At 40.9% G+C, this 72,089-nt stretch overlaps 3 protein-coding genes across 3 annotated transcripts in view; all 3 read right to left on the bottom strand.

Moving 5' to 3' along the window:
* NFU1 (NFU1 iron-sulfur cluster scaffold) overlaps positions 1–7,473 on the bottom strand; it is a 10,526-nt gene extending 3,053 nt beyond the window's left edge. The window contains exons 1-5 of the mRNA XM_089485757.1: positions 7,346–7,473; positions 6,467–6,533; positions 6,268–6,382; positions 5,259–5,322; positions 2,087–2,261 (exon numbers count right to left, since the gene is read on the bottom strand). Of these exons, the coding sequence (XP_089341883.1) occupies positions 2,087–2,261; positions 5,259–5,322; positions 6,268–6,382; positions 6,467–6,533; positions 7,346–7,473 (549 nt within the window). The remainder of the gene's footprint in view (positions 1–2,086; positions 2,262–5,258; positions 5,323–6,267; positions 6,383–6,466; positions 6,534–7,345) is intronic.
* A 17,191-nt stretch (positions 7,474–24,664) lies between these two features.
* LOC149300164 (AP2-associated protein kinase 1-like) lies at positions 24,665–65,569 on the bottom strand. The gene is made up of 16 exons (XM_089485579.1): positions 65,419–65,569; positions 56,321–56,439; positions 54,027–54,135; positions 53,549–53,691; positions 49,230–49,351; positions 47,451–47,532; positions 46,785–46,917; positions 46,189–46,292; positions 45,981–46,060; positions 44,790–44,944; positions 44,373–44,626; positions 44,055–44,228; positions 43,627–43,856; positions 42,204–42,361; positions 41,779–41,895; positions 24,665–25,704 (listed from the first exon to the last, which is right to left on the bottom strand). The coding sequence occupies exons 1-16, from the start codon at positions 65,567–65,569 to the stop codon at positions 24,665–24,667; spliced, it is 3,171 nt and encodes a 1,056-aa protein (XP_089341705.1).
* On the bottom strand, positions 32,904–40,485 carry LOC149300165 (AP2-associated protein kinase 1-like). Its single transcript, XM_089485467.1, has 5 exons — positions 40,470–40,485; positions 40,002–40,103; positions 37,597–37,698; positions 33,695–33,799; positions 32,904–32,998 (listed from the first exon to the last, which is right to left on the bottom strand). The coding sequence occupies exons 1-5, from the start codon at positions 40,483–40,485 to the stop codon at positions 32,904–32,906; spliced, it is 420 nt and encodes a 139-aa protein (XP_089341593.1).
* Positions 65,570–72,089: the final 6,520 nt, after the last annotated feature.

Here is a 72,089-nt window from a genome sequence, read left to right as displayed (position 1 = left end):
CTTTGGGCTGCAGAAACCAAAGTCTTATAATCTTAGCAGAGAAGACTGCGGTCTTAAAACATGTAAATCAAGTAATTGATAGCAGCACATCATTAATCAATGTGCTATGATTATACCCCATTCTATGCGCTTTCAGGATCCAGTTTCTTCACCCCCCCCCTTTTTTTTTTTAACAGATGTATAACAGTCCAGGGCAGTTTTACATTCCCTTCAGCAGCCACTCATGGGGAGGGAGGGGGGGGGGGGCACATTATTCTCCTGAACCCCCACCTTTCTGCACAGCTCCACTTCCTCTCATTTCCCCAGATACCTCAAGTATGTCCTCTGTATGAAATATTTTAGTAAGATATATTACACCTCAACCCCCCCCCACTAAGTTCCATTAACTCTTCGAATTGTTAGGGTACTGCCAGTCTGTATCATCACTCATTTGGCACTGAAAGGGTTAAATAAATCAATTATGTCTTCATCAGAGAGCAGACAGGGGAAGATGGGGCTGGTGCGCGACGGGTTAATCCGTTACCCTCACGCGTGATCAAGCTCAATTTCAAGCGCTAAGAGGAACGAGTAATCTCCTGCTAGGTCCGCTTCCGTGTACGGACTGAAAGGTAAATGTTGACCTGTGTGAGCTGCTGAGATCTGCCCAACAGAGAACATATTTATTCAGCACTAATCTACGTGCAGCTCTCCAGCACTGCATGAAACGAACAGAGAGAGGCCTGTTATTCCAGCCCCACACCGACATCACGCCAGCAGAGGAGAGGAACATGATGATGTCAGAAAAGCGAACGGAGCAATATGATAAAAAAAATAAAACTTCAAAAACGCGGTTTTCATTCTTCAAAACGGCTCTATTTTTTACACAATGTTTGTGTAAACAATCTTTGTGTTTCCTTAGCCCAGTCTACTAGACAGACACCCTGACTCGTAACTATGTAGAAGTGTTCATTAGCGTTGCCGTAAAGCATCAGCTCAGTGTGGTGTTTAAACAGGGAGTCAAATGAAATACCACATGACTGACAACAATGGCCGCCTCCAGCTCTGCAGATAAATGAAGATTATGGGAAGAATACGAGCGAGAACCAGGTTTTTGTCAATGCTAACCTACGTTACTGCATACAGCCGTACATTTTCTGATCAACGAGGATTTTTTATTTTTTTTAATAGGACATTGGGGAAAGCCTGGTATTTTCTTTTTTAAACACCACATTCATTGGTAAATAATGCACCATGGTCCAACTCCTAATAAATTTGACATCTGTATTTTTTTCAGCGAATTCAGTTAAATGCACAGGAATCATGCTTGGGCAGCCATAATTCATTATTTTCTGAAGACACATAACTATAACATTGTAGTCTTCAGCTACACAGTAGTAACAAGGACATTAGATATAAATTTCTACTCCATGTGGCCACAGCACACACCCGCAGTTATCCCTAGAGATTCCACAGTCCTTACGCTCCTGGACTTGATAACGCTGAGATTGCCTACTAGCAAGATGTGGCTACTAGCCAACGTTTTGTATACAATGATTCTGGTGGAAAGTTTGAGAAGTGGGGTTATCTACACAACAACCAATGGAATGGCTCCATCAGCAAAGCTGTGGTGACAAGTCTGCTTACCGGAGCGCACCAGAATCTGCAGTGTATTCTCACCTAGGCCGACCAGGACTAGGTCAGCAGCCGTTCTGCAGCATAACCAGGGAACATTACCTGATTGGGTTCATCAAAATGTGCCAGCCAGCAACATAAGTGGTAGAGGGCGGCTGGGGTGTACAGCCCAGCCAAACTACATCTCTGATATAGGTGGCCGCCTGTGCCCGGACCAACATTATCTTATCAACCTCCTGTCCTAAAGTTGTCACTCCTCTCCTCACCCGCTCATAAAAAGGTTGCCTGCAACAACGGGTAGGAATAATCAGAGATTCTAAACAAACAAACCAAAAAGGACAGTTTTCCTTGTAGTATTAACATTATGTGTTTATTTTAAGCATGATTATACGGGTTTATTTAAAGAACAGGATTGTGACAGAACATGTATATAACATTTATTTATACGTGGGAGACCGCTGCACACAGCTTTTACCTGCTCAACGCCTTCTACCTCTGGGACGTAGAACTGAAGCATGTTTTGTATGCCGCTCTTCAGCGTTATAATAGAACTGGGACAACTCGTGCAGGAACCTTGCAGCTTCAGCTGTACAATGCCGTCCTGAAAGCCTTTGTAGAGAACATCACCGCCATCTTCTTGGACTGTGGGCCTGTGGAGTAGGGGGGGGGGCAGAATTACTCATGGCTGAAGGAGAGAGACATTATGACGCAACGAACCAGGTCCCATTCCTCCATAAGAGGGCCGGCAAATCATACGTACACTACAGTTCAAGAGTTTGGGTTCACTTAAACTTGTCCATTAGAATAACCGAAATGGATCAGAAAGTGACCCCAAACATTTGAACAGTACTGTACCTAATATAACCAGGCACAGGGTGAACCTGGAAAGTGCGATGGCAGATTAGAGCCAATGGCTCGTAGTCTTTTTCTACCCAAATTGATTAAGACCTTAAGCCTTACCTAGTCCTTGCCTTATGTTTATGGCAGATTTACGTCTAACATGCATGCCCCAAAAAATGATTTACATTCAAAGATTACAGTAACGGTAGACAGACAGATCACATAGTAGTAAAGTAGTTTTTTCCCTATATGTTGCATATTCAGGTAGTAGCATTGTTTGTTTTTGTTACTCACAGCAGGAAAACTTCCAGAAAGTTTTGCACGAATTCTAGCAGGACTTCTGATACTAGAGGGCAGTACTAGCCTGAGAAGCTCTGTACGTGAAGCCATAGTAATGTCTCAAACTATGTTTGAAGCCCCTTACGGATATTATATGAATTTATACTGTATATTGTGCACCAAATAATGTATGTATATCATGGGTAGTTCAGTACTCTATGTGGAAAGCATAGAAATAATAGTTACTATTTATGCAAGTTTTTGCTACAAATTCTACATAAATATCCCATACATCCACAGGCCAGTGATAAAGGATATAAAAGTATGGTGGAAGTTCTCCTTTGAAACTAGATAATCAGGTTTTATCTCATATTGAAGAATATTGATAAAAAAAACCAACACAATTCTACTGTAAAGATCTTATCACCATATTAACATTCAACTGTTTCCATTGTGATAAGACCGCTGTTTAAAGTCTGTATGACAAACAATCTTTACTAATAGTTTGGGCTATTGTATTTGAGTTTGTTGCGATTAAGTTATTGATATCTGTCATTAGTACATTAAAATAAAGAAATTAGATTAGATTACTGTTTTTTCCATGCACCTGGCTGTCCTAAAAGAATGATGCACTTTAAGCAAAATACAAAGCCTATACCAAAAAAAAACAAATTTCTAGCAAATGTACACCTCGAGGCATTTAGCTAAACAAGGAAAAGTATAAGAAATAATAATTCCGTTATAATTCAATTCTAACACCCTTTTTATATTTAAAAGCAGCAGTGATTACCGTTAAGGCTTTTAGTATAAAGGGAAGCCACAATTTTAATATTTAATGCCTTATTGCAATGGATTTGGTTTCTCCACACACCAAGGGAAATTCATGGATGATTGAAATATATCACCTGTCCCTGGTCTTTCTATTATAGTGTGGGAATGGAAGAAACCGACCTGGAGACCCTGGGAAGCAGGGCTCCACCTGGAGAGCCTGGGTCAAACTCAGAGTTCTCAGGTATGGCAATCACGCTAGGGACATCTGACCAAGAAGAAGATTATATCATCTTCAATAGATCCATTGAAGCTATTAGTAGAGTTCCAGTCTGAAAAGTGATGTCACGTGAGCCACATGTCTGGGTTAGTTCTAGCTTTGTCAGTATGTGGTCTCTTTGGGCGATATTGGTTTTAATGAAGATATTCCTTTTAAATGTGCTATATATCCTAAAACCTTATAATACATTTATGATTTGTATTCAAGATAAAATTAAGTGAGTAGAAGTCCTAATTGTGACATAGTAGCTGGACTAGCGCTCATCTCATCTACATGAACACTGACCTTTTCCAGGGGTTTCTTTCATCCCTGCCCTGGGGCTGATACAGCTGAATAGGTGCAGTCAGAAAACGGTATAACATATTTCAAGGCTAAGATAATAATATGTCTCCAATGACTAAAAATAATAATTATTGGTTACACAACTGGTAACTAGTTAATAACAGGAAAATAATTATTGTAAACCGTATAAAGGAATTTGAAGGAGGAGGAAGTTTATTTTAAAGGATGAGAAATGTTAGGCCATAATTAAATTAGACATAACGAACAAATTTTTACGTTGCTGAGTGTAGCAGGTAAATGGAACAGCCTCCCAGCAGAGGTTGTAGAGGCCAATACAGTGAGGAAATGTAAACATGCATTAAGGTCTGATTATGGTTTGAGTCTTTACAGCAAGCAAAAAAGGGCATACTAGATTGTTGTCTGCGGTCCACATTTCTTTGTTGGTTAACCGGAGCAAATTTTCTAACGGACACTTGCAATGTGATTGACAATATAGCTTCAAAACCAACGACAGGTAATTTTCTCAAATCCCACATTTTACACTGAATTATCTGGGCCAAACAGTACATTTTAAAAGCCTTGATTTTATTTTAGGAGCAAAGAATAAAAGAACTCATCTGCGTATCCATTAGGAGTAGTATAAGCACTGGCTGCTTGAGCTTCGGTACTTACAGTATATATGGAGTAAGTAACCCTTTGGAAGGGGTATGTTAAAGACATTGAGATTATGTAGCGTTATTTCAGTAGTCCACACAGAGGCTGACTGGCCCTAACCCAATTTGAGCCCTATGGATGGAGGGCAACGTCATATGTAGAAACCTGAAAGGATGATCATTTACCTGCAGCCAGCATTATCCTAAACAGAGATACCAAGTCCGCTCATTACTTGCTCTCATACACCAAGTCATCACAACTATGTTTTGGCCTCCAGTTACCGTTGCTGAAAGATCCAAACTAAAAGACTTAATGGGGCAGAGGACCAAGTAAGGTTCAGTGCCACCAGGTTCGGAAACAGAGCAGATCGGATAGGTCCCTCAAACACTGTCAACAGTGCGCTGGGGTGGATCCACCAGTATGGCTCATTGAGCAAGATCATTGCCAGCATAGGCATGATATTATATACATACAGATGCTTCCTGTACATGCAAATGTGTTTTAATAAAGAAATTCTTCTTTCACCATCACTTAAATGAATTACCTGATTCGAGTATCCAGAAGTTCTTTAATCATAGCCACTACCTCATCATCATCTTCTGAAACACCTTAACAGAAGACAAAAAATAATGTACTACAAGACATTTCTGAACATTATAAATAGCTTTCTTTTAAAGTTAAATGTCTTCCCTTTTCTATAAGGGGTATAAAATCTAGTATATGGGGTCCTGTAACAGAATTAACTGTACCTGCCCTTTGGTTTATAAAATTAGGGTTAAAACGGGTGAAAGAAAAATTAAGGCCCTTTTAAAAAAGAAAATTGAAGGCCCTTTAAACAGAGTGTTCTGCATTCTCATCACAACAGCCAGTTGCTAGCCTGCAGCACGTTAGAAGAGACTGCGACATCTCTAAAAAGCTGCCCCCCTAGAGCGTCAATAGCTGTTATACGACAACTTTACACGAAAGCAGAGAATGTCATTAAAAGTGACGTACGGGAGGTCAAGTGCCTGACGAGTTATGTCACGAGTAAAATTATCCAGAAGAGACAGCGAAAACAATATGTCCTATATGAATAAGCCTGGGTGGGTTCTTGCCTCCTCCTGCATTAGTGACCCTTTGTAAGTTTCCTCCAATCCTGCCTGAGTCACCAAACGCATCTGCCCGCCAAGAGTAATCATGATTACGAAATACTAGCGGGCCCTTTGGGTTTCAAAGTCAGAAGTTCTCTCGCTGGGTGTATTCAAGAAACCGAGATGCTGTCACCCAGCTGCACTAACAATGTTCCATGAGGTCATCTCCCTAAGCTGCATTCATTCAGGAAAAAAGAAAACACCAACGTAGATGAAGTGAATTAAAAACACATTGTGGTTTAGGTCGGGTTTATAGGAAATCTGAAGCAGATGATTTGTGTTGAAAGGGGTGATATTCCCCTCAAAGTGTGCTAAATGCGTAACGCTAAGCAGGATGAAATGGGCTGCCGTGGAGCTAATCACCTAATCATAGGCATAATCACATTAGCGTGTTAGTTGGCATAAGCCTACGATGGAAGTTACCAGAGTCAGGACGGGGAGCATCCTCAGATACCACGGGAAGGCCAGAGGAGAAGAAGTCCATGATGGTCGCATATATGTCGGGTTTTATCAAGTTCCAGTCAAAGCCTTCACTATCCTATAGTGGTAAAACATATACATTCTAAATAAATTATGATCATTTTAGTCCTTTTACCCTCCTGCAATAAACTATCCCGCTTACCTTGGTGATCGTGATAAAATCAGGACCTAAGAAGACGCTTTTCACTCCCTCCACTCGGAACAGATGTCTGAGAATAAGACATACGGCTCATGTACTTCTCTGAACATTGCACAAAACACTGCTCGAAAACTAATTTGTCTGTAGTTAAGCTTTTTATGGTACATAGTAATATAACACAGACATGAACGTACATATTATATGTTACACAAGAAGTGTCTGGGAGCTTACACTCTTACCCCTTCGTACAAAGTTCATGATGAAAAATGGTGGGCCGATGAGGGCCATGCATGTGGGCTTATATTGCAAAGGAACTATTTGGACTAGTTGTTGCCTGTAGGGCAATTGGCCATATTAGATTTTATTCTGTGGCCGCAGTCTTACCTCGGTGGCTGCAAAATACATCATATTCACTCCCAAAACAACATCTACCTGGCTGCAAAAATCTTCATCTCAGATAATACTTTTTATGTTTCAACAGTTACTATTCTGAGCTTGGCTATACAAGAGTTTAAGCAACAATGGGACATTTCACATATATTTCCGATACAGAATAATAGCTAGAATATTGTAACAGGGTTATCCAGGATATATAAACCTTTAGAAGCTACGAATGTTACACAGTGTTTACATACTACTAAATGCAAGGTCCATTACTGCAAAGAACTTTAGCTCAGTGACCTTCTAATTGCGTAACCTCTCAGGTCTTCATGTGCAGGTGCATTATAGTCGCATAACACCATCCCATCAATAATAAAGTGAAATCCAAATTAAGAGAATGAAATAAAGAATAAAACAAATACATCATTTTAATAAATAGGCAACAGCAAATGCTTCCCAAAAGCAACCCAGTTGACCATTGGGTCTGTAAGCGTAGGTTACCTGGCCAAAGGTGAGCAGTATGCTGCAGCAGGGCTTGGGAAGTCCATGGTTCTTGCATCCAGGACTGCTCTCCCAGGGATAAATTTGATGCTGTTGGGATTTGGGGTGTCCTGTGTTTGGATGAACATGCATCTCACTATAGGAGGTGACAAGAATATTAGACGCAATTCTCATTGAGCTCACAATCATCATCGGTATAAACCAGGGACAGCAGGTAGCGCCACTGTTGTAATGGGACTACAGCTACTATAATTCTCCACCATAGACCCGGCAGAGAATCAAAGGAGTTCAAAATAACATTACAACATCATAATATATAAAAAGGGAAGACCAGAGAAGAAATGTATTGGTATAGTAATGTTTAACCAGTGTTTCATCTAGGTTACGTATTGTAACTAACTGGACAAGGACTTTCTTCTAAATATAAGATGCACAGTATAAACAGACGTCTCTTTAAGGGTCTACTTATATGGTTCGGTCTGTTAATGGATGATAAAGTAATACAGTTGCGAGGTGAGGACCAAGTCAGGGATACAGAGAAGTTCAACAGCTACTTGAGAGGCTTGCCATGTTACATTTCATGGCCCAGTCTACCAGAAGTTACTAATAATTTGCAGGGGAACCCTCTGGGTTTGACCTGGGGTCTCCTGGTAAAGCCCTGCTTCCCCAGGTCAGTTTCTTCCTTCTCCAGGGAGGGGAGCCAGACGTGAGCACGCCCACTCCCTGCCCACTATAACCTGTTCCAACCCAATTTCCGCCCTGTCTGATATAACCCCGCCCCCTAAATGAAGTCACATGCCCAGAAGCTGGGGGAACACCAGGAAGCCCACCCTCAGAATTCCCAGGTATGGTTGACCATTACCAGCAGGATGCACTCTCTTTACAAGCCGTTCCAATTACTGGTAATTCCCCAGACTTACTCCACATCGATTAACGGTGCAGACACACAGACAGAACATTAATTCAGAGCTCTGGCATTAACAAGCTCTCCTTTTATTATTTTCTTTTGAAGGTGATTAATGCTAAAAACATCTGAGAAGCCTATTCCGTTTCTATGGCAACAAGCTATCAGCGTCTGCTTTTGCGCCACATGACGACATTTAAGTGTTCCTGGCAAAAACATGAGTAAGAAACTTTTACAGGACTAAAATATTTCTGGGAAGCGGTTGGGCATTCAACAGCATTAAGAATAATATTTCTTTCATGTTGTGCTACGAGAGCAAAAGCAGCAGCGGGAATAGAACACTAATATCTGACGGCAGATAAGAACCTTTCGGCCCCTCTAGACTGCCTTTTTTGATGTAAAAAAGACCAAACCTTAAATCGGCCTTGGTCTTGTCTAAACCAAGACCGTTCTATGCTTATATTACTACAAGCTTTTTGACATTTTTTGGCTGCTTTAACCACCAACGCCTGACCCATTCGGTAGCAAAAATGGTTAAACTGTATGACATCTACTTTGCTATTTATAGCAGAGCTTTTTTTCCGGAACCAAAGTTAACAAACCGGCTTTCCCAGGTATCCTTCATGAAATGAATGGTGCGTTACGGGGCATAATGGAAGCAAAAGCAATTTTTTTAAAACTCTTCAATGAGTAAAATAAAGACTTCAGGGAGCGGCTCCTAAATACACTCCCAAAGGCATAATTGGGCGATTAAACATTTTCTTTTAACTGTTTATATAGTTACATCTCCAACATGTGTCATTATACAGCTGTTAGTCCTATATAAAAACAAATCAAAAACACAATCTGTATGAGCGATAAAGAAAATTCTAACCGAATCGGGGGAACAAATTAAGAATACAGAGAAAAAAGTGTTAAAGTTTCAGGCTTCTTCTCCCCGATTGGAATGAAGAGAAGTCCTGTTTGTCTCAGTGGCCCCTCATTCTTCATACGTTACCGAATACTTTTCAATGTAGAAGAGGTTCTGCCCTGCCTACTCGCCTGGATCTTACATCGTTCCTAGTGCTGTTTGATGTCCAAACCCTTCCCAGAAATAGCTATTTAGAAACATTTGCCAGCAGGTACGAACCATTCAGCCCATGTAGTCTGCATATTATCTCTGCTGGACAGACTCAACCCTTTTTTGGTCCTTGGCCTCGTTTTATAGTTAGGATAGCCATATGGCATACATGCTTAAATTATTTCACTATATTAACCTCTACCACTTCTACTGAGAAGAAGCGCTAGGGGTAAAGTAAAACTTCCGTAGATTACACCTAAGCCTCTGACCCTCTCATTTTAGACTATGACCTCGTGTCCTAACATGGTCTTCCTTTGAAATACCTTGTTGATATTTTTGTTTGCTGGGAATTGACATGTGACAACAAGGCTGGCAGATATAGGATGTTGCCACAGAAACTTACAAGCTTCTTAAAAGTTTTTGTGTTTGTGAGTGAATTTGATGACGTCCTAAGGCCAGGCTTTAAAGTAGTTCTACAACTCCAAAGAAAGGACATGTTGTAGTGACACTCCTTAACCTTGATGGCGTCATTAAGCCAGCCTAGTTAGTTCCACAGCACCAACTCATTGACATATTGTAGTGACACTCCTTAATCTTGATGATGTCATAGTCTTACAGTAGTAGTTCTGTACCCAGGGCACGGCAGGAGATGTTCACACATCTACAGGCCCTGTGAGTAATAATGTACTGCGCTTTAAAATTCTGACCAACTGCAGAGAAGATAAGCCAGTAACGTTTAAGTATATATACACTTTGTAAATGATAAAAGAATCTGAGATATGTACATTTTGTATAGCATGTCATGGGCTTCAGGGCTGTTGACAAGGTATGTGCCTCATGTCTTGTAAGCAGTTACTGCCTTGTTTTGTACAAGTCTGACATTACACACCAAATACAATAATAATTCAATATGCACTAAATTCTAAACAAATTAATTTACATTTTCTATCTATATGTCAAGTTATTTCAAAACATGCTGTTCCACCTACTTTACATGTAACTCAATGGAACATTAGAAGCATCAATCTTGGTACGACTGGATGCCCAAAGTCGTCCCTAAAATATTTAATTAAATAAAAATTTTGCTTCATTCATAACGGAAGACATAATTGTCAAGTGACACAAAAGTAGGCAATGATAGGTTGTTGCTATGGAAACAAAAAAAAAAAAAAAAAAAGCTTCCTTAATGTCTGTGTGGTTTTATGTAATTAAATCTTCAGAGCGAAGAATAACAGATCTACTAAGGTTTCTTTGCTTCACATTCCAGTGAGTGCAGTTAATGTTTTGGCCAAATGTAATGGCACCATCGAGAAGGATCCATCACAATCGCGATTGGTAGTATTCTTTATTCTAGATTCAGTAAAGCCAGGTTGAAAAGGAGATGATAAACATGGCTTCCCAAACTCTCCATACTATATACAAATATGGTGGGCTTACAATGCATTCACTTAGGAGTGTCTGAAACATACATATTTCAAAATATGCCACATAAAAATCCATACAAGTTATGATGTTTTTCTTGCAAGCCATAAAAAGCAAATATTTTTGGTGCACAAAAAGTCATCTATGAACTAAGACTTTTAAAGGGCCTCAAAATAACACAATCAGGGACTAAAAGAAGACCTCTACACTGCAGGGGCCTCCAGTGCATCCCTGGGAGGTGCCAGATTTTGTCGGGGAACAACCAGCACCCCATCCCTGGTCCTGAGTTGCCTGGCACTAAGCTACCACTATGCAGGATGTCTACCCGCAATTATAAAGCCTCCTCTGACCAGGGTCTAGAAGCCATCATGGCCGTATCCATTAAGTGAGGAGTAAATATGTTGTGTCTGCTGACGGTTTTGCTCGTTGCTGAAGCTTTGGGAGGGGCGCACTAGAGATACAGCTGGAAAAACATGGAGTCATGGAAAGGATGTTCATATCTTTATTAAAACTGAATCACAGCCTGCCAGACAGTTATACAACATGAGTCTGCAACATCGCCGAATGACCCCAGACCTAAAGTGCGTATGTCCTCCAATCTTCAACACCGACATCGTAGGCAGACGTCGGAATCCAAGTAGGATAAGTTTATAAAAAGTTCAGCAAAATATTTTAAGCAAAGTACGTTTGCCAGAACTATCATACTGATTACTCCCTCTTTTAAAGGGGAAGCTGCATTATTAATTGCATAGCTTATCACATACGCTTATGTACATTAATTAGTTCAACCACTGCTTAAGGGACCCGCTGTCCAGGGGTTTTTACTGTAAATGCACTGTGTGTGTATTGAGGTAGTGCTGCCCTCTGTTGGCATCCATGGTAACTTTCTTGTTAATGAAAACCCACTACTATTTTTATTTAGTGACACATCTACTGCCGAAAACAAAACAGCCAACTAGGATCCAACTGTTGAGCCCAAACCTTTGACGTAAATTTTTTGACAACCGCCTGCTTTACATTTCTGAAACCTGCCACCTATCTCATGGTCTTCCTGTGACTCAGACTGTGCTATGAATGTAGTGAGCCGTCTTGCCATGGCTCTTGTATGACCTCGTTGCAAGAGAGAGACAAACAAGAGCGACAGAGCTTTGGAAGAACCAACGACTACTCATAAGAGACCATCACTGATATCAGCTGAAAGGAAGGATATTATCACGGGGAAGGATGTCACACGAAACAAATAATGTATGTATTTAAGCTACATGCAGCTTGCGCTTTTTTAATCAGCATTATTGTTTTGGAGATATTTGGTGTGAAAGTAAAGTGTTATTTTAATTCCTGTAAAGCTAAGTTTAATAACAAAGAAAGCAGCGTCTAGAATGTCATTTTTAGAGCAACCACAAGAAGCCATGATGACTCCTGGCCACAAGCCAACAGGTCTGCCTAGTAAATTACCATATTTGCTCTATTATAAGACGACCCCCCCAAAATCTGATTCATTTAGGAAAAAAAAAAAAAGCCTGAATATCAGACGACCCTATAGGAAAAAAGTTTTACTTGTAAATATGAATTCATGTGAACTATTTTTTTAATTTAATAAAAGCTATGATTGAGAAAAATATTTTTTGTTTTTATTTACCAGTCTGCCCCCAGGCTTGCCACTCTGCCTCCAAAAATGCTTTTTAACCCCCTATATGCCACTCTGGCATATAGGGGGTTAAATGGCATATCATGGGACAGAGTGGCATATAAGGGTGTATAAGGCATTTCTGGAGGCAAAGTGGCATATAGCCGGGTAAGGTATGCGCAATGCGCGTAGACAACCTCCGCTGCTGAGGTAAACAGACAGGAGGAACCAGGTCCCCTGCAGCGCTGCAGGGGATCTGGATCTTAGTCTCATAGTCAGACCTCATTTGAACGTCTGGTATTGACTCGGCTAGTTGACTACGTTCCTGGATTCCGATTTGGCTTGTCATGCTTTTCTGGTTTGACCAGGCTTGTTCCCTGACCTGCTTCACGGTACCCTGTTCTCCTGGCATGCTCTGCTCTCTGGTCCAACCCCACTATCCTTTATACCAACAGTCTCAAAATCGTATTTTCTGGAGGAAATACCTTTCATTGGACTATGTAAGGAGATCCAGGAAAATGGAAGATACAGCTCAGCTAATTTTAATGTTCATAAGATCAGCTGTAGGTGATCCAAAAGGAAGTGTACATATCATGCTATTACCAGCCATTCATCAAGTTAGGAGGCAAGAACGGTCAACAACCAAATTATGCCATGACTATTACCAGAACTTTTATCCTTACAATCTATTGGGTCTGAGGAATACACTGCATCCTTCAGGGGCAGAATGATCTGTTAGTTACCAAATTATTCACTTTAAGTACCTGCCAAGCATCAGAATCTTTCTCAACAAAAGGAAGGACTAACTCTCTAGGAACTTTGTCTTTCAGAAAAGATCAGTCTTCATAAAAATAAAAAAAAAGTCGGCATAGGCACCATCCTTAGGTTCCTTGTCCTTGATATTGAGACACAAAGATCACACAGCAAGTTTCAATGTTCTACTATCCTTAACAGCAAACTCATTTGTCCACTCACACTCTTCTAGATAAAGAAGCAGAGTCCTCTGAAGATGTGATATATAGGTAAGTTCCTTCTGAAGGTAGATCCTCTCCCAAGACAAGTGCAAAAGGCAGATCGCAAACTAAGAGCAGTCACAAAAGTAATTGATAGTGGACTGAAGTCTCATCTTCATTGATACGGTGAGGTTACAGCCAAAATGCTCCAGAAGGCTCATGATGGCACAAAACCTGCTTTTCTAGAAGGGCGACAAGTATTTCCTGATCATTATAAATATAAACGTCTTATGCTCACATTCCATAGCACAGGTTCTGAATCAATAGTATATATAGATATGCTGCTAAGCTCATTAAATAGTTAGGACTTGAGCTTATAACAAGCACTGACAGAACTTTCACCGCTCATCAAGGACTTTATACATACTGCAGACACACAACCTCAACGTACACGGTACACAGACCAGCACATAAGCATACCAGTCACCCCTTAAACATACCCTGTAAAATTTCCTCTATGCCATATACCGAGTTCACATACCCAAGGTTTTCCCAAGACGATTTTGGGCTCCACTCCCTTTAGCCACTATTGGGCAAAGCATTAGATAATATATGATGGATAAATAATATAATCAGAATCATATATCAATTCCAGATTCATATTTAAGAAAGGACAGAATACCCGCGGGAAAAAAAGGTTTTTGGCTGCTGACCCTACTTTATACTCAACAGATTTGTATATACAATGTGGTTCTGTAAAAAAAAAAACCAAATATATATTTTTATCATTATTACATAAATAATTACTTCCCTGTAAAAGTTACATGCCTTTAATAAACCGTGAGCAAAAGTACCTGGATTAATAAATAAATTAGGCAGCAGCTGAGATTTCTTCACAACAAACGGATAATGTGCTCTGGTCGAATAAAGCTCTGTTCTCTGCAGTTGTCGATAAAATCTGGAGTTCATAAAAACAATAATAAAAATAAGAATTCACAACTGAGCATTGGGAAAAGAAATACATTTTTCTCTCCATATATTTCTAAAATGCATCTGCATATTTTGCTATGTTTGTCATTCCATGAAAGTCCAATGTGAGGATTAAAACATCCATGGTTCTAACCCTATGCGCCTTTTCATTACTGCTCCCTCACCGTTGAGAAGAGCTCTGCAGTATAAGGTCATACACTGATGTCATAGCTCTGTTTCAGACAGATTTTATACTGCCATGCAGCTAACCATATAAATGAAATTAACTATAAATCTACTTAAGGAAAATGTATATAATGTTTAAAGGTGTTGAACTCTGGTCCTACGGCAGTGCAAATTACTATGGGTTCAGATATCAAACTGGTGTCACAAGATCCTAGAAAAAAAAGGGGTACATTTCTTGGTCCAACATAGACACATTTTTGTGCTATTTTGGGACTTAAGAGGTCATGAAGTTCTATGTGGCAGATCTTTTTCTACTTTGGCTCAATAAAGAATATTATATTTGACTAAGGAGTCATCTTCTTTTGGACCAATACCGCTATATCCAAATTCTTAGAGACTCTAGCAAAGCACTGATTGTCTGCAGTGGTGCCTAAGCTCTGACACATCTAGGTTGCTCCTTTTGCCTCTGATTAAGTAGCAGGAATCTATGAAACGCATAGGGCAACCCGTCTAGACTGATAATCATGTGGTTTGTTGTATTTTAACCTACTGGCTTACGTTGTGCTATATACGCCGATGTGGAATGATCTCCTATGTTAGCTCATCTGTAAATCCATGGGGATATCCATGATACCGTAACCTCTCCCAGCCAAAACCGCCAAGAGAAATGTATTACACAGCGAATGAGCGGATATTAAGCACCACAGATGAAAATGAAGGAATGGGACCTCAGTTGGTACAAAAGACTGAATCATTTGAAATATGTGAGTTTATCGAGGCTGAGCTTCTACTTCAGCTGTCTAAGGTAAAGACAAATGAGTCGATGGGGCCTGATGGGATACACCCCAAGTTATTACAAGAGCTCGGGGGTGTACTAGCAAAACCGTTAACTGATACATTTAACGAATCATTGGTAACAGAAGTTGTCCCTGGGGATTGGAAAGTAGCGAATGTTGTGCCCATTCACAAAAAAGGCAGCAGGGAAGAGTCGGGCAACTACAGGCCAGTTAGTCTTACATCTGTAGTGGGGAAATTAATGGAAACAATGTTAAAGGAAAGGATTGTTGAACATCTGAAGTCACATGGGTTTCAAGATCAAAAACAACATGGGTTTTCCTCAGGAAGATCATGCCAAACAAATCTTATTGATTTCTTTGATTGGGTGACTAAAGTAATTGATCGCGGTGGTGCAGCAGACATTGCGTATCTGGATTTCAGTAAAGCCTTTGACTCTGTCCCACACAGAAGACTTATAAATAAACTGCAATCTCTGGCTTTAGATCCCAATGTTGTTGAATGGATCAGGCAGCGGCTGAGTGACAGACAACAGAGGGTTGTAGTCAATTGGCCTATATTCAGAACAAGGTCTTGTTACCAGTGGGATACCTCAGGGATCTGTACTCGGACCCATTCTCTTTAATATTTTTATTAGTGATATTGCAGATGGTCTTGATGGAAAGGTATGTTTATTTGCTGATGGCACAAAAATTTGCAACAGGGTTGATGTTCCTGGAGGAAGAAGCCAAATGGCAAACGATCTAGGAAAACTGGAAAAATGGTCAGAGCTGTGGCAATTGGCATTTAATGTAGATAAATGCAAAGTAATGCACCTGGGGCATAAAAACCCAAGGGCAGAGTATAGAATATTTGATACTGTCCTAACCTCAACGTGTGAGGAAAGGGATTTAGGGGTAATTATTTCTGAGGATTTAAAGGTAGGCAGACAATGCAGTAGAGCAGCAGGTAATGCTAGCAGAATGCTTGGTTGTATAGCGAGAGGTATTAGTAGTAGAAAGAGCGCACGCCGTTGTACAGATCACTGGTGAGACGTCACTTGGAGTATTGTGTACAGTACTGGAGACCAGATCTACAGAAGGATATAGAAATGTCGGAGAAAGTGCAGAGAAGGGCTACTAAAATGGTTTATGGATTACAAGATAAACCTTACCAGGACAGGTTAAAGGATCTTAACCTATATAGCCTGGAAAAAAGACATGACGGGGGGGGGGGGGGATATGATAGAAACATTTAAATACTTAAAGGGAATCAACAAGGTAAAGGAAGAGAGTTTATTTAAAAGGAGAAATACTACCACAACAAGAGGACACAACCATAAACTAGAGGGGCAAAGGTTTAATGGTAACATCAGAAAATATTACTTTACGGAAAGGGTAGTGGGCGCATGGAATAGCCTTCCAGCAGAAGTGGTAGATGTTAATACAGTAAAGTCATTCAAGCAAGCATGGATAGGATAAGGGCAAGTACTAAAGGAAAGCACTCAGAGGTTGGGCAGACTGGATGGGCCTACTGGTTCTTCTGCCGTCACTTTCTATGTTTCTATTAGATGTAGGTGGAGTAAAAAAAGGATTCTACAATACATTTTATAATTAATCTTAGGAGTATGAGACTGGCCAATCTACATATAGCAAGAAACAAGACCTTATTGAGGACTCTTAACCGCAAGTTTGTTTGAAAATTTTCCTTCTAATTACTTATTGCGTATTTTTAACAGCGGATTATGCTTGTTATTTGGATCACATTTTCTAAGTGCACATATTTTGTACAACCTCATCTGCTTCTCTTTTTTGTCAGTTTGTTCTAGACCAGTGACGGCAAACCTATCGCACACATGCCACAACCAGCATGCCAAGGTCTCTGCGCTAGCATGGGGGCAGATTACCACTGGTAAATCATTTTTAAATGGGCCCAAAATAAAGAGAGCACCAGGTCTGTTCATATATATATATGACTTCTGTTTCTCTGCTCCCTCACTAATGTCCCAGAAATTAATGCTGAGCGCTGGGATTTGTCATCTTTGAAACTGCCTGCATGGCAATGAAGGGCAGAAACAAAGGTCTGTATGAACAGACCTTGTTCTCCCACCAAAGGGATTAAGAAAGGTAAGAGATGGTGAGAAAGGGGAGATGGATAGTGAGAAACAGGAGATAGTAAGAAAACAGAGAGATAAGGAGAAGGCTATAGGGGGAGAGAGAGAGAGAGAGAGAGAGAAAGGAGAGACATAGAGAGAAGGGGGGAGATAATGAGAAAGGGGAGAGAGTGGCGGCAGCAACACATGGGTTCCATCTGAGAAGCCACCAAACACCTTGCACCCATCTAAATATATACAGATAGGTGCAAGGTGTGGCTTGTGTGTGTGATGTTTTTTTCTGGAAGGTTTCATACAGAAAATTGGGCACGCAGGGCCAAAAACATTGGCCATCGCTCTTCTAGACCATCAGACAGAAGGGACAGAATAGTTGTGCCCCAATTTCCTGGAACCAATTGAACTGCAATAAATATGTATATACACATACATACAATAAATCGCTTACATTTTACTTTATTTAGCATTTCATCCTGCAAGCATTTACATGCAAGCCATGGCAAATATGTCAAATATATATCTGGCTAACACGATCTTACACAATGTTATCACCTAGAGGAAAGTAGTTAAGAAATACATCAGACACATTTCTAATGCATCATCCTACAAATGTAACAAAGCACTTCATGGTGTACGGCCTTAATAGTTTGAGCATCAGTTTGAAAAGGAACTTGTTATAATACTTGTCTGGGAAGCAGCTCTACGCTGGCATTTGTTGTACCATTAAAAAAAGATGGTATAAAAAGATGTTGAAACACTTATGGTCATTATAAGCGTTAGAAAACATTGCTTGTGAAAATGCACATCCCTACCACAGCTCCTGACAGGACGCTTTTACTGCCCTTTTAAAACACATACAAATATATTTAATCAGAACGGATTTACCAAAACAGCGACTGCGGCTGTCAAACGCCCTTCAACAGTTTCCTAGCTTAAAAAAATTTCCACATTTTTTCGCTTCCATCTCTTTCTATGCGTTTTATCACCACTTTCACATTGCGTTACCCACCTTCCAGCTACGCAGCCCAGCCACCTTTTCACGGGAGCCGCCATGTTTGTTGTGTTATTGAAAGGCCCCCAAAACGTCACCGCAAAAGCTGCCCTGGTATTGCCTGTTTGGCGCGGTCAGCCGCAGAGGGGGCGGGGCCCGATGAAAGGCTGGGGGCTAGGGAAGCGCGCGTAGGGCAGCGCACTGCGCAGGCGGACTCTGGGGATGTTTAGACGGTTTTGAGACGTCTTAGTAAATGATTATCATGCCTCCCACGCTTCCCCTTTTCCTCCCCTGATGTCCCTGTGTTCTAGAAGCCGTATATTTGTTGGTTATCACAGTGTTCTACAGCCATAGCAAGTGTTGTTAATGTTTAGCAGGAAATGTGATTATAAATTAAATTGTGTAAATAAAATACTTTATTATGGCGTAGTTACCAAAATCACTATCAATTAATCATAAAGGTGGCTAAAAAGTTTTGACCAAATCGGCCCCTCCAACCACTTCTCTAAATGCCATAAAGCTGAAGTGTCTCTGGCCGTTCCGGAACGTCGGGGGAACCGGACCTTTACATTTTCACGGTGTTTCTTTTGCGAATGCACGGCAGGAGTCTGCAGAATTTACCCGTATGCATTAAGCCTCATCCCTTTATCCCCAGATATACTCTCCTCCCAGTCTGCTCCAGCGCTGGGCCAGTGAACACGCATATGTGGCAAGCGCTCCCACAATTTCAATGGAAACGCTTTCCTGGTGCTGATTGGCTGCTTGAAGCAGCCAATCAGTGATTAAAAATGTCAGACCACAGCGGAGGACAGCAGCAACTTCGCGGTCAGGTAACAAGTCTTTGTTCTTTTTCATTTTAACGTGCTTTCTTCTATAGGGTGTCGGGGGGCATTAAAAATGTCCCTTTAATAGATTGAGGGGTGATGCACAGGTAAAGATGTTTATGGGCGATCCCACCATTGCAGATGACCAGGAGACAGACCACAAAGTCACAGAGCACCGTGTAAGAGACAAGAGCGCAGGGCACGAGAATTCCAAAGATCCCCATTCTCAACGGCGGGCAGTTTTTAAATGAAACAATTACCTTTTATTATTCTTTCATTGATTTGAAAGCAGCTCAGTGTATATTGATATCAACTTAACAACAAACAGATGTGTCTTTTACTGTTTTTTGTCATAGTAACACCACGGAGGAGGTACGGACACATGGATTGTTTAAGGACATGTATGATCCAGGAGTTTGGCCGAGACCTCTGCGGTCTATATGCAGAGAGGCTGATAGTAAGCTCAATGTGGTCATTAGGTTAATGATGTAGCAGGGCACAGCCTCCCAGGAGCTCGTCTGAACACATACCAGCCATGTTGCATTTAGGTTCTTTTGATCATCACCAGGCATTTGTTTTGTTTTGAGTCACTAATAGAATTACATTTCCATATCAGCTTTCCTACAGAATAATTCTCCAGGGTTCAGGCTCCTATATGCATGCGTTTACAATCAAGGCTTTATCAAATGGTGCATGTATTGCAGTCTTGCATTTGCCTTGACTTAGTATGGTTATGAGTTTTAATAATAAATCATTGTATTGGTATTTCCGGCTGGTCTCTGTAATAATGCAGTTACCTAAACAAATGCCATTCACTGTTGCTTCATCCATTGGGGTGCAAAACAAACATTTATTTTACGCCTGAGTAAAATATTAATATGTTTCATGGTTAAAAATCAAACAAATTTCCCATTCAGATATTATCAACCAATAGTGGTTCTGGTCATCTGCAAACAGTCTACTCAGTACCATCAAATGAAAAGAAATGCCAACTTCTTCCTAACCTTAGTGCCGGAAGCTGTAATTTTAATGTCATTCCCTAATTTTTTAGGATGACCTGTGCAGATCATACGGGAGCCACATACTCTATATGGACAAAAGTATTGGGACACAACTCTTATTGAATTCAAGTGTTTTAATCAGACCAGCCGTATAAAATCGATCGCCGAGCCATTCAGTCTGCATTTTCAAACAAAAAATGCAATGGAAAAAAATAGGTTGTTCTGAAGAGCTCAGTGATTTCAAGTGCGGTACTGAGATAGGATGCCACCTTTGCAATAAATCAGTCCATGAAATTACATCCCTGCTGGATATTCCACGGTCAACTATAAGTGGTATCATTGGAAAGTGGAAGCAGCTAGGAACAAAACGGGAGACCACGTAAAGCCAGAGACCCTGAAAGAGTGTAATGGTCGGACGTCCCAATACTTTGTCCATATAATGTACCTGCCACTTATTATCCACATGTGTAGGTAGGTTGGTCACCTATACTGCCCATGTGCAATAACCAAAATCAGATCTGTTTTCCGATTGCCTCCTGTAATCATGTCATTCTGCCCTAATCATTTCTGTAATATGCTGTGTCTGCAATTCATTATGTAATGTGTGATGTCAACGTGCATCTGTCTGTCAACAGCACGCTAATGACTCCAATATGGCTGATTAACAGCAAGATAATGATTTCAATATGGCGTATGGTATTCTAGCCCATGCTTAAAGATAACGTGCTCAGATTCGAGATGTTTTTTTTTGTGCCAAATGAAAATGCCCCCCACAAATATCTTCCCCTACTGGGGTTAAACTTCTACATTATGGGGTTGCCCACGTACCAAAACACAAGAAAAAAAATTGAATACATTTTCTAAAATGCATTACAAAATAGATTAAGACCAAAAAGTAAGCCTGTGAAGGTAATTGCCCATTATCAGGCCTTAAAAAGTGGTCTATCCAATTTATAGCAAGTTGTTGGGTTAATATTCCAATTCCATGATGTCATTCTGCTTTAACAAAGAACCAACCCCAGTTACCTTGTCCAGCAAGAAGGGATGAAAACATGAACACGGCAGGCTGTGGAGAGTCCGCAGAATCCCTCTATGAGAACCACCAAATTTTAAATGGACCTCTCGGCTATTATATGTGTTTTCTATGATTTTACGATGGCATTTATTCACTAAAAATATTGCCGAGAGGAAAGTTTATTATGAAATTTGAAGAGGGTTGAGCTAAACTTAATATAATTTGGTGTGTACGATAACTACCACTGTATAGTTAAATCAGCGAGACTTCTCATTATACGGGGCCACTGAAGCGCTTCTTGCAGAAGGTTGATGACTTTGGACCTTTATAATGTATAGTGAAGTGATGAAGATGAAACATAACTCTCCTACAAACTCTTCCTTTAGTGAATAAACCCCCAAACCGATAAGCAGAGTTGAACTTGAGTTGACATTCCGCCCCAGCACATTTGGGATTGTAGACCGCTAGTTATTCACGTGAACCCAATAAATGCTCATTACATAGCTAAGCTGAGAGGACATTAAAATAAACAGACTTCCATTCAGATGGACTGAAAATTTATTTGGTTTTATCCACCAATTCATCTTTTTACGCTTTCAGGGATCCCGGAAGCAGAACACAGCTTGAGACGGCACTTCCAGGCGTGCACACGCGGTGACGCTCCCCGAATGATACAGAGCTCATTCCAACAGTTCGATTTCCAATAAATAACAGAATTTACATCGCAATAAGACCACATCCCCAGTGACTGAACTGAATGTCAGTGTAGTCCATTTTAAACACAGTGTGGTACGGAAGATTTTTTCTTCTCCCCTTTTCACTACAGAATTGAATGTGCAAAGCCTTTTTTAAATGAGAAATGATAGTCTTCAACCTGATCAGCGAAAACAGGTTTCTTACTCTAAGTTACATTAAGACAGAATCTCACATAAAATGCGTAGTTTTTTTTTCCACACACTCTTTTCATTATACATGCACAGAATTGTATATATATGGCAGAGGTAAAAATACAGGATTCACAACTAATTACAGGAAAGTAAAATGAGTTGCTAAAAAAGGCACCTTTCAAATGAAAGAAAAAAAAAAGTTGATTACAGTAAATTGTAGAGGTAGAAGAAATGAGAGAAGAGCCATAAAGGGGAACGCAAGGAGAGGAGAAAAGGAGCTTGCTAAAAGCAATGCACAAATATGTGTACAAGGTGTACAACGTTCATTTTAGATGAGTAAAGATATTTGCATAAAATCACAAGTAATTGATGATTATTTACTTGATGTCTATGCACTTCATTTTAATAAAAAATGAACAGAAATTCAGCCCGGTTGGGAAGTAATACACATGTATCCTCTTAGCATTTGCAAATCGGTATCTACAACACTGGTTGATAAATAAACCCCAGGTTGTGCATGTTGGCGATTCACATAAGCTGGCAAATGAAACCTTTTCGTGATCGTGTTGCTTTAATCGACGCAGATTTTCAGACCTATCCAGACACATCCATTAGAATGGATTTTTTTCTGGGCATCCTTAGTTATTTCTGAAAATACTGTCATGTATTGAATACGTCTATTAGATTTGTGCATTCACTTTTGTACGAATTTAACATTTTCATTCGTCAATTCATACAAATGTCTTAAAACGACATCAACAAAACAAACGAGAACGAAGTAGAGAGCTGTGGATTTTGTTGTTTTTGTTCACGCTCTCTGTCCATGTCTCTCTACCCTCTCAGCGTCTCCGCTTGTCCTGGCTCTCTGTCGTGTTATCCTGGCCTGGCGCACATCCTCTCCCCCCGATTGGAGAAATGTGGGAGAGGAGAGGCTGTCCCCGATTTGACCACCGAGTTTCCGCCATGCTGCGGAAGTATTACACCAGGCCATAATAACGCTGACAGATCTGCGGAGAGAGAGAATTGAAGCGCTTCTCTCTCTGTGGATCCGTCCGGCCTGGTGTAATACTTCCGCAACAGGGCGCATGGTGTGTGGAGAGGCTAAACCCTGTCGAAGAAGTACATGGAAGAGGCCAGATAATGCAGAGGAGAGCCAGAAGAAGAAGAAGAAGAAGCAGCAGAGAATAAGAAAAGGAGACGGAGAAGCAGAGACACAGAAATGGTTGTCGGAGAAGATAGGGAGATGTTGAGAGAGAGCAAATGTCCAAAAATGATTGGAGCAAAACTGAAACAAAAAGTTTGTCTGAATCATATTCTTTTGCACAAATCTAATGTCTATATATTTGGAAACCTTATCTAATACGTCAACCACAAAAAAACAACCAAAGTGGCCAGTGAGGATATAAAATTAGCATTTCAACAAATACCCTTCTCCGGCTTATGCTCAAAAGGATATATACCTTTCAGAGACACAGCGAATGGTAGCTTGCTTCCAAGCCCAAAATGTCATTTAGATTATATATTAAACATACTAACATCTTAATATCAATTGCTACTCACATTCCAGAACATTATTGCACTTCTCAGCTTTTACAATGTAATACTCTGTGACTTTGTTAGTTAGAATTCATTATTTAAAGTATACGTGAGGGGACAATGGTCTTCTTGCCAAGTGCTTTTTAATCATTTTGGAAGAACATTGTGAATAAAAAGAAAAAAATTAGAAAAATAAACAAGACTTAAAAGAATGAAACATACTAAAAGCTAGTGTAACAGGTCTAGGGGTTTTCAACATCCCAAGTTGCAGATGGAAATTCCAAAATACTTTGTCTTTGAAGCAGTTAAGGGGAAATAACTATTTTACGGAGCCACTTGTTACAAGCTGAAAAGATCCTAATACATTAAAGGTCACAAAAAGACCTTCGGAAACTGGAAGGGCTTTGTCTTTACTCGCTTTAGTACATCTAGGCCCTTTTACGGATTTGCTCACCAAAGACTCTCAACCCTAAACTAAAAAAAAAAGAAATCCATAAAACCAAACTTTTTAACCTGAAACAATATACATTATTTGTTTGCTTAATGTGTTTCTGCTTCCACACCAGGAGTGTGCCCATGAAAAGGTGTAGCGGGAAAGGCAAAGGCCAACAACTGTATAATGCTATAGGGCTGTTTGTTATAGCAGTGAATCGGAAGGGATCACTTCTGTTAGATAGCACAATATGATGTCACAAATTAAACAATAATGAGGTTAAAGACATAAAACGTCATTCCTAGTGTTTATTATTAAACAGGAAGCTGTCACTCCAGTGCCTGCATAGGATAGCTTTTATTCGACAGACTGTTTCTGTAAGTAATCCTTTATGGGACAGATTCTATCGGCTGCAGTCTTAAGTACAGCTCCATCTCTTAAGCTGGAGACAAACACATGGAACGCCCATAAAACAAGAGTTTTAATTTTGTATATATATAATATTTCTACGGCAATGAACAGGGAAGGTACTGAAACCTTCCATGTAAATTACCCTGGGTGGGAACGAAAGCTGGGGCATCTTCTGCAGGTGCTTATTAAATGCAGCCCAAAGCAGATCATTTCCCCCTATTTATTTTGTCTGCTAGATTTTGCAGGGAAAGGGGCCGCGCCAAATGGGTCTGAATTTCTGTAAGTCACAGGGGAGATAGGAACAGACCCAGCTACAGAGGCTTTTGCCACATGAGACACCACTTTGTAAGCAGCAATGGGCTGGGCATCCACATTTTGCGTATCTTGAGGGCTGTAGTGTCGGGAATACTTAGAGAGTGATTGGGGTCGAAAAGGCTTTGTGACTACAGTCCCAAACACAGTCTCCTGGGCAGCCTCATGTCCTTGGATCCTGTGATTCTCTAAGTTGAGCGGATCCTTTGAAGGATTAGGAAAGAAAGAGGACTCAGCTGTTCGGCTGGAATGTACATAGAGGTTTCCAGTGGTATATGAGGTCTTCATGGAAGGAGTTCCCACTCCCAGGTCTACATTTCGGAATGCAGGTGTACCTATTGTTGCTGCTTCAAGGCCTACAAGAGATGGAATGACATGGGGCGAAGCATTTGGTGTGGTTTCTTCCACACTTATTTTCCTAGAAAATGGGGCTCGGAGGAAAACATCAGGTTCCTCCTTGTGGTCCAGTACAGGAGTTGTTTTAGCCACAAAAGGAGCGTTGGTGAAAACATCAGAATCATTCAGTGATTCCTTGGAACATCTAAAGGGAGCAGTGGCAAATACATCTAGGCCCTGGGAAAACCCTTCTGCAGATGGCTGATCCACCCCCCCTTTTGGTACAGGGACTTGAGAACTTGAGGTTAGAATGACATTGGGATGGGGACTTGCAAACACAGCATCCTTGACTTTCTTTGATGCATCTTCTTCATCTGACTCCATCAACAGAGGCCTAGACCCACTGCAATCCAACAGGTCTGGCTCATGGTCAGTCCCCTCTCCTTCACTGCTATGGAAGGAACTGCAGCTAGACGGACGCTTTGAAGGAACATCAGTCTTTAACTCTAGAATCTGTGTGCCGTCAGACAGTGTGTATCCTCCAGAGCTGGCTACTTTAAGATGCACATCACTCCCAAGTGGAAACGTCTGAGAGTCTCTTTGAAGGCCTAAAAAATGTATAAGATAAAATGAGAATGTATATTCCCTCTGAAATCTAACAAAAACACAGATAAAGCAGGATTAAACGACATTCAACATGTCACAAAATATTAACAGTAATTGAAAGAATTAGGGCAAGAGTCCTTTGGGGGAAGCAATTTTCATTTACTTGGGTTCCTTTTCACTGTATATTCAAGAGTACTTTAATGACAGGTAATCTAAATGCTATGAGGTTTTTCCTAGCAAATAAATACATATTAAAAGTATTTTTATATGCATTCTTCCTTGATGAGGCTGCAAAGGGCACTGGGGTGCATACATATATATAGTCCAAAAGTTTGGGGTCACTTAGCTGTTTGGAAAACAAAGACATGTCTAGCTGTAGCAAATACAAAAGGGGTATCAATTAGCCCTTTAAACTTAAACTTGGATTAGCGAGCATTAAAATCAGCCACTTCCAGCTACAATAGTAATTTACGACATGAACAACGTCTGTACTGTACTGACCCATTTCATGGACAAAATTTGCTTTTCTTTCAAAAACAAGGACATTTCTGATACGTGTGTATGTATATTACACATGTATAACATGCTTCAATAGCATGGTAATCATACCCCCAGGTAGGGTCCAAAGTTAAAAAGTCTGTCATTTCTAAGACCCGCCATTCCTTTAATTAGTTTAATTGTCTCTGACCCTTTTTCTAGTTCCATGAAGTTTTTTTTTCCTCTTAGTGATCTGGTTCTCAGAATTGTACTGCATATTCAATGTGATGTCTATGTTGTCATCCCATGCACTCATTACCTTTTCATAATGGATAACAACTTGCTTGCTTTTGCAGCAGTTCTTAAGATTGCGCTGAAAAAATTCATTCAACTCATTAGCATTTTTTCCCCCTAAATTGCATAATGTTACATGTTTTGATGCTGGAGCACCTCTGAATGTTTACTACCTGCCACCTATTTTGGTTAAATCCCTATGCATGAAGGAAACATCCACTTCTGATACATTTATTATGTTTATTAAGCATTGTATACAGGGGTTAACACGTACATAGCAAAGATACACTTACACATACAGATACAAGAGGGGCTAAATAATCATTATTTAATCACTTTACAAAAACATTTGTTATCTGCAAACACTGAAATGTTGCATTCAGCGCTTGGTGTAGAGGTCTATAGCCCAGCACTATGTAATCTAGCTATTGAAAACAAAGAGTTAATGTGCTCTACTCCTAGCCAAGTGGCTACCTTATACTAGTTACACTACACAAGACACCATAAAATGAAGTATTAAAAAAAACACCCACAGAGAGTAGTTTGGCTCCACCTGAAACAGATATTTACGTCACACTTTATAGAAGAGACACACAAGTAACGTGGCTTACCTTGGGGGAAATATTAGCAGGCTAGAGGGATTAGGAAAGCGACATCAGAAAAGATGAGAAAAGGGTAGACAAGGCTAAGGTAGAATAAGAATTCCAATTTCTATTAACTCCCGACCCCAATGTTTTTTTTTTTTTTGTTTTTTTTTTAAGCAAGAACAGCTAGCAATGCAGAATACACAGGATAATATGACTTAGATGCTAGTTACCCAAAATACAATTAAAGGTTAGAGACAGCCATCAAGTGCTCAAAAAAAACCAAAAAACTGAGCCAGGTTATTTGCTATTTGAAATGTGAATTTTGTTACCTTTGCAATTAAGACAAGCCGATCGTGTGAAGGAGAAGAAAACAAAATGAACGTGTGGGCCTCACAGGGATCTTTAGAATCACAGAGAAGGATCAGCCCCTCGCCCACTTCATTGACAAAAAATGCACGGCCTGTTCTGTTAAAATGTTATGCGCTCAATTGTTCCCAATATTTTTTAATAAAAGGCTTTAGCCGCCGTCAATAACATCATCTTCCTCTTGGTGCAAGTTAGACGTGTGCAGGTGGACGAGCTTTATTTTTAGTAAATTTTGCCTCATTTGTGTATTAATAAGAATCTCTGAAAACAAGAAGGGGCCAACAAAACAAAAACTAACTAGAAACCTCTGAATATATGTTATCCATTCATTCATTATTTCCCCCCCCCCCATATCTAACCCTCTCCTTAACTTGGCCTAGATTTTCTGGGATGCCATCCAACAGTCCAACGAGTTATACTTCTCACTGCCAGATGCCCTAACTCTGTGCCAAAAAAACCAGTCTGAGTTGATTTGGCTCACCATGCAAAAGGCTAGTGCATATTCTGAAGAACAACATCTGGAAGTGGCCAAATAGCTTGTCCAACTCTCAAAAAGTCACGTGTCCAACTGTCCATTAGCCAAGAATGAGGCTGGTTTACCAGAGTTATGCACAGTGGTGCTTGGAGAATCTCAATAAAAATGATTTTGGTTACTGTGTACAATGTTATTCTACATTCCAGGTAAGGACTGAAAAAGAATGGCGTTATGGTTCGCCATAAAGATCAGCTTCATGGATAATACCAGGGAATCCCACCATTTTGCTGGCGATGGCATATTTAAAAGGGCAACCCCACCATACTTTATTCTTTGTGTGTAAGACTCTAAATTATTTGTGTTATCTCTTTCTGTGAGGTAAAATGTACACATCCCTGTCAATCCCTAATCCTAGCCCTAATTAAGGACAAATAATAACTTAAATTGATCTTTAGGGAGGACAATGAAGCCTTTTGTAGGTATTTTCCGTTATTTTGCTTGTTATACCAAGTAAATATTATTAACAAGTCACCAAGGAAGGTGTTACCTAGGTGTTACCTACCCTACGTGGAGCTGTTCTTGAATAAACTACTTGGGACACTCACAGTGCTTGTTATAAAATTCAAGCTTGCTTTGAATTCTTGAAAATCCCCAATTTTTGGTCCTCTTTGACCAGACCATATAAAGGGTTTTGTTTGGCTAGAATCTTGTAGCAAAACTCATACATTGCACAAATATTGTGTAATGAATTGACATTTAAGTGTAAACCTGCATCATTATACTCTCTGAAGTCTCATTGGGCTGTGCCATCCTGATAAAATAACCAAAAATGGGAAGTATTATGACCTTTCTATGCTACATAAAGTTTCACTGATGATGTCTCATCTTCTTTAGCATGTCTACTATATCTCATTTAGGAAAAATACTAAAAAGGACACCGTTTTGAACATTTTAGGGTCACTTAAGACCAAGGACCAGGAAAACTACATTTTTTGCCAAGTCTCCGGGAAAATTTCTCTTTAAATGCCTCCCCTATCTTCTCAGCTGACCACATCCATGTCTCCTTTCCTGCAAGCTGTGCTTCTTCTCATTTCTTGTTCTTCTGTTGCTTCTCCCGTGTTTTTTTTTCCAGCCAGGTTTCCAAGAGCACTTCTGCAAAAGGGAGGAGCCTCCAGACACACCTTCTTCCTGATTGGAGGAACAGGAAGAGGGTGTCCCTCTGGCTCCGCCCTTTAGTGGCAGTACACAGAAATGCAAGAATAATGCAGGCAGATTTGCAGAGACAGAGGTCCGGAAACGCTTTCCTTATTCCGCAATTGGATGTTTACATTTTAAATTGTGGGAATGGCGGAAAAGGGGCAAATATGGGATCCGCCCTGGGTGCCAAATACTCTAGGGCAGCCGGTAACGGCATCTACAACCATTGAGGGATCAGGGGGTGGTCAACAAAGCAATTCACTTCTCCTTTGAGATAGATGGAGTAGGGATAAAGAGGTAAGTCCCGAAACCTGGACTTCTTTATCGCCCTAATTTTCAGGAGGAGGCGGGGTGACACAACATTGCATTGTGTGATCCCACGGGAGTAGCGTGGTAGTAAGCTGGGCGAGCTGCATTAAAGACTGTTGAAGGTTGAAGCTTCACAAGGTAAGTTGCGTGTGTGTTTATGTGTGTCAGTGTGTGAACATGTGTCTGGGTATGTTTGTGTGTCTGGGCATGTTAGTGTGTGTGAATATGTTTCTTTTGGTATGTTAAGGTGAGTGCATGGTTATGTTAGTGTGTGTGTGTAGGGGATATTTCAGAGTGTGGACATGTCTTTGGGTATGTTAGTGTGTGCGCGCACGCGTGCATGTGGGTATTTTAGTGTATGTACGGTTTGAAAATAGTGTGCGCGTGTGTGACTGCCTTTGCGAGCGTGTGTGACTGCCTTTGCGAGCGTGTGTGACTGCCTTTGCGAGCGTGTGTGACTGCCTTTGCGAGCGTGTGTGACTGCCTTTGCGAGCGTGTGTGACTGCCTTTGCGAGCGTGTGTGACTGCCTTTGCGAGCGTGTGTGACTGCCTTTGCGAGCGTGTGTGACTGCCTTTGCGAGCGTGTGTGACTGCCTTTGCGAGCGTGTGTGACTGCCTTTGCATTATTGCCAAATGAACCCTGTATTAAAATGCATTATAAATCTAAAAAGCCATGTTTTCTCTCCTTGGAAAATAAGCGCGGCCCCACACACACATACATTGATGAAGTGGGCCGCAGCAATACATAGACGCCCCTGCACTAAGACAAATATCCAAGTAAGGTTTGAGGTCATCCAGCGTTTGGATAAATGGGTTGAATGTTCTCACCCTCCAACAATGTTTATAGGCAGTAGAATCCAATTTTATAAACCTATTAATTAATTCTAAAACAGACCAGCCATTAGTGGAGTGTAAAAGAATCTTGATGCCACTCCTCCCCCAATGCTAACCACAATAGCACAATCACAAAATCTCAAGAACAAAAAAAGTCAAGTCCCGACTTCGAAAGCCATTCTTTAAAATACTTTAATTCACAGAAATAGATCAGTTTCTACTATACAGCTGGGAGATTTTTGGGATTAAGATGTCATAGGTTTATTTCTCTTTTTAATCTCTATTTTTCAGAAACCTTGAAAGAAGAAGAATTGCAATAATTCTGTCCTGGAAGAGGCGCATGGACTAAAATAACAGAAATATATTTATATATTTATATATACACAAGTCAATGTTCTACCAATCACTTCACTAAATAGTTTTTCTACAGTTATGATGTTCTCAAGAGAACAATTTTTGATACAATAGAGACGAAAGCAAGGTAAGTGTGTTGGACACAGGTAGAAACCAGTTGTATAGAGGAGATTTCTCACACCTAGAAGACTGAGAAGATCTTATTTACAGACAGCAAAATCCATCACATTGAAGAGGGGTATTCATTAGACATACAAAGAAACACACCCCAACGATCTGTACACCCTGTGGGTTATGTGCACAATAAACATACACAATTTCGACTTTCTTACCAACATCTGCACAAAACAAGGAATATGCCGTTCTTTCGGAACACACACACTGATACAGATTTAAATACTTACTGAAAAAAGTATTAAACAGAAAAAGATAAGAGATTGGGGCACTTAACCCCCTGCAGGATTGAATGGTCAACTACGGGAAATGCTGAGCGACAAGAAGTGTGACATACAGTACGCTGCTGCGATGTTATTAGATGCACTTTGTGATGAAAACATTTAAAACAAAACTAAATACTGATCGTGAAATATTACATTATTTTACATAGTACAAAGATGAGAGAGAGAGAGAGAGAGAGATGAGAAAGTTGAGATAGAGAGATGAAAGCGAAAGAAAGCAAGCGAGAGATGAGCGAGAGATGAGCGAGAGATGAGCGAGAGATGAGCGAGAGATGAGCGAGAGGGAGAATGATTTGTCTTATGAGTTGTTTAAAATAAAAAATAGTTTATTATTGTGGTCCAATCTTCTCATATTACATTATGTTTCAATCTACTGTTTCAAGATGCACGATTTATATGCTGTAGTCTAGAGCCTCTTCGTTGGTTTCAGTATTAAATGTGATGAGAAAAAAAATACAAACAAACAAACAAACAAACGGAGGACGACAGAGCACATGCAGGTATGCTAATTTTTGGCAATGTTCATTCTCCTTCAAATATCTTCTCTACTCAGTACACTTTCAACAAATAAAAAAAGACAAAATGTGAGGTACAAAACCAGGTAGCATTGTTTCCAAAACCCAGGAAGGAAGAACTGTGATAACACCACATAATTTCACAGACGTGCTACATTTCTATACAACATATCTATGTCTTGGGTACTGGGCTGCCCTTCCATTTGCATGCACACACCACACAATCCTGACTCATCGAGCTATACATCTACTTATATTTCTAATCTCGTCTCTTAGGTCGTGTCATACATTCATAAGAATCAGCCAACCAACCTTCACATGAACCTTAATCTTCCGTGGCCAACACTACCATGAACCACAAAATACAAAAAAATTCAGCCCCTTTTGGTAACAACCAGTATAGTTTTGATAAAATCGTTTTGGAAATGCGGAGGAAATACCAAAAGACAAAAACAAGAAGAGGGTCACCTGCCTAGTAACATCGCAGACACACTTAGGCTTTTTGGGTGCTACATGACAAATATAAAAAGCTCTTCAAGGTATAAAAATCTACATTTGATAAAGGGATTTTAGACTGCTCTCTACCTAATAAATGTCTTGGGGTTTTTTTTTGTTTTTGTTTTTTTTTTTTACAATATTTGCTTCTTTTTTGGGCCACCGGGTCATTCCGAACCATGACACCAATATGATAACCGGGCACATGATTATGGTATTGCAGAAATCTGCATTAATTTACTCATCAATACCAGTTTTCATCTTTTATTTCAAAAATTTGTGTCGATCTTGTGGGATGAGAAGGTACCCTATGCTGTACCTTCTTCACCGAGAAGCAACGTATTTTCCAAGGAAATAGATTTGATCATACATATATCAAACGGCACATGAAGCCTTTGCTGGGAAAAGTTAACTACTTCTAAACCTTGTTTTGTAAATGCATTATCTAGTTTATATTGTTCTGTAAGAATAGCCTATCGATGATCAGTGAATTCTGTGAATTACATGCCGACCATAGGATGTTAACAGAGATGAAGTAGATTGCAATTACCTCTCCCCCACCCTCAACCGTGTGCTAATAATGCATAGTCCAACAACCAGAACGTCTCTATCCCTTAAGACGGAAGCAGGTTGTACAAGATGAGAAAGGCGGTCAAAGATATCTATTCAGAGTCAGCCAGAGGCTCCTTAATAGATCCACGCTATAGCAGTGCGCACAGAAGGATCAAAAATAAAAAATAAATAGATGTACATATATATATTGGTCTATAAACATATATATATATATATGCAGGGATACTCTTCTGTAGAGGGGGAGGACTTTCCTAGCATAGGTGCAGTTTACAAGTCTATGAGCTGATCCACCAGAAGAAGAGACCTGGTCATGTTTGGTAGGCTGGACTCAGAATTTCCACTGTTGTTATTAGAGTGAGAACCTGGAAAGTGGGGGAGAGACAGCAGTTCAGTATGCTGGTGAGAACGGAGACAAGGCGATAAAGCAGAGAGTGCAACAAATACAGAAGAAGGGGTGCAGTGGAACAGAAGAAGGGGAGCAATCAAAGTGGTAGTACAACAGCAGAATTAATAATATCCATAGGTTAATACAGCCAAACACAGAAAGCTACCACTAAAGCCCTTAAAACACAAGGTATCATTATTTACATAATTTCTGTACATTTAATGTACTTTTTTTTTTTTTTTTTTTTTTAAACACCATAGACCTTCTAGATGTCCAACTGGCAGAATCGGCTTATAAGTGAGCAGTGACTCCCTGCCACAAGCTCTCTCTTACTCCTGCAATACACTAGATCATTTTAGATGTTTGAAATGTATTCAGAAGCAAATTTTGCTCATCAAATTGTAGAATCATTTAAAGAAAAACTATAACATAATTAAAGATATGGATACAGCCAGTTCTGCTAAGGCTGGGAAACCATAACAGAGCATTTCTTTTTTTTTTTACTTTTTTTGTAAGTGAATTTAAAATTATAAAAGGGTTTATTTTGCTTAATTCTCTTGTATAGCATTGTTTTTGGGGCTTGTTAAATATGGGTACCATACTAGAAAAAAACCCAGGAATAGAATAACCTCTACGGTCACCAATCCCATCTCACTTCCCTCTTCTAGCTTACCTTGGGAGTTTTTGGATACCCGAACTGGAATAGGATCAAATTCATCATCAGCCCTTTTTTCAGTATCTTCTGGAATATCAAAGCCCGTTAAGAGGTTAGTATCGTCTGCAGCGTGCGGAGCAAAAGAGAAAGAGAGAGAAGCGGCAAGCTCAGAAAGCAGAAGAGAGAGAGGCTTGATAGAATGTCCACATACAAGCCAAGCAAAGCAGAGGAGGAATGAACGTTATTCCAAGGGCAACCCAACGACCATTTTTCTTGTACAAACAGTTTAAACCAGAGAATACCGATATGAAGAAGCAGAGAGATTCTCCCTCTTGGGTGCTTCATGTGAAACCTTTATGGTTTAATGATTATTACAAGAAATGTATTCTGCCGGGTTGCCCTGAGAATCTGCTGTATTTCTCACAAAGTGTTTGGTTTGAGTGATGAGGAGAACCCCGTAGAGCAGGGGTAGGCACTTTGAGACTCTCCAGGACACAATGAATTACAAAAACCTAAAGCCAGTGGCAGGAGAGTTTTACTTGTAGTCTGTAAGTGACTGGAGGGACTCATACCGTCTACCCATTAGGGAGAATAGAATAGGGAAACCAGTGTGTGATGGATAGACATGGGAAGGATATGTTCAAAAACCTGAAATCAAAAGCTGCCACTCCCTAAAGTATGTGCCTCAAAATCATTCTGATTTTAGCAAGTGTTTCTTCCCCAGACGTATACACCTCCCAACCTTTACATGGGGAAGCTCTGGGGTACTCATCTACATTAACGTTTTACTGTGTCCAGGTGAGGAAAGATACTGGAGGGACAAACTGAGGGGGGGGGGGTTTTCCAAACCAAGACTATCTGACTGCTCTTGGGACACTTTTTAGGAACTGTATGCTATGGCTACACAAAAGAGCTACATCTACAATTCATGAATTGTTTCCCCCTTTACCATCCAGGCTCATCATTACAAAAAGTGTCCAGCTCATAAACCTTCAAGGCATAATCTCCCAAAAAATAAATTACCATTTACAGACTAAAAAAAGTATATCAAATTCTGGGCTTCATACCCATGAGTAAAATATTTAATTCAAATAATTTGTTAGATAAGATTGGTTCCCTAATCTCAAGCAATTAGACAATAAAAATACAAATTACACACACACACACACTTATACAAACAAAATAATACAGTCAGTGTTTGGATGGTCTCCTATCCTTAGGAGCTGAATACAAGCCACATGTTCCTTTTCTAGAACTTGTTTGGTTAACTGAAGCTGGTAACCTTTGTAGATCAACCTATGAATTCATCATCCATATCCAATACTACATGTTATAAAAGCAAAGTATGTTGTGTAATGTAACTTTTCATTAGTACTCGTAGGAATAACATGAACTACAACTCTGTGCCCGAGTATAGATCGACTAGTTGGCACAAATCCAAAGCAGATTTTGTAGGCAACGTATCCACAGAGGATGAATTACACAATATACACACACAATATACACCCACACACAAATACATACATATGCAACACTGTGTGCGAAAGTCTTAAGCCACCCTGCCCATTGGGCAAGCCAGGCATTGCCTACTGGGCCTGTGCCCAATTGTGCCTCACATGTACCTTTATTGTGTGTGCGACAGATTCTGTTGGCCTTTTTGTTTCCCTATCTAGGTAACACCTCACAGATGCATTTGATGCTCTGAGGTGGTCATCAAACAGATCCCCTATACCAAAAAATACTACACTAGACCATGAAAAAAGCCACCACTGCATTTCATATAAAGGCAGCAATCAGACATAAATCTTGCCAACTGTTCTTCTAATATGATAAGATTTTTGTGAACCAAGGCATTCATTTTGGACTCATCACTTCATAAGACTTTCTGCTACTCGTTATCTCTCCACGTTTTATGTTCTGGAATCTCACCTGTTACTGGCAGGACTATCACAGCAACAAGAACATTACAAGCTGGTGCCACGCGACAGGGAAGCACTTTATTGGATTTCCCTCAAGCTAGTAAGCTTCCCTATTTTAATTAAAGGTTTTCCTTTTATTGGATGAGATTTACAGCTTTACAATACAGAGAGACCAACCAAATTAGCGGTTTCACCAGAAGTGTATTTCCTAAAAAAAAAAAAAAAAAAAAGGGGAGGACCCACTGATCAGTTTATTCCTAAAGATCAGCTTTGCAAGCAACATTTTAAGGGGGTGTGACTGGGGGTGTGGCCAGAGGGCGTGTTATTTAGCAACCTATGACATGGTATTTAGGGGACCAATTTCTTTTATAAACACAATCTGCTGTTTCTATACATTTTAGGGCTGTAGTGTACGCTGTGATACATTCACACCCAGCAAGCATTCTTGAGTGACTGCGCCTCCTACAGGGCGACTCTTTGGAGTTACGATTAGTTGACGAGGAATAAAAAAAAATTGAAAAAAATTAAAAAACTGCTCGTTTAAAGCTTGATAGAACTTGCCCTACCATTTCAACTAAATCAAAGGATTTAAAAATAAAAACAAAATATTTAAACAAAGTATTTGTTTCTCAAAAAATACTGCTAAGTCAAGCACACAATGCAAACAGTTTTTTACTTGTTATCGAACTACGAATAACTTACGCTGAACCAGGGTATGGCCAACCAAGAATCACCGGAAGTGTATTTTGGCAATACAACGGCATGGATATCCCCCATGTTTACTGGACTCAAAGCTGGCCAGTCTGCACATGTTTTGTACTTAGACTTGTATCAGGTAGGTCCTGTGTAAAGCCTTGCATGTCCATTTATGCAGGACCTCCACAAAGAGACAAATGGACAGATGGATGGAATGAGCATGAAACAGTTTGGGTAAGTCTTGCTTATGCCATGACTTATCCTCTCGTTACCTGCAGATGCTGGAGCAGAGAGCGTTACAGGTGCAAATTCATCGAGAAGGTCGGCTGTAGGGTTAGAGAGAAGGGAGTAGTCGAGGAGGGAATCTTCTCCAGTAAGTGAATCTGGAGAAGCGATGAATCCCAATGCGCAGCATTAAGAAGATGGCAAAGTGTTAGTATACATGAGCACTACGTGATAAATATTACAACAAAATTGATATTGCCATATTGGTGCCAGAGAAAGTAGAGACTTTACGGCCTCATATGTTCAAAGCTTATGTGAGACTAAAGGTTATCCAACCTTCTACACTCTAAACAGCATCAAATACCACCAAGTACCTACACAAGGTTAATGCAGTTGACGACAGAAAAGCCAAATCATCTCAACAGCAGGGCTGCCACCAAGTGGTACTACATGGAGCGATCATTACTGGGGTACACGCATCATTCTGGAACGAGTAAACGAGCAAACGAGCCTCGCTCGTTTGTAGTACAGGGTTTACTACATTATATTGAATACTTTTCTCTGTATAACAGGTCTAAAGCACAAATGACATGCCCGTTTCATACCGTTTATAACAAAGGTCATCCTTTCTGTATAAGGCTATTCGTGAGCCCAAAGAGAGGAGAGCAGCTAAATCCAGAAATACCTCCAGGGTAGTACTATCATCTTCTTTATTCTAAATTGATTGGGGTTTGGCAGGTACTTCTTTAAGCTTCTGAACAGAGAGCCAGAAATAATTACAAAGTTTTCTTAAAAGCTGCATAACCCTTGGTGTAGTAAAGGCCCAAGGGAACACAAAAGGGGTACGGCCAGATTAATATTCCTATGGTAAAAGTACACAACTAGGTCTCCCCCCACATTTATACTTCGTTCAAAATTTTGAGGACAATGTTGAGGAAGGCATTCACTTAACCAGGGGACAGCTCGACAGCTGTTAATTCATTAAGTTGGATGCAAGCGTAGGAATGGTAGAGAGACGTGTGCCTGGAGTATTGGGCACTGGACTTTATATAATGCAGACTTTTAATTCTGTCCACCAACCTGTGCGGTTCGAAGCAATGGAGTCTGCCTGGGATGACAGACGCTGGGGCATTGGAGGCTCAAGCCCCGGAATCAGGCTCTCAACAGCTACCTCTGACTTGCCTTGGTGGATCCAGCAAGCAGAGAACACAAAATAGAAAAGGAAGGAGAGTAAAGAAAGAAAACAATGAGAACTCCACAGCTCTTGGAATACTTATTAATTAGCCCAATCTTATACCAAGGACATATCGTAATTTTGGGCTGATCTTAGAGCAGGTGTTTTATTTATATATCGGACAAATTTGGTTTGAATCTAGGAGCCAGCCAAAAAGTTAAGAACCAGCTTTTTTTCCTTCCGCACACATACAATTTACAGACACGGGCTTACATCTTATGCTCACAAACACTAACACCTGCTAATATTCTACGCTCATGTACACACATACTAACACCACACACAATGTAACACCATATGCTGACATACACTCATACTAAAGCCATACTGTAACAAACAACACCATACACGCCAATACCACGCTCCTGCACACACTAGCTAGCGCTATACATATATAGAAATACACGCTCTAACACTACGGAAACAAACACACTACAATATAGTAGACATACAGACTCCAGCACTATACATATGCACACTGACACACACACACTGACTCCAGCACTATACATATACACACTGACACACACACTGACTCCAGCACTATACATATACACACTGACACACACACACTGACTCCACTACCATACATATACACACTGACACACACACTGACTCCAGCACTATACATATACACACTGACACATACACACACACTGACTCCACTACCATACATATACACACTGACACACACACACTGACTCCAGCACCATACATATACACACTGACACACACACTGACTACAGCATTATACATATACACACTGACACACACACACACTCTGACTCCAGCACTATACATATACACACAGGCTAACAGCAATATATATAATATAATTACACACTCTTCACACAATAGGCATATGCACACTGAATTTGGCACTACAATACAGTAGATGTACCGAGTATAAATATACACACTCAGACTATACTATAAATCAGGGCTCGACAAATCCCAGGTGCCAGGTCGCCATGGCGACTGAAAATTTTGTCCTGGCGCCTAGGTGTTTGTGAGCCAAACCGGTGGCCGAAACACATCGGCAAAATGCCCCCCCCAAAAAAATAATGCATTACTGCTCCGTTCCCCCTCCCAGTGGGCGAGACAAGAGAAGTTTGTGCAGAGAGACAGTGAGAGAATCAGCACGGCCCCTATGGAAGCCTGCGTGTGGGAGATCTGCAGTGCAGGTAAGGGGGTGAAGGAGGGTGTATGAATGAGTGTGTGTGATAGCATGGTTGTGTAAGTGGGGGGAGGTCCATGGCACATGGTGGTCTAAGTGATGTGCAGCATCAGTACACAGGGGGGAGGGGCAGCAAGCCAGGTTTCAACATGTACTCCTATCATGCCAAGTCAGCCATTACATGCTGGAACCTGGGTATGTCTGGGCAGGACTGTGATTGGTGTTAACAATCAATAACTTGAGATTGGGTGCTGGGGCAAAAACTTTTTTAGCTGGCTCCTAGATTTAAAACAAATTTGTCAAGCCCTGCTATACATATACACATTGACTCTGGCACTATAGTATACACACACTCACATACACTACTCCCTCCCCCCTCCTCACATCTGCTACTGGACGCTGCCTAACTTCTGCTATTGTGAATCCGGCAGGCATGCTTCCTTGTGGGGGGCACAGTGAGGAGACCCAGCAGGGTGATGTAACGTGCATTACATGACCCCAATATCTGATATATAAGAACCAGCACCCGCTACGAAAGTCCCCACAGGAAAACATATAGTGCCGGATTCATCAAGCCCTGACATATATATATATATCTATATATATATATATATATATATATATATATATACACACACACACACGTGTTTATAATATTATACATATATACATACAAATATACACACAAACACATGTAAAGGCCTTCAGAGGCAATGGACAAAAGTGTCCCGTTAAATTATTTTTGTTGCACAGGCGCAGGATACATATAGGGAAGGCAGAAGAAAAAAAAAAGAAGTTCTGTTATTTCCAAGATTACTTGTGCATCACCACAACACTGTAAAGGAGGCAAGGTTATAAGAATAGTACCTTCATATCATATCAGCACAAACAGACCAAGAACTGTATGAAGATCTAAAGATAGAGCTGTAACTAAGCTTATAACCTCCTGCTAATGGTGGAAAAAGTCATAAGTTACTCTTCCGTAAGTCCTGGAAATAATCATTTTCAAGTGTTTCTTTTGAACACATGAAGGCATTATTTATAAGTAACACACTTTGACCACAAAGCGATTACCATTCAAAGCGTCAGAGGTGCTGCCAAAAGGGTCTGCCAGCTGCACAAGATGGGGGAGCAGAAGTTGGGGCTCCGGAGATTTGAGACCCTCAATCAATTTCTCTGGGTTAAGCAGAAGGAAAAGAAAAGATGTGGGGGGGGGGGGAAATAAAAGAAACGTTCAATGAGGATCCAAAGCGTAGGGCAGAGAGTAGACAGCATGCACATTGTCAAATTAGCATCCATACCGTGATTCCATCATTATTCCTGGGAAGGGTTTGGTCTTTTAGCAGAAAGACGCTTCTAATGCCGCATTTAGTTACAAACGTGTTAAATTCACACCTTTAACAGATCCCAAATTTTCACGGAGATCAAGAGCCCCTACAGACACTCTTGGACAAAGTGAGACCATGCAACTTTGGCCCTCAGGATGAGAGAGGTTTATTCATTAAGTCAGAGCTTCGGAGGAAAGTTAGAGTCTGAATTCACCGACTTCACTATGCATTACGGAAGCCACGTTTACATTAATTTCCCTGCTAGAAGGACTGAGATCAGCAATATACCCTGTAGTCACTACACTAACTGAAATATACATGAGGAAGGGGCAGCTAACCCCTTCTTCTAGCAGAAGCTTGGCAGGGCTGGCCCTTCATCATAATGCATGATAAAGACAGTGAGCTGAAACAGCAACTCTCCTGCAAACGTCTGCTTTAGTGAATTAACTCGTAGATATTCCTATCACACATAGCGGCTAGGGATAGTACAGTCACATGCAGAAGGATAAGCCTGACCAAGCAAAAGGCATGTCAAAGACTTCGATAGAATGCTTTGGAATTAACGTTTAATGCATATTGGAAAATATAAAGAGAGCAGCTCGATACTTTTCTTAAAAAAGGTTCTACTATATCTTGCGATCAAACAGACTAATAGTTATTACTGAACCAGTTTATAAACATGTAATGGGTATTAAAAACACGAAATAATCTGAGAACAATGTACTTAATGAAAAAGTACAAATTTATATAGGTGGGGGCGACCACCTCTGAGAGAAGACCAGCTTACAAGCTAAAAGCCACATATAATATTCATTTTCCCCATGTCATAAAAGCAGTCATTAAGCTCCGAACGGCCGTCTCTACGCTATACTGGCCACGAGCGGTGAAGACTGGTACTCAAAAAACGCGACTTCTATAGATTCTAAACAGGATTTCTTCTAGGCGTATAAAACCGTTTCATTTCCCACATCACCCCATAAATGATAACAAAAAAACAAGACCTTCCCTTTCTTGTGGTGGCTTTACCTGGTGTGTCAGACAGAGGAAGAGGTAGGAAGGGGTCAGATGGTTTGTGCAGCGGAGGGCTGGGATCTTGCCCCTGCGCATCTGCAGGTTTATCCACAGCTGGCCCGACAGAGAAGTGAAAAAAGAAGGAGTAAGAAGCGAGAAAGAGGAGAAGAAGAAGAGAGTCCTCAGTGCGAGAGAAAAGCATTTCCTCATACTTCACTATGCATTTATAGTATTGCAATCAAAACAAAGTACTTTAATATGTCTTCCGCATTGGTGGGGGTGTATGGGACGCAGAAAAGCATCCCCACCAATTAAAAAATACCACTTGAAATTATTGAGCTTTTTGCTACAAATCTAAATTTTCAGAAGAGCACTTTTTCATTCTGAACGGAGGTTTTTCATGAGTTATTGAGGAAAACATGCTTGTATAATAGTTAGTAAATTGCTATTAAGATAGGCAACAGCACAAAGGAGAAGAAGCTTATGAATGTGGGGCTGGGGTGTGACATCACCTGTTCCGCTGGAAAACAGAGAAGGTCCAAAAGAATCAGCCTGAGACACAGCAGGGGGAGCTGGAAACCCAGACAGGAGGTCCTCTGCTGAGCTGCTGAGCTGCTCCGACGGTTTATCTGCAAAGGAACGGAGAGAGCGATGCTTACACCAAGACCAGTACAAAAGAAACTCGATCAGGACAGCGAGCCATTGTGTCTTCTCCCAAGAAAGTTTAAATGTCAAAATGATACGATGTATTTATAAGATGCACAGAAACCGAACGAACCAATAAACGTACAACACGAACAATTTCGAAATGTCTGCTGTGCATTTATATAATTATCATTAAAATATACCTTGACCAAGGAGTACTGAGAAACATTGGACTCAAAAATACAATAAAAAATAACAATAATAAAAAAAACAAAAAAAACAAAAAACTTACTGTCTCCCAGCTTGGCAAAGTCCTTGTTCAGGAGCTCCTCAGCAGTGAGTTTGGAGAAGTTATCATCGTCAAAAGGATTCCATCCCGAAGACTCAGGTGGGTTGTGGACATTCTGCTGAGATGTCCGAGGAGACCCAGAAGGGGTGGTTGTGGCTGACCTGATACGAGATAAACAAGGAAAGTATATTTTACGATATGTGCTATTTCAATACTTTTAACCAAAAACAACCATTATGTTATTTTATGGAACCATGGTATATTACCACCACCAGCACTGTGCACCTACATGTTCATCCATACTTTGCTCTACTTTCTTCTAGTGTGTGCGAAGGAATGCATGCACACAAGCAATATAGAATATCTGACCATGGGAACTAAATGGCATTTTGTAGAAAACTTAGTAAAGGACACATGCAACAGAATTTAACTTAGGAGTAAATGTTCAACACCATTACATAAAACACATAATCCTTTAACCTCTCCAGACATGAGAGAAACGCTATAGTGATTACTCATAAGAATGAAGCAAGTTAATAGAATCTCCTTTGGCTACTAATGTTACAACTTGGTTTAGATACATTGGTGGTCACATGCTAATCGAAGGAGGAGAGATAAGCGGGACGTCAATATTCCACTTTTATTGTGCTAAAGTGGAACCATGGGGTAAACATCCTGACAGCGCGCATGGAGTATTCCTGGCGTACCGAGCCTTCTGTACTACAGACCAGAAATATTCTAGGCTGCAGAACCTGTGTAGACTTCTGCAGCAGGTGTCGGCACAGTTTGGCTGATGTCCAGCTGTATTTCTGTGAGGCTCATATTGCAGAATATAAGGCAGGGAATCTACCCACCCAACCTCATGTCTCATAGGTCTGGAATACTGTGGTTTTTGGAACTTATGAAAGCATCAGAGGATCACCTTCTGCTTTCATCATCAGCACTGGTATTCCCAGGTGAAAAGATAGGAGAGCAACTTTCTAGAGCTGCGATTTTTGTTCTGTATCAGTCTACTGGTACCCATTTTCAACCTATCCTGTAAATCTCCACGAAGGACATTCCCGCACCTCCCTTACTTACCTGGTGAAGGTTTGAGAAGGTGACAAGTATGCCAAAAAAATTCCTACCTGCTTTCAAACATATATATTATTTAATCATGGTTCCTTATTACATATTCTAGGTCTGCAGCAATACAAAACCACTAATCCACTCCAACCACACAAGAGGTTAAGAACAGCCTTGTGCACAACACTGACAGATAGAACACCTAATTTATCTTGTTGTAAAGTTATATTAGACCCCTCTTAAATCAATCACTGTCCTCATTAGAGCTTACAAAACACCTAGCGACCATTACTGAGCAATATGGTTATTTGCACGGATAGCTTAGAAATCTTTGCTGAAGAAGCACATTTTGAACGCTCACTTTGACTTGTTGAGGTTTGCTTCGGCAGCTGCTGCTTGAAGGAGCTGGGTCGATTTACTAGCAGGGACACCGAAGACGGCGCTGTGTGTGACGTCACTGAGAATCCTTCGGTGTCCACCACGCTGCGTCTTGGGTGACGAGGGAGGCGTAAGAGAGCCCAGCTTTTGCCCTACAGAGGGCTGAGCGGAGACTGCCTGGGGCTTCTGGTTTGTTCTTACTGGAGCTTGAATCTGAAACAAAATATTACAGCGGTTTTGGGTTTATACATACCTATATTTATTCTAAAATGTAATCTATATTGCAGGACAGTGTTTCACCGCCGACCAGCACAGACCATGGACTCTTCAGGTCTGCAGTTCACTAGGTTCAGAATACACTTTCTGGTGCGTGCTTCACCAGTAACCCCCAGAAATGTACACAACACTCACCGCTTGTTCCGGAGGAGCTGACGGCTGAACAGCAGTAGGTATGGTTTGCGGTTGCGCTGGCAAAGGCCCCGGTATCGGCACTACTGCTTTCTGCTGCATGGCAGCCTGCTGTGCCAATAGCTGCTGCTGCAAGTAATACGCCTGGATCATCTGCTGCTGCTGCATCGCCTGCATCTGTGGTACATAAACAAGAAATTAACACATTTACACACATCACACATAGAAAGACAAGCATGTAATGACAGCAATCTAACAAAAGAAATAAAAAAACAGCCATGGTGCACGTTATTCATTTGCCATAACCGCTTCCGTACTCACCTGCTGAGCCTGCAGCATCTGCTGCTGCTGCTGGAAAAGAGCCGCCGCCTGCTGCTGCTGCAGGAGTTGCTGTTTCAGGTACAGTTGCTGCTGGTGAGACGCAGGCACCGCAGCTTGAGCCGGCTGCTGGGCCGTGGTAACCGGTGTGGTAACCTGTGGTGCAGGCTGTGCCACTTTGGGCTGCGGTTGTAGCTGCGGACCAGGTTTCACAGCGGCCGGCACAGGCGTAGCCGTGGGGGGCTGAACACCTGCAACTAAAGGGTCAGGATGGAAACAAGAGAACTCAGCGTGAGAACAATGTATCATAAGAACTACATTCTGGGGCGGAAAACCATTTAGTGAATTAATTTAAACATTTAAGATTAATTTTTAGCGATTTTTGTTAACTGGAGTTAAAGTGATTTGTTACACAGGTACCTGGACTGGGTGTCACTGGTTGTATGGTTGGTCTTTTCCGAGGTGTTAGAGCTGGCTGGATGGGAAGCATGCCAGGGTTAGGTTGCGTCTGTCCAGCTTTAGGCCTCTGTCTTGGGGCTATAGAGGTCTCCATGGTTGGAACTGGATCTGTTAGTCTGCAGAGGGGGTAATACAATATCCATCATTAAATGCCTCTACTGCAGATTATATAGCTCAAAAAAAAGTATATCCACTGAACACTAACTGCACAGCACCTTCCAAGGACGAGGTTGTTGCATGAGAGAGAGCTCGGAGGAATAGCAATAACCTCAACCTCTTGTTACTAGTTTAGAAGGAACTTGTCTTTGGGGCTTATTCGCTAAAGAAGCCGTTTGCAGGAGGGTTGGGATTTAATATCTCATTCTCTTCACCATGCATTATAATGTTTAAACTTTTGGGCTATTGGTGACCCAACAGAATACATAATTCAATGTGTTTTTCAGGATTACAGTATTCAGGGACAGTCAAACATCTCATGCCAGGAAACTTCAATGGGGTTGGCCCATCAGAATACATAGTACTATTAGGGAGTTAGCATTTTCAACCCTCCTGCAAAGCTCCCTCTTTAGAGAATAAACTCGTTTCTTGAGCTCAACTTCAAGACATTAACGCTGAACAGGAATAAATGGCTGAACAAGGGTATTCATATGGTTAATAATTAGCTGGGGTTTCTGATGCCCATAGGACATGGATGGAGAAGGTGCTTCTCCCATCGGTCTCCGTTCCCCACAGAATGACATGGAGAGAGTGGTAAGCGGATCTAGCAACGGTCACCATTCGCTCAGAGGAACATGGAGAATGCAAGAGTCTCTCATTGTCCACCTCATGCCCTGACCAGGGATGTGGGTGATTCTCTGCCACATCCGTACCGGATGAAGGCTACGTGTTCCTTCTTTAATAAAGAGGTTGTGCAGCGGCGGCTGCCCTGAAAGCGAATGCTTCTATCGAGGCATTTGGAATGCAGTTTGGAGAAGACTCGAAGAGAATACTGGCTGCTGCAGCCAAGGATCTTCCCCTGGTGCTCGTCAAACACCCCATGCCGGTTTCATATTAGCGCAATGCATGCATTATGATTTTTATGCGGCGAGTATCCCTTGTACAGAAGCTAACAAAGCCTCCGCTGTTACACCCAACGCAGATCTCTACATTTACCTGGCCTTAGGGGTTGTTTTCTTGGCAGCTGCTTCACCGGCTTTCACCGGCTCTGGGAGTTTTGCTGGGATCACAGAGTCCTGTGGAAATACACAGAGACAGACATTGCTATAACTTTTATCCAAAAGGCCTGGGAAGCCCTAACAACGCAAGGTTCTGGTATTTCCATTCTAAGGATGGCCCGGTTTTGTTAAAAATCATCACTTACATGCACATTTGGAACAGGGCATTCTCTCTTTGCTAGTTTGAAGGCAAAATAGGACACTTGGTAGATATCTGGCCTCTTATCTGGGTCTGGCTCAAGCATATACCCTGTTGGGCAGAGATTCAGACGTATACGAAAATTAATAACAACAATAGTAATAACAATATAAAACAGTAAAACACAACATATAACATGTAAGACTTAAATCCAAATCACTCACCGAGGCCACAATTCACTTTTTACAGAATAAACCTTATTACTCCAATGCATTTCCCTTACTGTGATGAGCCCTTTCCTTGCTCTATGGCAAGCAATCAAGCACTAATGTTACTGAAATAGTATGCAGCCATAAAATAAAATAATAATAATAAAAAATAATAATAATAATAAAAGCGTTGTTGAATTAAAGCCTTATCAATGACTATGGAATCTTTCTACAATTTTAATTCTGGTGTTAAATATTTTAATTATGCACTAATGATAATTACGTATTGAATGTCTGAATGGAAGAACAGCTGGGATAAAAAAAAACCCAAAAAACAACCCATATAGGCATATGTGACGCAGAGGTAAAGCGTTATGAAGAGCAGAAGACTTACGCATGAGGCAGTGCATGTCCTGAGAATAGCGAGAGTTGTCTGGGATGGTGAAATTTCCATCACAAATAGAAACCTGGCTTTCTCCAAATGGCAGAGTGAAGAAGCAGAGCTTATACAGCAAACAGCCCAGGGCCTTCGTGGTGAGATAGAGAAGTGGATAAAGACAATGGTCATCATAGTTCCCAAATGGAACAATCCAAAACAAACACGTAATGAGGAAATTAGAATAAAAATTAGAGGCCGACGTAAGGCAAACAGGGGAAGAGCAGTGGCCAACCGGCTGGTCGGTAGCCACTTCTCATCATGAAGCTCAGCAGGGGGTCGCTACGCCTGCTGCCCAGAGATCGGAAATTATACGACTTTGCTCAGGAAACGCTCAAGTTTAGTGACTGCCCCCCCAGGCAGCAGGCAAAATATAAAAAATGACCATTATATATTAAAAAGCATACAAAATAACTACATTTATTTAGGGCACCTCTTAATCACAATGTTTGATATATCTTAGGTCTCAATTTACAAGCAGTTATTAAAACAGTGAATCTTTACATTTGATATAATATTTGAGCTAGTATGAGAGAATAAAACATGAATGGGACCCTGCCAGCCAGACATTTGGGAAAGATCTGTCTGTGAAGGGGAATTTGGGAACGAGTGTTTATAACAAACCCAGATATCGGCCTTGACGGTGATCACTTTGCCGCTATAAAGATTCACCATCTCAGGGGAGCGGTAGGAGAGGGTAGTGTATCTGAAACAGAGAACAGGGTTGGGTGGGTTAGTCTCGTACCATTTGCGCTATATACCATATGTGCTATATACCATATGTGCTATATACCATATGTGCTATATACCATATGCGCTATATACCATATGCGCTATATACCATATGCGCTCCATTCAACAATGCTTACTTAATATTGGCATTTATATTTAACTAGTAGCGAATTATACATTTCAAAACTATATAAATAATAAATAAAAACACAACAGCGGTCCTTAGAGGAAAGAAAGACATCGCTGACAATGCTGGATGAGCCCAGAAAAGGTAAATGGTGCGCTTTTTCACCCCAAGTTGAGTGCCAAGAGTGTGGACAGCGAAAATAATTGTCCTCCGTGCTGGGAACCAGAGGACCTCATGCCTTCCTATAGTGTGCAGGGGGGGGGGGTGAGAAGAGTTTTTAATTTTCATTTTGTTTTTGTTAGTTTAAAGCACTACCCATCCATGCCACAAGGCAGTATTTGATGCTTTCATTATAGTTTTACATGTTTATGTTTTCTGCGAGCTGCACTTAGTTATTATTCTAAATATGAAATCTTCATCTGGTAGCAAATCTTAAAGATTAGAAGTCTTTACTTTAAAAAAATCATGTTTGCATCATTATATACCGTATTTGCTTGATTATAAGACGACCCCCCAAAACTTGAGTATTATTTTAGGAAAAAAGAGAAGACCTGAATGTAAGACTATAAGAAAAAAGTTTTATTAGTAAATATTAATTCGCATGTAAACTATTTTTTCATATAAACTAAAAAAAATATTTTTCAAATAAACTATTGCATTTTTTGTTTTTATTTCCTTTTACTTTCCTTTACATCTGCCCCACAGCTTTCTACTCTGCCCCCCCAGATATGCCTTATACCCTCCTATAGGCCACTCTGCTTTTTCCTCCCTATATATGCCTTATTCCTCCCTATATGCCCCCCTGACTTACCGATGCATCTCTAGATGGGGCTTCTACGACTGAGCGCCGGAAGGTCACGCTCCGTCATAGAAGCCAAGGCAGAAATGCTGGCCGCAGCAGAGGTTGACTTTCTGTTATTTGTATCTAACAAATTAATTTATGACCTGATTTATATAGTTCATATATATTTTGGAACAGCGAGGCGTTTGCCAGAGGTTTACACAATGCCAGGTGCTGGCATACAGCTGAAGCTTTAAACGCGTCCTGTGGCACTAGCCCGACCTATGGTGCTTTATGGTGATTAATGTATAGCACCCTCTACAGTGATTCTATACTTGTATCTACCTCCCATTGCCCTGGTTCTTTTGATATATTATTTTATATTTTGTTAGTATTTCTGTGTGTTTTATTTATTCATTTGTTTTATGTGTGGATTTCTATTTTTGTCTATTAAACATTATTTTACCGTTTATTTTAAAGTGCTGTCTATTGATTTATTTCTTTGCTATAGGCCTCTCTATTTTTTTAGGGGGGTCTTTTTTTTTTTTTTTTCAGGATTAGCAGCTTTGTTCCCTGTTTTATTGCAGCCAACCCTCCTCCTGCTTAGTATTTTACACCTTTGGTGGCTCGTTCACTGGTGTTTGCATAGTTCTTATTAACGTACACTAGACACAGTAGTTATAAATATATTTTGGCGCCGTATCTGTATCACAACGTCAGGTAAATTAAAGAGACATTTCCATTCTCTGTAGCAGAACCTTACTTTTTTATCTCCTCCTCTACTGTGGTGACCCCCTCGGTCTGTGGGTTCTGGCATTTATTTATTGCACTCCCAAAATCACACAGCACGTAATGACCGCGGTCATGTAGTAGGATATTCTCCACCTAAAATACACAAAAACCACACATATGAAGTTACAAGCAATGGTAGCTTTCACAACCCCAACATTCACCGACATGCGATAAACGACTGGGTTTTTCAGCAAAGGACGGAGATGCGTGTAAAATACACATACTTTTCAGGAAGTTAAAGGCAAACTACATCACTTCTGAGGAAACAACCCTCACGTGAAAGGTACAAATGTATCCTTTAACAGTAATTGAAAGCGTGCTTGTGTCATCACATTCTGTTGCTAAACATTAGTAGTAATTGCCAGTCAAGGCCCTTAATAAGAACGGCTGTATCGCCATCATACTTTCTATAATTTATACATATTTTGCAGGAGAGGACCCAGATCCCTGCGGTGGGTTTCTCTTGAACAATATCCACGCAAGGGGAGCAAATGACACCAAAAACCATTACGGCCTTCGGTAGAGGGACACAGAAGAAAAAATATTGACCTAGATACAGAGAATAGGTAGAAATTGTGGGCCTATTTTCTAAAATTTACCACAGTTCTGAGGTCCACGAGTTGTAGGTAAGAGGAGAAGATGGAGCACCAGAGGGTTCCTTTCCCATAAAGTCCCTAAAGAAAGATTTTACGATTCCGAAAGCCCTTGGCGCTGGAAGTTTGGGTTACAGATGATCGGATTCTCTATTAATGTGGGGAGTTCTTTTAAAACACAGGCAATAAAGATCTTACATTAATCTATTCTATAGATTGTAAATCATGTTTGGTGTAACTGATGTTTTACCAATATGGTGATATTAAATTAATAAGCAAATCCTGTCATTAAGGGAATTGTCTGTTTTATTATACAAATTTGTTGTGGGTTTTCCCCCTCATTTCTGTCGCCATTATGATTGCAGTCATTAAACCTGCTGTTTAACGCCACGGAAATTCAATTTAAGATAACTGTCAGCAGTCGGCATGTTACTCAAACTCCTGTCACAATACTCCTTACCTTTAATCTCAAGGAGTTTAGTACCTTTTGTATGGTTATTGTATGTAATTTACTAACAAAAGCAGCCCATCTTGTGCACTCGTGAGCATTTAATATTAATTTCACGCTCAGCACTGCAGATGCCATGTTGTAAAGGCAAAAATAAGCTAACTAGACCTCTAGAATTTGCGGCCAGTTAAATGGGAATTTTTGTTGAAGAACATCCGCACCGTTCTATCTTAGGATATCAGAATGCAAATCGAAGCCGAAGATTCTAGATAAAAATATACATTCCCAGTTCGACTAGATTCCGCGCTGTATATTTATATTTCAAACCCAGAAGGTAATGGTGTGTGTGTGTTTATGTGAGATATATATTATATATATATATTATATACACACACACACCGGCATATACACAGTATATAGCATAGTATATATGACAATAAACTGACTTGATCAGCTGGCAGAACTAATCTGCACTGGTTTTTACAAAGACCGTGATATTCCTGGTCTTATGAGAATGACTTGTGGATAAACACATGCTGTCACTTCATTACCATAAATCATTTCCATAGCCATCTGAAGGGGTAAAAAAGGAACGAAGCCAGCGTTACTCACAGGGTCCCGGGGCGCGCGTCTCATTACAGCGGTGTTTACGTCTGTTAGGTGATGCATCATGCACGTTTATAATTAGACAGCACTTGGCTAACAACAACATGTACTTATTTAAGAATACCGATGACGCCACGTGTAGGCATGTAGCGGGAGTATACAGTCTGTAAACGGACGACGATCACAAGGACCGAACGTCTACCTAAAACCAGCTGCCATATCATTTATAAATAGAAAAGAAAGCAGAAGCTGGAGTTTTCCCCAGAAAAAGAGACATCTCGTGTAGGTTAAGGGGCTCTTATCTGCCCTTACATTTTGGCCGCTGCGGCCGCGTTATCGGTCGTAAAGTAAATATACTAAGCTTGCAATCTTTAAAAAAAAACATAAGATAATTGAAATGCGGTATTTGCCAGGCTAGAGGAACGAGGCTGTAATCACAGTGACTTTCCAAACGAATATCAGAGGAGAAATAATTGGGCTGCCACAGCGCCTGCGAACCTGTGAAAAAAAGAGATATTTCTGCAGGCTGGTGTGATGGAAATTAGCATTTGCTGGGATAGACACCCAGTGGAACATAGATGGGGGGGGGGACGGGACACGTTCTTCTGTGAAAAGGGTGCTCACAGGTAACATTCAGTACCCCTATTACCTTTAATCACGCGCCTCAATTACAGGCATACTACAGTAAAAATACTTCTGCTTCCCTAATGGGGGATTTTTTAATAAGCGTGCCATGCTAAAGGGACCACCTGGCCACCATGCTTATTTACAAGCCCTTTAAATCCACAGAGCTAATGTGAGCCACACGAGTCACAAGCAAAAGTTACACGGTACCTGCCATCATCCTCATCACGGCATTCAACATGGCTGGAAAGCCACCATACCACACAAGGCTATTAAAGGCTCCTCGCCGTATAAGATGCAATTAACCAATTCACTTTTAATTAACTCACGTAAGTCACATGGTGGATTGAAAGCCGCTAAAATTGTAATGGCATTCTGGCGTGTTAAAGCATTCGATTGCCGAGTGCGATGAAGATATACGGCTATATTTTTTTTTTTTTTTATTATGCTTTGTCTGTAACCACAAATCTTTTTATAGCCATACCTGCTCTTTAACACATTATTTAAATAGAATCCATTAGCCAGCTAAGGCTGGAAGCACAGTCATTACAAGCCTCTCCGAGATAAAAATACCCTTTGCTCTGGAAGATCAGGGTACTGACCACAGAGCGGCTTTTAAAGTCAGAGAGGTGCGCCTTGATGAAAGCTGCATTGCTGCAGCTTCCTGCATAGCCAACATTGTTTGGTACTTGGGTTGATTTTTTTTTTGGCGTTTATAAGGCCATGCAACAGGGAAACATTATATATATTTTTTTTATACATATTATATATTTTTCATTCCAGTCAGAAGCTGTGTAGAATTAATTCACTATTAAATTATAAATGTTACAAAGGAAAGGGCAGGTTTTAGATATTCTAAAAACTTAAAAGGCCATTGTCTGATATTAAAAACTTGGTGGCACTCATAGCAGATATTTGTTACTTGTGGAAATACCCAGAAACTCTAGCTGCACAGCAGGTATCGCGTGTGCTTGAGTGGCACACAGATCCGCCCGCCAAAGGTTTAGGGTATAGACCCCTATTGCTTTGCTCTCGGGTGTGTGGCATTGAGGTATACATTCATATACCGGAGCTGCGGAAAATCCTCAACATATGCCTGAGGATCACACGGCATCGTTCACATGAGCAGACCAACGAGAAGAAGCCCCCAAGATAATGCATTCGGGGCAGGATTACCGCAGCGCCACATATATCGTCATCACTGCACAAGGGGGTGCTGCTTGGGAGAGAACAAAAGACTCTCCCCCACTGTGAGGTAAAAATAGTAAAAAGTAAGAAAACTGACACTAGATAACTGTGAAAGCCTGCGGGGTGTTTATGGCATGACTATATGTCAGGCGCACAGACAGAAGCCCAGATTCAAGCCTCTAGCAGTCACAGACTGATGAGGATTAACGAAATAATCCCCCACAGATGTGACCCTCTAATCTCCCAGAGAGATGACAGGGTTTAGGGTTCAGAAGCGGTAAATTAAGGGAATTAAGGCAGCAAAGAAATGGCTGCTGGTAGAAGTTGACAGTGCGATGCAGAAACACTAAGCGGCAGGGTGATGAAGGAAAGGAGAGAGACACGGCCTTGATTATTACCTAGCCTTTGGTATCTCACCATGGCTGGTACATTTACATGCTCGCCCCTGCTCTCGCCCCCTATCTTTGCAGTCTATGCTACTCAAGCCAGACTAATTAGGACCGTCGCAAGTTCTCTGTTGACGGACTGGATCCGTGCATCCTTTCCCTCTTGTTTCCACCCGTGTATCAGGACACGTACTTGTGAGACTTAACCTGTGTGTTGGTCAGAAATGCTTTAGACACGATAAAAAGGAAGTCTCACGAAAGCTCGTCATTACAAAATACCCTTAGTACAACATGAAGTTACATAAACAAATCTAACCAATATCCCTTTTTGTTCCCTTACCAGAACACAAATACCGACTCATTTCTAGAAATAAGAGGCATGGTTCTCTGTATTTTTATTTCATTAAGGCCACAGACATTTGAGGTGCCGCACCACCCTGCATACCTTGAGATCCCGGTGTATGATAGGAGTCTTGCACTGGTGGAGACGGGCCACTGCCTCGCACGTGTCACAAAAGATCTGGAGAACTTCATTCTCCGTGAATCCTGTCTGCAGCCGCTGGTTCATCAAGTTGACAACTTGACCTCCTGCAGAAAGCACAGAGTTACCATTCTTCTAAATGGTGGTACATGAACGATACAGAAATGCCATAAATTGAAATAGAAGTGAAAGCGCAAAATTAAATCTGACTCATCTCTGCTTAGTTAGTATGGCATAAAACCTTACACCCTATCACAGAAGATGGAGCACTACCATACAAACTAACTTGATGTGACGGATACATTTTCAAGCAGACATATGTTATGATTCCATGTTATTAGTAGACTTCAGCGCCATCAGAATCAAGGTACTCTTTCATTAGGCCAGTATTCCAACATAGGTGACAAAACAACTAGTGTACTGTGAATATATAGAGCCTCACCTCGACAGAAATCCATCAGGATCAGGACCTCCCAAACATCCCCACCGCTCATAGAATTAATACTGGAGTCAATGTACCCAACAATGTTCTTGTGTCCGGAGAGGTCCCTCTACAGAGAAAGTGACAAAGAGCATCAAGCATCAAGTTAGGAGAAAGAATAGAGTGTCATTATGAATTAAAATGAACTATCAAAAAGGCCAGGAGCTCCTTAGACCACAACGTGTTGTAGAAAAGTAGGCATGTGTAGAATGGGCATTACATATTAAAGAGATATTGTCAGGAACATATCCCATATTTCAGAAATTACATGTTCTTGATTTTAACCCTCATTATAAATGTATTGAATTTAGCAATTTTACTGTAACAGTTAACATAAGGAAGTGTTACTTTACAGAGAGGGCACCAGATAATGGGAACGGTCTCCCAACAAAAGTGGTAGAGGCTAATACAGCAAGGGAATTGACACTGCATGGGACAGGCATAAAGGAAATGACATATGCAAAGATGCCAATTTTAACAAAAAACTTTATTTTACAATTAAACAAAACATCAATACAGCATGCAAAATAGTTACGTTGTCAGAAGATATACCGTATTGGCTCGGATATAGGCCGCACTTTTTTCCCCCACTTTAAGTCTTTAAAGTGGGGGTGCGGCCTATATTCGGGGTCTAGCGCCCGACGCCCGGGACATGCAGTCCCGGGCGCCGGGCAGGCAGCGGGGTTAGGATACAGATCCCCCGCAGCGGTGCAGGGGACCTGCATCCTACTCCCCGATACGCTCAGACAGCCTCCCCTGCCAGCACTTCCCACGGGGGGGGTGCCGGCACGGGAGGTTGTCTAAGCGCATCGTGCGGTTGTCTAACCGCACGATGCGTTTTACCTCTGGCCCCCCGCCTGACTTACCGGAGCAGACTCCCGGGTGTCTTGCGGGGCCGGCGGGGGACATCTACGCAATACGCGTATACAACTTCCGGTGCCGGCACATCCGGGGGGGGGGGGGGGGGGGGGACAGTGGCAGCATATCTCGGGGGGGGGACAGTGGTAGCATATCTCGGGGAGGGAGGACAGTGACAGCATATCTCGGGGGGGGGGCAGAGTGGCAGCATGTTTTTTTGGTGCTTTTTTAAAGAAAAAAACTTTTTCTTTAAAAAAGCACCAAACTTTTAGGGTGCGGCCTATATACGGGGGTGGCCTATATCCGAGCCAATACGGTATATATTTTAATTCAGCAGATTTCAGAATGCTAGCACTATAGAGAACATATCTAACCCTTCTTTCTATCCTAACTGAACCCCAGGAAAACTATTGGCATGATGGAGGTTCTAAAGCAGCTACAGTATTGTTCTGGTGACCACACGAGTTCCCGTGAGTTTAGTTGCGTGGAAAAAGTATTTGCTGCCTGTCTGAATTTCTGCAATATTGCATTTTTTATTTTTTTTTAAAGATCACTTTGTAACTACTTCAAAATGCATTCTTTACCTGCGAGAGTGTGGATAAAGCCATTTACTCATGGGAGAAGCTGCCGCTCACCACCTCCTCTGTGACCTGGTTGTCACACCACTTTTGATGCTTGTAGCAGCTAACCAGTGGTAGAAAGTGCATGCACTGAACTCAAGTGCTTTATTTGAGTGGAGCTGGCCTATGATGAGAATTCCCTTCATACACACTGATAAGTGGGAGACGCACTCAGTTGGTAACTCACTAACCTGCCCTGGGACATCATGCAACTCCTTATGGTCTTTTTGTATAGCGAGGCTGTGAATTGCTTGGTTAATGTATAGCAGTTAGTGAGAGCTGCTAATGCTGTTCTTGTTTTGGCTGCATGTGGGAGTACGGACCCTGCATGTTTGCAGCTGCTGGAACACCTCATACTTTACTGGTGAGTAACCCAGACATTACCATCACTCGCTGCTGAGAATCTGCACCCCACACACAGCCATCGGTCTTTTTTTTTTTTCTTTTTTAACATCATACACTTCATGTTTTCAATACATGGAACCAGGGGGCGCAATTTGGAATCCTCCATATACCTCTAGAGACAACCAGTAGCAGTGTTAATGTCACCAGGTTCCCAATGTATTAGAAGACAGGGGGGCCCTGATTCCAACCAACAAGGTTTTACACTTATAACACTGGCTTCCAGTAGGAACAATGTACCATGCATTATAGTGCATTTGCACAAATCTCATGTCACAGACACATGAATAAATAAAACACGATGGCTCCTTCTTACTCTTTATCTTCCACTCAAACGACTCCCTTATGCTGCAAGAACTACAAAAGCTCACTTACCATGATCTGAATTTCTCTCTTGCACACCTGGAGGTCATGCTCATTATTCACATACATGCGCTTCAGTGCACACCGCATGCCATTGCCGGTCCGGACAAGAAAAACAAGAGCAAATCCACCTGTGGAAGACAGGTTACCATTAGCAAAATGAAACGGTACATTTTACTGTAGCATGACTAAGATGCAGCACATTCTGTTGTTGAACGGACAAGCGATGTCAGGGATAGCTGGTTAGACCAGGGTTTTCTTTTTTGTGGCCATCAATACAGTCACAGTCTCGTTCTAATTACTGCACAAACATCATGCCCAGCCTGGGATAAATTAATTGCCTTTCATTCTAGAGCGCTACGTAGTTGTAATCCATGAATGAGACTACTCAGACCCCGACTTCCCCCGATTCATACTCATGAGAATCATGCACAAAATAATCTTGACACAGGTCAATCAAGTTTGGCCCGGACAAAGCTAAAAGAAAATCCCAATTGTAGACAAAACTCCATACCCTAGCAACTCTAGGAAAAGCTTTAATGGAATTTTCCCCAAACTATTTATCCTGGTGGGGGGTGGGGGGGTTCAATGCAACTTGGGGTAGCAGGTGCCATCTCAGATGAAGATGCCCAATAAGTCAATGAGAACTAAACTTCAGACATCTCTGCATGAAGATCTTGGTGGCTTCGGCAAAATGAATACATTTCCAGATCCCTCCATCTTACCATAAACATCAACACCCCCCATTTTTTTTTATTTTTAAGGAAAATTAGAATACAGCGGCTGCATGTAGGCGATGGACATTGAGGTATCCACTGGCGTTCTAAGTGCTTATCTTTATTTAAGCAGAAGTAACAGTATGGCAGGCTTTTTTGTGATTTCTCTTTCTGCGTGAAGGCATGGAGCTCACTCAGAAGAAAATGTTTTCCTCCCACCTGGGGACCGATTCTATTATTAAAGGCAGTCAGGAAGCGGCTAGGACTGTTTATCTTTCTGCTCTCCCTTCCAAGTTATTTTTATAGACAAAAACTATCCCTTGATGACTAGACAAAGATTTTTAATGTAAAGGCTTTTGCTTTAGCGAGTGCTTTTCCTGCAAACGTGACGCGAGTGTTAAACGGCAGACATTTTGATGTATACGTTACAAATACCATTGTGTCCTAGACTACGGTCCCTAAAGACGTTTGTGAACGTAACCACTGCATGATACGGACACGGATGGTAAGCAGGAGATCTGACTAATGCTTTACTACTTATTTTGGTTAGCATAGGGTCCTAATAATAAAAAAAACTTTATCAAATTATCAATCACTTAACCCACTTCCGCTTTTGTTCAAATCACTCCATCAATGTTCTGCTAAATGTCGACAACTATATCCAAAATGGCCTGGAGCTAGGTGAACATGCAGGTGCAATGCTTCTAGATTTTGCAAAGGCCTCTCATATGAAGGACCATATTCACGATTTGTAATAAAATAATAAAAAAAATTGGTGTAAGTGATCACTCAAACTGTCCACTTATCAGACTTAATGTGTGCCATTATTTAAGCAGTGCCTCATCTCCACTCCAAGTTACTTTTGGAGTCCAGCTGCCCCCCAACAATTCATTCTTGGACAGCACTACCGGTTCGCAGAGGTTGATGGATGGTTCACTTACAACGAATGATCCCTACATAAAACAGTCTGAATGGTCTTTGGAAAAAGACAAGAAAGTACAAACCTCAAGCTAGAAATTAAAACAGTTAGAAACTGGCTCCAGTTGTTCCAAATATCTTGGTATACCACCCATTGTACAGCGCTACAGAATTTGATGCAACTATATAAAACAATAAATAATAATAATAATATGGCTAGATATTCCCAACCTCTAATTTAGTCTTCAGATTGATAAAGTATCAGCTTCCCTCCACAATAAGTGTCTTTTACAGAAACAAGACTTGCTTAACTTCCTTGGTAAGAAAAAGGATTGTGCAACAAACTGTCATGTCAGCTATTGACACAGTATACATATATGTGCCACAAACTTAACACTGTGTTCTCCAGTTTATTAAGTACCTATCTTTGTGCTATACCAAAATACCTAAAGTATCTGATGATGAATTCCAGATGTATCAATTACATTTTCTGGAAAGCTGCATCCTAACCTGGGCAGTAAACTCACTCCATCTCGCTGCACCTCCTAGCCCTGCTCCTCTTTAGGTTCCACAAAAAGGAAGCAGATCGAGACACCTTCTCCTATAGAAGAACCCCCACATTCCAGAAGACCTTCCTCCTCTTTAGGATCCCTCAAACTGTATATATCCACGGATATAGCATCAAAATACCATTACAATAGCTGTAAAAGGGGCACCCCAGCTATGACAGCCGAGTGTCCTCTTTAAATTGTCATCATTGTCCCCCTGCAAATGCATGAAGGGATTCACTTTGCGTATGCCTGCTTTTTCTGTCCTCCATTTTCTTGTTCGGCCAAGCCCATCATGTCCTCCTCGTCACTGTGCATGCAGCTATACTCACCACCAGCCTGGGCAAGGATTCAAAGTGGTCTAACAAGACCCCCTACACACATGCAAGTGCTTCCTTGAGCTCAAAGGGGAGTGCTTTCCTGCCACTAGCTGGCCACTTCAAGCAATTAAAAGTGCCTTGTAAACCCCGACCAAGGCTGGAGCGTTGCACAGGTTCTAGAGCTGCAGCTTCTCGTGAAGATAAGAGGCTTTTATTTCTTTTTTTGTGTCCCCTCGAGGTAATGAATGCATAATGTACTATACCATGAATGCTTCATAGCAGAGGTTGAACAGCTCAGTAAACTTAAATTGTAAACGCTCTCCAGGACATATTTGAAAAGGAGAGAAATCTTAACATATTTTTCCAAGTAAACTATTCTCTACATAAATAAAGTACACCTGAGCGGAATTGCGCAGTCACAGCTTGTCCGTCTGAAAGAGTTAACATGCCATTCATTCTAGCGCTCATACCCCAAGATGCCGCATCAGCACATTATACAGGACAAAAGTGACACAGCATGACTCAATGAATTTCAGTTACCGGCAAAGCGTGCAATTAGGCTGAAAGATGACATCACTGACCTGTACGAACACTAAAATAACCTGTTCTGCCTCTGGGTGAAACCAGACCTGGGAATGTCAAGTATGAACTGGGTAAGAAATCAGGGAGTATCTTTGGAACGTGGGCATGCTGTGCATGGAATCGAGTGGAAATCTTACTACCAGTTATTTTAATAACGAAATAAACAATTTGACATCACTAAGGAAGCATTTGACCCACATAGCAGGCACATGATTGCACGCGTAAGCAAAAAGCCGTTGGTAACTGCGTAATACATACATAAATGAAACTGTATACCACTTTTTTTTTGAATGGTTGAGCAGGGTGATAAATTTCAGGAAGGAAGTTGATTGAACTATAATTTTCACAGTATATTAGTTTTACTCTTAATAGCATTACAGCGGTTAAAGAACGAGATAAAGGACTTCTTAATAAATGGGTTTGGTTATGCTCAAGGACGATAAGTTACTTTTATGTACAAAGGGTGCCAATTTCTTTGCCTTAAATGTGTTTTAATTCATCGCATCTGCATACTTTAAAAAGGGTGATTAAAGACTACAGATGTAACAACGCTAATTGCGTTCCCGGTTACCACAGCAGGAATGAAGGATTTAACACGGAAGCGGGTGAATAACTTGACGTGGCTGCTAGAATGTTAGCAGACGGCAGATTCCCGTTGTCAGAACGTGGAAGAATATATTTTTCATGAAGATCTCAGGAAATGGCTGAGCAAACACTGCCTGGGCTGACTCCACAGTATAAGTCTGGTTTACGCTGCATTCTTGATGATTAAACTCAGAGCAAAGATATGAACGGCCGCGCCCAATGCTTTTTGCTTAAAGAGAAGACAGCGTTTACATGGAGAGCGCTGTGACCCCCTATCAAGCAAATATGGAGGGTTAAAGAGACAGTAAAGCCACACCGGAAGTAGACGGCATAAGGGATAACAGCCGACATAAACACTTAAAGTGCCCCTTAATGTAATATAAAACTCTATACATTATACTTACACGTATGTAAATACACATGTACGCCTATCGCCAGTCAGGCGGCATGTGCCACCGACGCTTCCTACACTTTAAATATCTGGGCTATGGTGCTGAAGTCTATTCACTAAAGAGAGAGTTTATACGAGAGTTGTGGTTTCAGCTCATTGTCATTATGAAGGTCCAGTGAGCTTCTGCTGCAAGGAGAGCTTGGCTGGCCCTGCATAATGTATAGTTAAATCAGTGAGAGGTCTTCTCACCCGTTGAATTATATAATAAGCGGGGCCACCTCAGCTGTTGGTGCTAGAGAAACCTGAACATTTTGGCCCTTCATGACTAATAGTGGCGAGGTGAAACCATAACTCTCCAGAAAATGCTCCCCTTAGTGAATAGATCCCACGGTGCATCAGGACAGGGAACATTGCGGCCCCAGGTGCATATGTCACTCAGAGTAATTTTAAGTCTTATAAATCTGATAAGGAACATACATCCCACCTAGAGATCATCTATATAGGAACAGCATGTTTCTTATTCCTCGTGGCAGAACCCGCTTGCTATTGGAGTCTCTGAGCCTGTCACTGGTTCTCCAGAAATAATACTCCTACTAATCGATAGGAACGGGTAGTAGAGATATCCATATTCACTGAGACAGATACCGATACTGTGATGATTCGTTACTTTGTTTAATTATGTGTCAGGTACTTTTTTGGTGTTTTAGTTCATTAATTTTTTGTTTTTGTGGTTTTAATTAGCTTGAGGGGTTGGGACATGCAACTTCTTTTTCTTTGTTGATATAAGTTGAAGCATAGAAGCCCAACCTGTCCCTTTAAGTCTAATTCTGCTACATGTGTCTCCATGGTAACCACTAAAGAATACTGATAAATGGGAAACGAAAAAAAAAATCTAACGAACGCTGAAATTGAATCCTCACAAAATCTCACTTTTCACTGCCGTTCACCTGAATTTTATGGGGCCCAAAATTACACAAATTTAAAAGGGGCTAACACAGAAACAGAATTCGATGGCAGAGAAGAACCCTTCGGCACATCTAGTCTGCTTCTTTTTCCTGATCTAAAGACTTAGATCCTAATCGGTACTTGGGCTTGTCTTAGATTCAGAATAGCTTTATGTCTGTCCCATGCATGTTTAAGATCCCTCGATGCATTAGCCTCTACCACTTCTGATGGAAGGCTGTTCCTTTTATCCACCACCCTTTCCTAAAATTTCTTTACATTTCTCCTCTCTGAAAGTTGTCAGTAAAATAACAGACATCCGTATTAAAGGCTTGGCCCGATGCCTCGAGACTACGAGAAGCTACGTAAATGCCACCGCTCCTCCGAGCTTCTTATTTCTGGAAGTCAAATTGTTATTGTTATGTACTAACCTATGCCCAGTTTACCCTTTGTACAGAGCTGCAGAATATGATGGCGCTACATAAAACAATATTATTATTGGACCCTAATACCAAATACCGGTCTGTCCGATATCCCTTAAGCAACCTTCTCGTTCACGTATATGGCTGTAATCATTTTGGTTTAACAATACGTAATTATAGGGTCTAGAATCTTAGCCCCAATTCATTTCTAGCAAGCACTGAAATGTATTAAATACACATGTGACAGGACAGCTCATTGTGCTATCTGTGTGTGCTCAAGTTTCTCAGGCCCAAATCCATCACTACTACTATTACCATGGAAACCAATGAAAGCTGCACCCCCTGCATGACAGAGGCCTAGTGTCATTGAAAGAAAGGAGGACTAAAGGGCAAGGGGCTAAGGAATCTTGTACTGACAAACATATATCTTATTCACACACACACAATGTGCATATATATTATTCTCACACACAATGTGCATATATCTTATTCACACACACATAATGTGCATATATATTATTCTCACACACAATGTGCATATATCTTATTCACATACACACAAACACAATGTGCATATACATATGATGTGTGTGTTTGAAAACCAACTGACATTAACGCCAGACTCCCAAAAAGAGGGCATATTGCACCAAACTGCTTTGTAAACATAATGCAAAAATCACACAGGTTTCCGGGACCTTTGAGGAAAGCTTGCATTCATCTATATATCTTATTCTATGTCTGCCCAGTGAAACGTATCAACTCCCAATAAAGACTCCATCTTCTCTTGGGCTAATATGGCTATTTCCATTTTCCTCAAACACAAGGTCATACCAAAGGGACAAATTAAACATGTATTCCAAATATCTATAGGCAGTCTAATGTGTGTACCTTGTGTGTCCAGGATAAAAAAGCAAAGTACATATTGTTACTGATAACCCCAGGCCTTCATGTTTTTGCGGCCTACTATCGGTGGTCAAGTCCTACCTATCCACGTCATGTCCATTCATCTTCACGACCAACTACCAACGATCAGATCCTATCTACCTACATTACGTCTATTTATGTGGCCTCCTATCGGCGGTCAAGCCCTATCTACCTACATTACGTCCATTCACTTCCATGGCCTCCTATCGGTGGTCAAGTCCTATCTATCTACATTACGTTTATTTTTTGTGGCCTCCTTCCAGCAGTCATGGAACGATGTTTTGAGGTCAGCGTTTCCTATAAACAATATTCAATAACATAGGTTTTAACGATATCAAGGGTCGCCAGCCGAGCTGCATTTCCCTGGCCGGAAAACAAACGTTTACTTTGGATCAATAATAATCTGCAACTGTTACCTTCTTTTCTGGGAAGGAGGCACTACTGAAAGGTATTGAGATCCTGATAGAGTAGTATCAAATATTCATAGATGGATCTGAGCAAGGATAACCCGAAAATCTTCCCGTTTGACGAAGGGGTATCAGAGGTCACAGAGCTACCTTTAAGTGCTGTGGTTTTAACGGCTCTTCCACCCAACACCAAATCTGATGAATTACGTATTTGTTGGGATTCTTCTTTCTAGAATAAGACAGCCCTCTGAATTATGTCTCATTATTATTATTATATGGATCAAAACGTGTTTATTAAAGCTTTCAAGCAGGGAACAGGGTTAATAAGGCCTAGGTAGAACGACAAGGGAGGATTGTGACAGTGCTGGATTTGCAGCAAAGCATAGGAATGAGGAGGGAAAGGCCCCGGTGTCCCCTGGGCATTTAATAATGAAGCTTTGTGAAACCAGCATCAGCCGTGGGAAAACCGCTGAGCCAGCAATAAACAGAAAACTAGAAGAAAGCGAGAGATAAAATAGAGATTGGGAATGATAGGAGAACAAGGTGAGGGTGAGCGATTCAGGAGCAAATTAAAAGAAACAAATGTAAGCAGAAAACGGAAGAAAACCAATGAGGGATCCAGATGGGGGAGCATTACAGACGTGGGGAGTGAATGACAAACACACCGCTCCTATTTACGCTGAAGCACTTGTACCCTTGTCGGAAGTGCCATTCAACTCAACAGGGCCTGGCACATCATGGCATCAACCATCCATTAACCTGGTACTATACTGTGCTTAGTTAACATACTCCAATAGCTATAATATGAAATAGACACTCAAAAAATGGGTTAACTGTAGGGAGAGAGGAGTAAAAAAAACTGGATACAATGGATCAATGGTCTGTTAAGCTTATGTATCTAAAAGACGCAAACCCTCCCTACCACGTATATGGGAATAGAGACAAACAGATCTGGGCCTGAGGAAAAACGCATAAAAATAATAGAACAATTTTTAGTAATCCAAAAGAAAATGCATTTCCAGCTTCGAGCCCTTCCAGCAGATCATCAGATTCTGTGCTCGCTACTATTCTATATGTAGGTAGCAATGCAATTCGTTGTTATATAGTAATAGGCCAACCCATCCTGTAGGTCCGACAGATTTGTGTATGAATGTAGTTTGACTTACCTGATGACTCATTCACATACTTATACATTCAACATATGTAAGTAATCTGCCAGGACACAAATGCCAATACTTGTGTTAGTGCGAGTGTATATGTATGGGTTACTGACACGCACAAAAGTGTATATCACCAAGTCTGAATCCATAATACAGCCTTCTAAAGCTTCGTTCAATAATAAACTCTGCTACAATGTTTATAGGATTACCTACTTATTAAATATAATTTCACTCGAACATTCCACATTCATTCATTCAATCACTGATCAGCATCCCACATTCTCAGTGAAGAAAGTCGGCAATGGGGAACGGGCTTTACCAAAAGGTTGATAAGTGCACAGACCAGCCACCCAGGAGAGATGGTAGGGGCAAACAACTTTCACAAGAATTCAAAGATCCCAATGACAGGCAAGTCGGGAGTCATGACTCGGTGTGTCATCTGACATGCGCTGACTTTTTAAAAGTCAAGCCCTTTACGGATACAAGCTAACATTTCCCAAAACAGGAGTAGGACTTAGTAGGCTAAGTTGATTTAGTGTTGAGCTTTATGCCAAGTGGTTATATGAAGACCATTATATTTACTTTGGGCACGCTGGCCAGTTCCCACACATAGCATGACACACAATGCGTCCCGACACTGCATACACAAACACACAATGTTTCCTTTTGCACAGGATAAGCCAGTAAAACAAACTGGAATATCCTCTCGCCGAGAGATTTCACTCAGCGGGAACGACGTAAAAGATCTTTACTCCAAGAACGCTAAACACTGAGTTTTTAGGGTATTTGCACAGATGCAGAATACAAAGAATTCCGCTAACGGATGATTCCTGCACTTCCTGCACTCCAACATAATACCGGTAAGACTTACAGAGGTATCCAACATCTTTTACAAGTCCATCAAATAATGAGCAAGGGCCATGCATGAAAAATTTAGAGTGTTAGCTCCATTGGTCAGAGTCTTCCATTAACCTCCCTCCTGGGCCTCTACACATTCAAATGTCTATTTCACCCAAGTATGTATTTATTTCCCATTGTACATCGCTGCGGAATACGATGGCGCTATATAAAACAATATCAATATTCTTTCTAAAGAGGGTAAAATAAGCACTGTGCCTCTTTTGCCCACACCCCTGTGTAGTGAAAGCGACCCCTCGACAGATACAAGGAACACATAAGAAATGTTTTATTTTACCTTCGGCCAAAACCTCATCCACCGTCACCTGGTGTCTGCCGATATTAAACACTCGTCCGACGTAACCGGTTCCCAGGCCGCTGGATGACCCACCACCGACTCCAGATCCTGATCCCCCCAGCTCACGCCGGGAGTCAAAAAACTTCTTCATGCTACGGACGCCCCAAAAAAAGGCTTCAGCCAAGAAAATGAGCCTCTCCCTTAGATTAGGTGAACAAATTCATTCAATTGAGGATCACAGCCTAAAAACCGTAATCTACAAAAAAAAATGGACGAAAACAAAAAAAGGAGTGTATTCTACAATGAGAAAGGCGGATATTTGTCTATGTCATATAGGGTGTCAGCCCTGGGGTTGACAAATAACGTAGGGTTTACGCTTCAATAGTACATCAGAGGGGTAAATTCGGATTAACCCCTAAAAAGCTACAGAAATGGGTGATCTGTGTGCTCCCCAAACACATGCATTACAGACAAGCCCTAAATGCACCAAGCTTGTAGAAGATCGAGATGCTTCTTTGTAGCGATTAGATCCATGAAGAATTAGATGAATGCTGTGTATGGGAACAGCACAGCAGCTGATAACTGGGTCTTAACCAGGAAATGATCCTGAACAGGAAATGACTTAGATTTCCACAAAACCTGCCCCTTTCCTTCGCTTGTCCATTCTGCTGATCAGCAATTAGGGAGGGGGGGGGCAAATATGTTGCGAGTCCTTCAGGATGCCCCCCTTTCCTGCGCAACCCGCCGGCTCTGACACATCAATGATCGCACGGGCGGCCAGCACAACGACAGATATGGAGGGAGGGAGACACAGCTAGGAGACTTACGGCCGCGCCGATCAGCCCCGCCTCGCGTTGCATTCTGGGAGCTGTAGTCTTCTGGATGGGAAGGGTTTATGAGCCTTGACGAAGACACAAACTACAACTCCCAGGGGGCTGCGGGCAGCGGTTAATCCATCTGCCTGTCCTTCTGTAGTTACAATATAGCAGTGTGTCCAAGGTAGATGACCTATATCGGGTTTTGTATGGTTGGAGCCGTGACCTTTCCCTCTGCAGATGCTGAATTACGTGCGGAAGGAACTCAGCCATGCAACATCCCGTGTAGCAGCCATAACCCTGCGCTGTCACAACTGACAGCTGCCTATGGCTTCCTTCATGAATGAAGTCACAAGATCAGCCGGCATTCTGGCATTATATAAGAGCTGTCATTCTGTACATTATCACAATATTTGATTGCATTTGATATCAACATTAGCTTCAACATTGTATTTTATTATTTAAACATTGGATCATTTAATTTCGATTTACAGTGCAAAAAAAAAAAAATAATAATAATAAAAAATAGGTTTCTAGGGTTACTGCACCTGTGTGATTATAATTAGTCCTAATTGCATTATACATTCATTACAGTTAATAAGGTGTGTAATAGACATAGCATAAAAACATAGAATGTGACGGCAGAAAAGAACCATAATTTCTTCCAGCTTTAAAGGCTCAGTACTTGGTCTTAGATTCAGGATAGCCATAGTTTGAATTCCCTTACTGTGTTAATTTCTACCACTTCTGCTGGGAGGCTTTTGCATTTATCTACCACCCTCTTGGTAAAGTAAAACATCCATTACATCTAAACATTTGACCCTCTAGTTTTAGATTACAACCTCTTGTTCTTAAATTTCTCCTGTACTTTGTTAAATCACTTTACGTATTTAAATTTTTCTATCACGTCCCCTCACTCCTCCAAGATTAGAAGCCTTCAGAATATTTTTTCAGAATCGCTGCTTAACATTTATTTGTTTCTCTGAAGATTTAACCACATAAAACATGTAGACTTAAAAAAAAAAAAAATTAGTGGTTTCTATGACAACAACCTATCACTGTCTGCTTCTGTATCAAGTGACAATTAAGTGCTCCCGGCAAAAATGTTGAATGAGTTTTACTTGAATAAAGAATTATATGTGAGAAAGGGTTGGGCGCTCATCATCAGTACTGGGAATGATGTTTCCGATGCTGCATTTTGTTACAGAAGACTTAAATTCAGCAGAGAAGCTGTAACGTGGTACCTTTAAAAAGTGAACGGTGCCAAATACTGCCAAAAATGGTCAAAGGCTTTAACAAAAGCCTATTTCATAGCCTTCCTCTTTCATACCTGCCAACAGTCCTGAATTTTCTGGGACAGTCCCCTTTTTTGGGTCCCATATTTGGCTCTGTCCCATTATAAAAATACTGCCTATGTACTGTATAATGCATTACACGGTGCACAGGCAGCATTGTGTTTAAGTTGTGTATGTCTCAGATACCCACAGCCTAAATGCTAGTAAATGAGCTCCAGATACCCCAGGACAGAAGGGGTGGAGCTTAAAGTAGGTGGAGTCGCACAGCTCCTCCTACTTTAGGCTTCCCCTCCTCTATGTCCCAGGACACCTGGAGCAAAAGTCAGTCAGTATGATATTTGCAGCTGTGGACTGTGTTTATTACCAATGTTCCATCTAATTTTTCTTAGGTTGTGTGCGCAGAAAATTTCTCTTGTGCAAAAATGTTCCCAGAGCCAAAATTATGTGCGCACAATATCTCCACCGCATAAAGTATAAAAAAAAAAAATTTTTTTATTGGGAAAAACTGTTGTGCGCACAACTTTTGGACGTGTGCGCTCTCTAAAAATACTATGTGCGCGCGCACAAACGCACAGCTTAGAGGGAACACTGTTTATTACTGCTTTTAGGGCAAACATGTGGCTGTAATGGATACTTAATAACCTCACAAACAATAACCAAATGGACACATTGCAACATTTAAATAAAAACACAAGACATAGAAACTGGATGACACAGGCCGTGACGCTCTTTTGTTTAGTTTACAAATAACATTAACGATAACAAGTTTAACAAAACAATAACTATATACATATAAACACTTTTGGCCTAAACCACAGAGTACACCAAGATTAGAAGCCTTCAGAATATTTTTTCAGAATCGCTGCTTAACATTTATTTGTTTCTCTGAAGATTTAACCACATAAAACATGTAGACTTAAAAAAAAAAAAAATTCGTGGTTTCTATGACAACAACCTATCACTGTCTGCTTCTGTATCAAGTGACAAACATGTGGCTGTAATGGATACTTAATAACCTCACAAACAATAACCAAATGGACACATTGCAACATTTAAATAAAAACACAAGACATAGAAACTGGATGACACAGGCCGTGACGCTCTTTTGTTTAGTTTACAAATAACATTAACAATAACAAGTTTAACAAAACAATAACTATATACATATAAACACTTTTGGCCTAAACCACAGAGTACACCAAATTATTACATAAGCCATCCGCCTTGTAGGCCAAACTTATGGGGAGCAACTTTTTTGGTAAAATATAAATAATAATCATTATTATCTATTTATTCACAAACAAAGCGTGTGTTGGTGGTCGCCTCTTCTTTAACGGTGAGTGCAGACAGGTTGCAGCTCCCCTTGCGCAGTGACAATTCACCACAAAACCTCCCTATTTATAGGTGCTCTTCCCGCCAAAAGCGCTGCGCGAGCCTGTCACACACAAAGCGCGGTAATTACAGAAGCCAAATGAATATACAGTGTATTCTTTTTTTATTATTCACTAATGACATTCCCTATACCTGACATAGCTGCACTCTTCATGATCTCGATCCCCACAGCCACATAATGCCCCGCACTAAAGGCACAGGGGCTTGTCACTATTGTTTTGGGGTCACTTAGCTGTTTTCATGGAAAACAGGACATGTGTAGCTGTAACGTCCTTGCAAAAGCATTTTCTTTTTCCAATTATGGTTTTATTATCAATCGCTCAGGTAAGACAGTTTTCCGGTGGCTGTCAAACTCTGCCAGTAAAGGAGTTACATTATTACATCATTAAGCCCATTGTGCATGATAGACGTGAATTGCGTGATGATATCTATGTATGTATGGGTGAAGCTTTGGCTCAAGTGACCGCAGCTAGAAATGTACTGGCATGGAGGTCACATCAATGGATGTTGTAAAGTCGGAGGTATGTGTAATGCCCTGGGACATAAAGCTAATCAAGTATCCAGTTTCCTCTCCTTAAGAATCCTCAGCTTTCTTAGCTAGTAGGTTTTGCGCTATGCTGTCCTAGGAGTGCCAGAATAGTGCCATGGCCAATAGAGACGGGGCTTCCTCCCAACATGGTTGCTGGCCCAGATGTGTAGTATACTGAGATGGATTCGTGCTCAGCTTAATTTATTACTTTACTTGTGCTACAATTTACCCTCCAAAGGAAACGTATGCTACGTATGCTGGAGTAGCAATAAGGATAATAAGAGATGGAGAGAGGTAGGCAGGAGTTGTAAAAGGCTTTTCTAATGATCAATGAGTCTTTTAAACGCCTATGAAGATATTCCATTAAAAATCAACAATGATCATTTACAACTCCTGATCATTCACAACATCACATCTGATCATTCACAACATCACATCTGATCATTCACAACATCATTTTCTGATCCATTTCATGTTATTTTAATGGACCAAATTTGTGTTTCTTTCAAAAACACAGACATTTCTAAGTGACCCCAAACTTTTGAAGGGAAGTGCGTATAAACTCAAAAAGATCTACAGAATCTAGTGGAATTCTATAAATAAAATGAAATGAAAAATTGAATGTCTTACTCTTTTCTGGGATATGTTATACTAAGTCCTCCTTTATATGACTGATGATATTTAAAACATGCTCAGTTGATATATTGAAGTCATGAAATGTTAAGGTACCCCAAGAACCTTGCCAGGTATTGCTAATCCTCATATGTAATGAATGATAATTTGATACTGTATGACTGGCCTTTGTTGTTTGTTATGTATTACATGAATTATTTTATTATTATGCAAATGTTATAAAAATGATTACAAATATTGTGATTTATGTAGTTTATGTAGTTAATATACAGCAATTGTGTGGACTATGTGGTGTGCAGCTCTACATCTATAGAAGGTACCCAAAAGGCCACCTTTATACAATAAGGTTCTGACCAGTGATGTATTTACCTTCACTGTTGCCCTAGGCATACCTGGGGCAGCACCGCCTCCCGCCCCCTCTGTGCCGATGTCCCTACTTCTAGGCATCGGGATATGATGTCATATCCTGGGGCCCCACTTTTAAAGGAAACTATTGACGACTGTGCTGTCTTGGTATAGCCCTCCATGGTGCTAATGAGCCCGCTTGGGGAGATTAGTGGTGGCCATGCCTGGGAACTCTCCGGAGCCCACTTCCAGCCCACTTCCTCCAAAAATGGCATGTGTCCCACAACGTCACCAGGACCTCCTACCCACATCTAGCGAGATAGTTCGTAGGTATGCTAGTGGCGTTGCAGGGTGGCTCCCCGTTGCGTGGCAGAGAGGCAGCTGCCCAGAATTGTCAACTGGTTGTGACTCAGTAAACGTACAAAATCTTCACCTGCGCTTTTACAGTTTCCCTTTTCTTCTGTAAAGCTATTTAAAGGTCCTTTTTCCACTTCTCTGTTTAATTTGACAGTTTTGTAACTAATTGCAGCTCTAGAAACTGAAGGAAAGTCACTCCTAATTCCTCTGAATATTCACACTATTCACAACAAAATAATTACTTAATCCTGTCCAATTTTTCCTCCTTCATAATTTTTAATGGGTACACCTAATTGTCATGTGACGCAAATGCAAGAAATGACAGCTTCCCGATTTAGGAAAAAAGAAAAAAAGCTGTTTTACCTAAAGTGTTAGAGAACATCTAATCACTGCCTATCAAGGCAGAGGATTGGGATTATGGAACCAAACTGAAGGTCAACCAACGGCAAACGGGGGAACTGAGATACCGTAGACCCCAAACCTTCTATTTATCTATTAACCTTTCTCGGCATCTTACTACTCTGGCCTTAGTGAAACATATTTGGTTGGACAGCGCACATCTTGGTTGGATACAGGAGAGTTGTGGTATTCACTTGCGCGCTTCACTGTCCATTATGAAGGTCCAAACCCTGGTGGCCTTCTGCTACAGGAAGAGCTTGATGGGCCATTTAAAAAGAACATTTAAATTAGTAAGATTTCTTTAAAGTCTCCTTAAATATTGAATAATGCTTTATGAAGGACCAGTTTAGCCCTTCGTGCTGAAAAAAAATATCCAGTCAGTGGTGGCCTTTCATAGAGGATAACGAAGTGAGGGAGCTGAAACCACAACTCTCTGTTTAGTCAATAAACCCCATACAGGGAAAAGTTGCGCAGGGCAGTAGTCTTTCTGCCTAGCAGCTGATGAAGCCAGCTAATAAACCAAGACGTAATACTGTTGCATGTGGCCTATTTCAGTAAACGATCGCACGTCTTCCAAACAGAAGCACACCATCAAAGCTCCAATGCATTCACTGGGAATATTTTCAAATGGGAACTTGCACTATTTTTTTTTTATTACTTTTATCAGATTAAAGCAAATGTTTCAAAAGTATTTATTTCTAAAATATTTAAAGCTTTTGCATAATATGTTTTCAGGCAGCCATTTATATATATATATTCAGCCTGCATTATCCTCTAACCCAGTCTATTAGACAATCATCATACGACCTAGGGTAAAAAGTAGAATGTCTCAGTCTTTATCACCCAGTTGGACTGTTTGACTAATGAAAGCTTATGAAGGGAAGGATTTCATTGGACAAACTGCGC

This window comes from Sceloporus occidentalis, unplaced genomic scaffold, assembly GCF_023333645.1.
Source record: "Sceloporus occidentalis isolate IW3139 unplaced genomic scaffold, rSceOcc1.0.p SCAF_26, whole genome shotgun sequence".
In the NCBI taxonomy this organism is placed as follows: Eukaryota; Metazoa; Chordata; class Lepidosauria; order Squamata; family Phrynosomatidae; genus Sceloporus; species Sceloporus occidentalis.
The sequence above is the reverse complement of the archived record's forward strand: the minus strand, read 5'-3'. Positions and strand labels throughout refer to the sequence as shown.

What these genes read in the sequence shown, in the direction of transcription:
- LOC149300165 (XM_089485467.1), bottom strand. An exon ending in CACCTCTGACGCTTTGAATG is followed by an intron (nt 37,699 to 40,001) that starts GTAATCGCTTTG and finishes GGATCCACCAAG; the next exon opens with GCAAGTCAGAGGTAGCTGTT. An exon ending in GGTATCCAAAAACTCCCAAG is followed by an intron (nt 32,999 to 33,694) that starts GTAAGCTAGAAG and finishes CCCACTTTCCAG; the next exon opens with GTTCTCACTCTAATAACAAC.
- LOC149300164 (XM_089485579.1), bottom strand. Translation starts at nt 65,569, where the DNA reads ATGAAGAAGTTTTTTGACTCCCGGCGTGAGCTGGGGGGATCAGGATCT. An exon ending in GGACATGCACTGCCTCATGC is followed by an intron (nt 46,293 to 46,784) that starts GTAAGTCTTCTG and finishes TCTGCCCAACAG; the next exon opens with GGTATATGCTTGAGCCAGAC. An exon ending in CAGCTCCTCCGGAACAAGCG is followed by an intron (nt 43,857 to 44,054) that starts GTGAGTGTTGTG and finishes ATTTTGTTTCAG; the next exon opens with ATTCAAGCTCCAGTAAGAAC.